Raw genomic sequence first — 72,089 nt, forward strand, 5'->3', positions numbered from 1 at the left:
ACAAGAGAAGCCATCATGGTCTCCTAATCTAGCCATCAAACCACTAGAATCTATCATGTGCTATCGTGTGAATGGCCAGCTGTCACTATTGATATATATCGAGATCGCTGTGTCAAAATCCTGGATCTCTCTCTCTAACAGCACATTGGGTGTACCTACAACATATGGACGGCAGCTGATGAAGAACACAGCTCACTACCGTAATCCCAAGGGCAATTCAGGATAAGCCATGAATGCTGGCCTTTTCACCACCACCCTCTTCTTATTAATGAAGATGACAGAATGGTCAGGACTCGCAAAAAGCTACACCTGTATTCAGAATAATTTACAATCCTTTAGATTTCTACATCTCCGTCGCTCAAACGTTTTCTAAGCTGCAACGATTGGTCATTTCAGCAGCAAGATTGTGGCTGTATTGCAATGAGCTTCTCACTTCAGACGAAGTAGAAATGCCGGATGTTAAACTAAATGTGCCTCTCCGAATTACCGATAGCAGTATTGGATGTTTTGGTACAAGGTTTTTCACGAAAAAGATTACATTTCATGTATCTCTGTTCACCATGACACGCATTTAACAACACCGCACCACATATAGGAGGTGGCCGTTTGGAAAGACTAGCAGAACAGATGTACCTGCCGTGGCCTGATGTAAAACATCATGGCTTCCCCAGAACTTCTGATCAAAGTTACCAATTATTCTCAATGAAAAACATGGACTCATTTGAAATTTCACCTGTAGTTCAATTTCAATTTAATTTCCGTGTCTGGAGAAGCTGAATAACTCCTCTCACAACCGAGCACATGTTTCCCAGCCGAAATGATAGGCTTGGAGACACCGCTCTGGTAGTCAACGGCACCACACATAGCAGAACAACACCTGACTGCAAACATCCGCTCACAAAGTTGTGGGTTAATAATGCTGCCGACGGAAAAGGTACTATTAATTCACCAACCAATTACCTAGAACTTGGAAATTGAACAACTTTTTAAAATAAGTATTGCTCTGTATGGACTTCGTGAACCGTGAGTCCTGATCCACTGAGGAGAACGGGGACACTGCAAATACACCCCATGGGCATTGATGCCGCCTGCATGTCCGATACTGGATGAGTGAGTGATGGGATAAGATGGGGAGAGCGCCAATTTAATACAAACTTAAATCAGGTTCAGTCTCTCAGTCACAATAAACATTCCCGCGTGTATTAACAGCAACAATGACACGCGGAATTGTGCCGAGTCTTTTGTAATTACATTGTTTTGGTTTTGGGCAGCCTTGGGAATGACCATATGGAGTTTTCATTCCACGGTAAGAGATGTGGTGAATGTATGGAGTTGTTCTATATTGCTGTGGTAATGTTGTTAACGGTCTTGAGTTCAAATACATTCAGGCCATATGTCTGCTAACGCTGTGATTAAAGAGCCATAAATATGATTTTTGGCATTGACATTAACTAGTTATTTGTTTCCGTGTACAGGGCTAATGAAATAAGGTTTATGGAATGGAGATTTACCGGGTATAGTTAATTAATGAAGGATGGTGTGTAATCGGCGGTCATGTTCATGGGACATCCCACTGGCTCAAATATGATATATTGATGAGAAGAGCCGGGTCTGTATGATTTTTGTGGCAGTTTTGTCATCGGGTTTAAGTCTGTGAAAGCAGAATGATTTCCACGTTGTTCCTGAACGGGTCTCTGTCAAAAGGCCTGCACCGGAACAGGAAGTAAACCTGATTGCTGACTATGTTTATGAGTGGACAGTGAACTGTATTGGGATGCTTAGTTGAAATATATATGGTGGCAACTGTGCATCGCGAGTTAAAGTTTTTTCTTCCATTTCAGAACGGTTTTCCTGATGATTGTTAAAGTGTTCATGTACTTAATTCTGTTTTTAAGCTCACGTTACTTTTAACATAACACATGAACGTGCGGGGCATGATTGCAAAATTGCAGGTGACAAGAAATATAACAGAGAGTATCGAAGGTGGCAGGAATCTAACTTAATGCAGAGCAAAGACAGGGACAAATATGAGATGGGAGGTGGTCAATGTCGGACTGAGAGTCTTGCACCTAAATGTGCGCAGTATATCAAACAAAGTAAATTAGCTTCTTGCGCACAATTACATTGGTTGATACGATGTTGTGGGCATCACAGAGACGTAGGTACACAGGAATCAGGCTGGTATCTAAATATCCAAGAATATGTGCCTGTCGAAAGGACAGGCAGATGGGCAGATAACGCGAGTTTGCATCGTTTGTTCGAAATGAAATTAAATCGATAGCCAGGAGAGATACAGGGTAAGAAGGCGTAAAATGTGTTTGGGTGGCGTTGAGGAGTCGCAAAGGAAAAAAAGGCCCTGATTTGAGTTATGTCCAGGCAGTAGTCAGGATCTGGGGCAGTAGCCAAGCCACGAGATAGAAACATCTGCTAAAAAAACAATATTACAATAATTGTACGGACTTCAAGATGCACGTGGAATGGGAAAATCAGTTTGCAACTGGATCCCAAGAAATGGAATTCGTGGACTGTCTAAGAGATTATTTTTATGAGCAACTTGGGACAGAATGCACTAGGGAGGAGGCAATTCTGGGTTTGGTGATGTATAATGAGGCAGACGTAATGAAGGAACTTAAGGTGAAGATACTATTTGGGGGCAGAAAGCACAGTATGATCGAATGCATTTTTACTTTTTGATAATCTTTATTGTCACAAGTAGGCATACATTAGCACTGCAATGAAGTTACTGTGAAAAGCCCCTAGTCGCCACACCCCGGCGCCTGTTCGGGTACACAGACGGAGAATTCAGAATGTCCAATTCACTAACACCGCGTCTTTCGGGACTTGTGGGAGGAAGCCGGAGCACCCGGAGGAAACCCACGCAGACACGGGCAGAACATGCAGACTGCGCACAGACAGTGACCCAAGCCGGAAATCAAACCTGGGACCCTGGCGCTGTGAAGCAACTGTGCTAACTACTGTGCAACTTGCCGCCCACTACCGCCGTTTTAAACGGAGAACAAATAATCAGATGGAACGGTATTTGAAATTGAATCAAGGAAACAACGACGTGAGGGAGGAGCTGGCCAGAGTTGGTTGCAAGTGGAGGCGTGCAGGGAAGACAGTGGAGCAGCAAAGGCAGGGCTTCTTGGTGGTTATTCGCGAGGTACAACAGAAATTTATCCCAAGGAAGAGGAATCATCTAAGGGGAGGACGAAGCATCCAGGGCTGGCGGGGAAAGTCAAGGAAAGCTTCAAAGCAAAATACAAAGCATACAACGTGGCGAGCATTAGTGGTATACCAAAGGATTGGGAAGCCTTTCAAAGCGAATAAAGGATTATTAAAAATGCAATGAGGGTGGAGAGGATAATGTATGAGGGTAAGATAGCCAGTAATACAAATGAAGGTTGCAATAGGTATTTGGAAATATATAAAGGGTAAGAGAGAGAGGCAATAACAGGCATTAGACCATCGGAAACTGAGGATGGAGAAGTCGTAATCGGAAACAAAGAAATGGCAGGAGAACGAATAGTCACTTCTCGGTGGAAGACATCGGTGGGGTACCAGAAGATACCGAGAATCAGGGGGCACAGTTTTCTTTTTTAAAATTAGAGTACCCAATTCATTTTTTCCAATGTAGGGGCTATTTAGTGTGGCCAATCCATCTACCCAGCGCATTTTTGGCATGTGGGGGCGAGACCCACGCAAACAAGGGAATAATGTGCAAATTCCACACGGAAAGTGACCGAGAGCTCGGATCGTACCTGGGACCTCGGCGCCGCCAGGCAGCAATGCTAACCACTGAGCCACCGTGCTGCTCCAGGGGGCACAGTTAACGTTAGTGCCCTACACTAAAGAGAACGTTCTGGGGAAACAGAAACGTCCGACGGTGGATGAATCAACTGACCGGATGGCCTTTATCCCAATGGTTCTAAAGGAGATAGCTGAGGTGATTGTAGAGGCTTTGGTGATGATATCTCAGAAAACACTGGTGGCACGGAGGGTCCCAGAGGACTGAAACATGCGTAAATTAACACCCCTGTTTAGGAAGGGTGGGAGGCAGATGACAGGAAAATATATGTCGGTTAGCCTGACTTCGGTCATTAGTAAGATTTTAGAGTCCGTAATTAAAGATAAGATTGTGGAGTACTTGGAGAAGGCATGATCAAAGAGGCCTCTTCACGTGGAGGACATGTCTGAGTAGGTAACAAGGAAGTTAGACAAAGGAGAACCAGTGGATATGATTGATTTCGATTTCCAGAAGGCATTTGACAAGGGCTCGCATAGGAGACTGTTAAATACGTTAAGAGCCCATGCTGTTCAGGGTAAGATCCTGGCATTGATGGAGGATTGGCTGACTGTCATGTGAAAATATCACCATGTTCCCCTTCTTGAGGGAGGGGAGCTTAGGGATGGTTTGAAAGATGACACAGTGGCTTTCTTGAAGAATCGAAATTGAACATTCCTCATTCACTTCTTAATTTCATGGACTCAATCCCAGTTGGTTTGTGTCTAGTCCCTTTGCTGAATTTCGGAATTTTGGTTATCCTGGACACAGAGGGCAACCCGATCAAGGGAAAGAAACAGACATGCTTGAAAAACTGCTGAATGGATTTGCCAGTTCATGTTGCAAATGGCAAAGGAAGCACGTGTGTAGAGTCACACAATCGGTATTCTCTTCATCATTGAATGCTTTCAGATTGAATAGGACCATAGAACATAGAACATAGAGCATAGAACATTACAGCGCAGTGCAGGCCCTTCGGCCTTCGATGTTGCGTCGACCTGTGAAACCAATCTAAAGCCCATCTACACTTTCCTTGTCGTCCATATGTTTATCCAATGACCATTTGAATGCCGTTAATGTTGGCGAGTCCACTACTGTTACAGGCAGAGCATTCCACGCCCTTACTACTCTCAGAGTAAAGCACCTACCTCTGACACCTGTCCTATATCTAGCACCCCTCAATCTAAAGCTATGTCCCCTCGTGCTCGACATCACCACACGAGGAAAAAGGCTCTCACTGTCCACCCTATCTAATCCTCTGATCATCTTACATAGAACATAGAAAAATACAGCACAGAACAGGCCCTTCGGCCCACGATGTTGTGCGGAACCTTTGTCCCAGATTAATCATAGATTATAATAGAATTTACAGTACAGAAGGAGGCCATTCGGCCCATCGAGTCTGCAACTGCTATTGGAACACCCTACCCAAGCCCACACCTCCACCCTATCACCATAATCCAGTAACCCCACCCAACACTAAGGGCAATTTTGGACATTAAGGTCAATTTATCATGGCCAATCCACCTAACTTGCATATCTTTGGACTGTGGGAGGACATAGAACATAGAACATAGAAAATACAGCACAGAACAGGCCCTTCGGCCCACAATGTTGTGCCGAAACTTTGTCCTAGATTAATCATAGATTATCATTGAATTTACAGTGCAGAAGGAGGCCATTCGGCCCCCTGAGTCTGCACCGGCTCTTGGAAAGAGCACCCTACCCAAACTCAACACCTGCATCCAACACCAAGGGCAATTTTGGACACTAAGGGCATAAACCGGAGAACGCGGCGGAAACCCACTCACACACGGGGAGGATGTGCAGACTCCGCACAGACAGTGACCCAAGCCGGAATCGAACATGGGACCCTGGAGCTGTGAAGCAATTGTGCTATCCACAATGCTACCGTGCTGACCTTAAGAACAAATTAATCTACACTATATCATTCTACCGAGAAACCTATCCAATAGCTGCATGAAGGTCCCTAATGTTTCCGACTCAACTACTTCCACAGGCAGTGCATTCCATGCCCACACTACTTTCAGGATAAAGAACCTACCTCTGACATCCCTCCTATATTTTCCACCTTTCACCTTAAATTTATGTCCCTTTGTAACGGTTTGTTCCACCCGGGGACAAAGACTCTGGCTGTCTACTCTGTCTATTACCCTGATGATCTTATAAACCTCTATCAAGTGGCCCCTCATCCTTCTCCATTCTAATGAGAAAAGGCCTAGCGTCCTCAACCTTTCCTCGTAAGACCTACTCTCCATTCCAGGCACCATCCTGGAAAATCTCCATTGCAACTTTTCCAAAGCTTCCACATCCTCCCTAAAATGAGGCGACCAGAACTGTACACAGTACTCCAAATGTGGCCTTACCAAGGTTTTCTACAGCTGCATCATCTCCTCACGGCTCTTAAATTCAATTCCTCTGTTAATGAACTCGAGCACACCATAGACCTTCTTCACAGCTCTATTCACTTGAGTGGCAACTTTCAAAGATGTATGAACATAGACCCCAAGATCTCTCTGCTCCTCCACATTGCCAAGAACCCTACCGTTAACCCTGTATTCTGCATTCATATTTCCACCAATCTTCGTATCGTTTGCAAATTTACTGACCCACCCTTCAACTCCCTCATCCAAGTCATTCATGAAAATCACAAACAGCAGAGGCCCCAGAACATATCCCTGCGGAATACCACTGGTAACTGGGATCCAGGCTGAATATTTGCCATCCACCACCACTCTCTGAATTCTATCGGTTAACCAGTTCGTTATCCAACTGGCCAAATCTCCCACTATTCCATGCCTCCTTACATTCTGCATAAGCCTACCATGGGGAACCTTATCAAATGCCTTACTAAATTCCATGTAGACTACATCCACAGCTTTACCTTCATCCACATGCTTGGTCACCTCCTCAAAGAATTCAATAAGACTTTTATGGAAAGATCTACCCCTCACAAATCCATGCTGACTATCCCTAATCAAGCAGTGTCTTTCCAGATGCTCAGAAACCCTATCCCTCAGTACCCTTTCCATTACTTTAGCTACCATCGAAGTAAGACTGACTGGCCTGTAATTCCCAGGGTTATCCCTCGTCCCCTTTTTGATCAGGGGCACAAAATTCGCCACTCTCCAATCCCCTGGTACCACCCCTGTTGACAGTGAGGACGAAAAGATCATTGCCAACGGCTCTGCAATTTCATCTCTTGCTTCCCATAGAATCCTTGGATATATCCGGTCAGGCCCGGGGGAGTTGTCTATCCTCAAGTTTTCAAAATGCCCAACACACCTTCCTTCCTAACAAGTATTTCCTCGAGCTTACCAGTCTGTTTCACACTGTCCTCTCCAACAATATAGTCCCTCTCATTTGTAAATACTGAAGAAAAGTACTTATTCAAGACCTCTCCTATCTCTTCAGATTCAATACACAATCTCCCGCTACTGTCTTTGATCGGACGTACCCTCGCTCCATACATTCTCATATTTTGCACATATGTGTAAAAGGCCTTGGGGTTTTGCTTTATCCTACCCGCCAAATTTTGTTCATGCCCTCTCTTAGCTCTCCTAATACCTTTCCTCAGTTCCCTCCTGGCTATCTTGTATCCCTCCAGCGCCCTTTCTGAACCTTGTTTCCTCAGCCTTACATAAGTCTCCTTCTCCCTCTTAATTTGACATTCAACCTCTCTTGTCAACCATGGTTCCCTCACTCGACCACCTCTTCCCTGCCTGACAGGGACATACATATTAAGGTAACGTAGTACCTGTTCCTTGAACAAGTTCCACATTTCACTTGTGCCCTTCCGTGACAGCTTATGTTCCCAACTTATGCACTTCAATTCTTGTCTGACAACATCATAGTTACCCTTCCCCCAATTGTAAACCTTGCCCTGTTGCACGCACCTATCCCACTCCATTACTAAAGTGAAAGTCACAGAATTGTGGTCACTATCTCCAAAATGCTCCCCCACTAACAAATCTATCACTTGCCCTGGTTCATTACAAAGTACCATATCCAATATGGCCTCCCCGCTGGTCGGTCAATCTACATACTGTGTTAGAAAAGCTTCCTGGACACACTGCACAAACACCAGCCCATCCAAACTATTTGATCGAAAGAGTTTCCACTCAATGTTTGGGAAGTTGAAGTCACCCATGACTACTACCCTGTGACTTCTGCACCTTTCCAAAATCTGTTTCCCAATCTGTTCCTCCACATCTCTTCTACTATTGGGGGACCTATAGAAAACTCCCAACAAGGTGGCTGCTCCTTTCCTATTTCTGACTTCAACCCATACTAACTCAGTAGGCAGATACTCCTCGAACTGCCTTTCTGCAGCTGTTATACTATCTCTAATTAACAATGCCACCCCACACCACTTTTACCACCGTCCCTAATCTCATTGAAACATCTATAACCAGGGACCTCCAACAACCATTTCTGCCCCTCTTCAATCCAAGTTTCCGTGATGGCCACCACATCGTAGTCCCAAGTACCGATCCATGCCTTAAGTTCACCCACCTTATTCCTGATGCTTCTTGCGTTGAAAGATACATATCTCCGTGCCTGCAAGTACTCTCATTTGTCAGTGTTCCCATCGCCACTGCCTCACTACACGCTTTGGCGTCCTGAATATCAGCTACCTTAATTGCTGGACTACAAATCCGGTTCCCATTCCCCTGCCAACTTAGTTTAAACCCTCCCGAAGACAACTAGAAAGCCTCCCTCCCAGGATATTGGTGCTCCTCTGCTTCAGATGGAACCCGTCCTGCTTGTACAGGTCTCACCTTCCCCAGAATGCGCTCCAATTATCCAATTACCTGAAGCCCTCCCTCCTACACCATCCCTGCAGCCACGTATTCAACTGCACTCTCTCCCTAGTCCTTGCCTCGCTATCACGTGGCACCGGCAACAAACCAGAGATGACAACTCTGTCTGTTCTGGCTTTTAACTTCCAGCCTAACTACCTAAACTTGTTTATTACCTCCACACCCCATTTCCTACCTACGTCGTTGGTACCAATGTGCACAAGGACTTCTGGCTGCTCCCCCTCCCCCTTAAGGTTCCTGAAGGCACGATCCAAGACATCCCTGGCCCTGGCACCCGGGAGGCAACATACCTTCCGGGAGTCTCGCTCGCGACCACAGAATCTCCTATCTATTCCTCTCACCATTGAGTCTCCTGTTACTATTGATTTTCCATCCCCCCCCTTCCCTTCTGAGCCCCAGAGCTCGACTCAGTACCAGAGATTTGGCCGCTAGCGCCTTCCCCCGGTACATCACCCTCCCCCCTCCCCCCTCAACAGCATCCAAAACGGTCCACTTGTTTTGAAGGGGAAAGGCCACGAGGGATCCCTGAACTGTCTGCCTGTTTATTTTCTTTCCCCCTACTGTAACCCAGCTACTGTTGTCCTGTACCTTGGGTGTGGTTACCTCCCTGTAACTCTTCTCTATAACCCCCTCTGCCTCCCGGATGATCCAAAGTTCATCCAGCTCCAGCTCCAGTTCCCTAACTCGGTGTCTGAGGAGCTGGAGGTGGGTGCCCTTCCCGCAGGTATAGTCAGCGGGACACCGATGGTATCCCTCACCACCCACATCCTATAGGAGGAGCATGCAACTGGCTTAGCCTCCATCCCATCTTACCTTACAGAACATTGCTGCCCTTTGGACCAACTGGACCTCCGCTCTCCAACTTTGCTCCCAGTCAGCTGCATTCTCTGTAAACTCCTGGCTCCCTTCTCGCTCTTTGCGGAAATGAAGGAAACTAAATGAAAGGAGAACCTTACTCCCTCCTCACCTAACTCCCTCAGTCACCAAACTCTCACTATAACACTCAAATGCACCAAATTCAGCACTCAGTGCAAACAAAGTCTGCACTGTAGGTGGATCACTATTATACTGTGAATCTAGCCTCTGAAAACTGGCTTAATGCAATTCACTAATTAACAAGCTCCAGCTCCAAGGACCTACAAGTAGAACCTTTGTTAAAAGCTGATTGAAAATTCACCTTCTTCTAAACCAAACAGCAACTTTTAAGTTAATTAACTAAATAATAGAAAGACTAGACTTTAGATAAAAATGTATCTTGTATGCCTTTATTAAGACACCTCTCAACCTTCTTCTTTCTAATGCATACCTAATGCAATACAGAAGCAGAAAAAAAGCAGCATTTCCTCAATCATGCTCAATGTAATCGAGGCAGAAAGAGGTGCCTGATGCCAGGAAATTATCAGAACGTGAAGACCTTGTGCAGAAACTTGAAATGCAGGTCAATTAGCAATTTCCTCTCGAGATTAATTTTATTGATCAGTACCACTCATATCAGATAAATATTGCACAATAGTGTTTCTGAAAAGAAAATAGTTGCATTAGCCATTTGTGACAAAAACCAGGACATTTACAACGCAGCGCCACTTCCACTATGTGGTCTTGTTATTTATTCCCTCTAAATTCTATCTCCAATATCATCTGAAATGCATTTATGCCATGTCCAATAGCTGGAACTGCATTTATTCAAAATACCCGTGTGAATCAGGAAAAAACACATCGCCACAGCAATAGCGCCTGTTAAATTGGTAATATTCACTGAATTGATCCGCTTATCCCTAATACAAAGAGTTGATCAAATGCAAGGAACAGCGCTTGCCAATCGAATTCATCCATGAAATATGCACTTGCTGATTCAGAAAGCGACTATGTGAATGTTGCCCACGAGAAATTACACAAAAATGCACGGCACAGCCAAGCATTTTCACAGGTGGCGATGCCAATGCAGTTTTATTGCGTAATAAAGGACAACGAAGATACCACATTATACAAAAAATTATTTTGAAGACGTTACCCAAGTCTGTTATTGGACAAATCTGTCGCAAAACATCCAAGTCAGTTCAGCCAACTATCATTACGCTGTCTCTACCTCGTCTTCTCCACATCTGTAGCTCAGTGTATGTGAAAGAGCGTGTTTATCTGTGCAGCTGTGTGAATCATTGTGTGCATATGTGTGAGTTTAAATGCAAGATAATTTTCGCTGAATGACCTATTAATTGAGGGAGAACTACACAGAGGGTAGTTCTTGCCTGGAAATCGCTGTTGGAGGACGCGGTGGAAGAAGGTACGGTAGTGACGATTAAGGGGTGTCTTCATAATTACATGAATAAGATGTGAATAGGGGGAAACAGATCCTGGAAGTGTAGAAGGTTTTATGTTGGACTGCAAGCATTGTCGGCGCAGACTTGGAGGGCCGATGTGCATGTTCCTGTGTTGTACGTTTCTTCTTTATTTGTTCTGTACAGAAAGTTAACACCATAATTGAACAGCAAATGTCCGAATGAAAGAATAAATAAACTAATAAAAACACAAACAACATAGAATAATCAGGTAAATATGTTTTGACGTTTTTGATGTCATGTCGTGAAACACAAATTGGAGCCTGTGGGGACATTTCCTATTTTAAGACTGATGTCAATGTCAGACTATCTCCAAGATAACAGCATTTTCAGACGCCTCAGAACGTGTGCAAAGAGTCATCAGAGACATAATTGCATGTTTTCAAAATTTAATTTGACACATCAAAAACTGATCAGGCAGAACACTCATGATTCCATTCTGCGCTTTCACTGTCGGAACGTAGGACTTTTTAATTCGTATTTTCACTGAAAGCATACGACTACTTTTAAAGAACGGGCGGAATGCAGCACAGTGGTTAGCACTGTTGGTTCACAGCTCCAGCGTCCCAGTTTCTATCCCCGCTTGGATCACTGTGCGTGCGGAGTCTGCATGTTCTCCTCGTGTCTGCGTAGATTTCTCCCGGGTGCTCCGGTTTCCTCCCACAAGTCCCAAACGACGAGCTTGTTAGCTGAATTGGACATTCGGAATTCTCTCTCAGTGTACCCGTACAGCGCTGGAGCGTGGCGACTCGGGGATTTGCACAGTAACTTCATTGCAGTGTTAATGTAAGCCTCCTGTTGACATTAATAAAGATTATTATAAAAGATTATTACATGGTAAGTTATATAGTATTGCAGATTCATACAGTAATGTCATAGATATGAAACAAAATCTGAGGAAAACCTCTGCACACTTGTCCATATTGTATTGTAATCATCATCAATCATAAAAAATGAAATTAAAAAAACAAATGAGTCAATAACAAAATCATTAGTTGATAAAAGAAAATTTTTTTTTCCAAAAAGCTTCAAAATACCTTCATAATCGGGGGGGGGGGGGAACATTCTGAAGCTGACATTCTAATCTTCACTTGTAGAGGCTGGGTTTGATCAGTGATAGTCATCATGACTTTCCCAGAGAGAGGTCAAACCTCAGGAATTTGATTGCATTTCTCGAGAAGGTGATCGAGTGTATATGTGAGGGTCGAGAAGTTGTGGCTTATATGGATTCCAGCAAAGGCTCGACAAAGTTCCCACTTGCACGACTGATACAGTAAGTAAAAGCATGTGGGTTGCAGTGTCCCTTGTCAAGTTAAATCCAAAACTGACTTCGTGGCAATTGTTAAAATGAGTTAAGAAGTCCGGTGTTCACTGGTGGACCACAGAGTTCAGTGCTTGGCCCACTGTTGCTGCAGGGATATATAGACGGTTGGTCAGATGGGCCAGTGGCAGGTGTAATTTAGCTCTGAAAAATGAGAGGTGACGCACCTTGGAAGGAGTAAAAGAGAAGGGAGTATGCAATGCATCATAGGACACGAGAAGCTCAGAGGAACAGATGGATCTTGTGATTATTGTCCAGAGGCGGCAGGACAGTTCAAGAGATTAGTAAAAAGGCACACTGGACACGAGACTTTAATAACCGTGCCCCATATATAAGAGCAGGGAGCTAATGTTGGAACTGCACAAGTCTCCCGTTAGGTCAAAGCAGCAGTACTGTGTGCTGTTCTGGTCGCCTCTCCATCGACGGTGCAGTGCAGCTTCATCAGGATTTTGCCTCGGGTGGAGAATTTCAGCTATGAAGAGAGGGTAGATTGGATCGTGTTCTTTAATTCAAAACACAGACGGCTGAGGAGCAAGCTGAGGTGCACAGACACGATAGATAGGGACACGCAGTTCTCCTTAGTTCCAGGGTTAATATCGAGGAGCATTATTGTAAAGTGGGCGGCAATTGGCTCAGACTGGATCAGAGGACAACACCCCATGGGTGTTAGGAGTCGGGAATGCACTGACTGGGAGGGAAGGAGAGGCGGGAAACGTAACAACATTATAAAAAGTAAGTGGATGAAAGTAACTGGATGAGTACTGTCATAATGTTTACGACTGTGTGCCAAGTGCTGCGAAGTGGATTTCGACATCTGCAACAAGAGAAGCCATCATGGTCTCCTAATCTAGCCATCAAACCACTAGAATCTATCATGTGCTATCGTGTGAATGGCCAGCTGTCACTATTGATATATATCGAGATCGCTTTGTCAAAATCCTGGATCTCTCTCTCTAACAGCACATTGGGTGTACCTACACCATATGGACGGCAGCTGATGAAGAACACAGCTCACTACCGTAATCCCAAGGGCAATTCAGGATAAGCCATGAATGCTGGCCTTTTCACCACCACCCTCTTCTTATTAATGAAGATGACAGAATGGCCAGGACTCGCAAAAAGCTACACCTGTATTCAGAATAATTTACAATCCTTTAGGTTTCTACATCTCCGTCGCTGAAACGCTTTCTAAGCTGCAACGATTGGTCATTTCAGCAGCAAGATTGTGGCTGTATTGCAATGAGCTTCTCACTTCAGACGAAGTAGAAATGCCGGATGTTAAACTAAATGTGCCTCTCCGAATTACCGATAGCAGTATTGGCCGTTTTGGTGGCAAGGTTTTTCACGTAAAGATTACATTTCATGTATCTCTGTTCACCATGTCACGCATTTAACAACACCGCACCACATATAGGAGGTGGCCGTTTGGAAAGACTAGCAGAACAGATGTACCTGCCGTGGCCTGATGTGAAACATCATGGCTTCCCCAGAACTTCTGATCACAGTTACCAATTATTCTCAATGAAAAACATGGACTCATTTGAAATTTCACCTGTAGTTCAATTTCAATTTAATTTCCGTGTCTGGAGAAGCTGAATAACTCCTCTCACAACCGAGCACATGTTTCCCAGCCGAAATGATAGGCTTGGAGACACCGCTCTGGTAGTCAACGGCACCACACATAGCAGAACAACCCCTGACTGCAAACATCCGCTCACAAAGTTGTGGGTTAATAATGCTGCCGATGGATTAATCACGGAAAAGGTACTATTAATTCACCAACCAATTACCTAGAACTTGGAAATTGAACAACTTTTTAAAATAAGTATTGCTCTGTATGGACTTCGTGAACCGTGAGTCCTGATCCACTGAGGAGAACGGGGACACTGCAAATACACCCCATGGGCATTGATGCCGCCTGCATGTCCGATACTGGATGAGTGAGTGATGGGATGAGATGGGGAGAGCTCCAATTTAATACAAACTGAAATCAGGTTCAGTCTCTCAGTCACAATAAACATTCCCGCGTGTATTGACAGCAACAAAGGAACGCGGGATTGTGTCCAGTCTTTTTAATTAAATTGTTTTGGTTTTGGGCAGCCTTGGGAATGACCATATGGAGTTTTCATTCCACGGCAAGAGATGTGGTGAATGTATGGAGTTGTTCTATATTGCTGTGGTAATGTTGTTAACGGTCCTGAGTTCAAATACATTCAGGCCATATGTCTGCTAACGCTGTGATTAAAGAGCCATAAATATGATTTTTGGCATTGACATTAACTAGTTATTTGTTTCCGTGTACAGGGCTATTGAAATAAGGTTTATGGAATGGAGATTTACCGGGTATAGTTAATTAATGAAGGATGGTGTGTAATCGGCGGTAATGGACATGCGATATCCCACTGGGTCAAATATGATATATTGATGAGAAGAGCCAGGTCTGTCAGATTTTTGTGGCAGTTTTGTCATCGGACTTAAGCCTGTGAAAGCAGAATGATTTCCACATTGTTCCTAAACGGGTCTCTGTCAAAAGGCCTGCACCGGAACAGGAAGTAAACCTGATTGCTGACTATATTTATGAGTGGACAGTGAACTGTATAGGGATGCTTAGTTGAAATATACATGGTGGCAACAGTGCATCGCGAGTTAAATTTTTTTCTTCCATTTCAGAACGGTTTTCCTGATGATTGTTAAAGTGTTAATGTACTTAATTCTGTTTTTAAGCTCACGTTACTTTTAACATAACACATGAACGTGCGGGGCATGATTGCAAAATTGCAGGTGACAAGAAATAGAACAGAGAGTACCGAAAGTGGCAGGAATCTAACTTAATGCAGAGCAAAGACGGGGACAAATATGAGATGGGAGGTGGTCAATGTCGGACTGAGAGTCTTGCACCTAAATGTGCGCAGTATACCAAACAAAGTAAATTAGCTTCTTGCGCGCAATGACATTGGTTGATACGATGTTGTGGGCATCACAGAGACGTAGGTACACGGGAATCAGACTGGTATCTAAATATCCAAGAATATGTGCCTGTCAAAACGACAGGCAGATGGGCAGATAACGCGAGTTTGCATCGTTTGTTCGAAATGAAATTAAATCGATAGCCAGGAGAGATATAGGGTAAGAAGGCGTAAAATGTGTTTGGGTGGCGTTGAGGAGTCGCAAATGAAAAAAAGTCCCTGATTTGAGTTATGTCCAGGCAGTAGTCAGGATCTGGGGCAGTAGCCAAGCCAGGAGATAGAAACATCTGCTAAAAGAACAATATTACAATAATTGTAAGGACTTCAAGATGCACGTGGAATGGGAAAATCAGGTTGCTACTGGATCCCAAGAAATGGAATTCGTGGACTGTCTAAGAGATTATTTTTATGAGCAACTTGGGACAGAATGCACTAGGGAGGAGACAATTCTGGGTTTGGTGATGTATAATGAGGCAGACGTAATGAAGGAATCTTAAGGTGAAGATACTATTTGGGGACAGAAAGCACAGTAGGATCGAATGCCTTTTTACTTTTTGATAATCTTTATTGTCACAAGTAGGCATACATTAGCACTGCAATGAAGTTACTGTGAAAAGCCCCTAGTCGCCACACCCCGGCGCCTGTTCGGGTACACAGAGGGAGAATTCAGAATGTCCAATTCACTAACACCGCATCTTTCGGGACTTGTGGGAGGAAGCCGGAGCACCCGGAGGAAACCCACGCAGATACGGGCAGAACATGCAGACTCCGCACAGACAGTGACCCTGCGGGGAATCGAACCTGGGACCCTGGCGCTGTGAAGCAACTGTGCTAACTACTGTGCAACTTGCCGCCCACTACCACCGTTTTAAACGGAGAACAAAGAATCAGATGGAACGGTATTTGAAATTGCATCAAGGAAACTACTACGTGAGGGAGGAGCTGGCCAGAGTTGGTTGCAAGTGGAGCCGTGCAGGGAAGACAGTGCAGCAGCAAAGGCAGGGCTTCTTGGCGGTTATTCGGGAGGTACAACTGAAAATTATCCCAAGGAAGATGAATCATCTAAGGGGAGGACGAAGCATCCAGGGCTGGCGGGGAAAGTCAACGAAAGATTTAAAGCAAAATACAAAGCATACAACGTGGCGAGTATTAGTGTTAAGCCAAAGGATTGGGAAGCCTTTCAACGCGAATAAAGGATTATTAAAAATGCAATGAGGGTGGAGAGGATAATGTATGAGGGTAAGATGGCCAGTAATACAAATGAAGGTTGCAATAGGTATTTGGAAATATATAAAGGGTAAGAGAGCGAGGCAATAACAGGCATTAGACCACCGAAAACTGAGGATGGAGAAGTCGTAATCGGAAACAAAGAAATGGCAGGAGAACGAATAGTCACTTTACATCAGTCTTCTCGGTGGAAGACATCGGTGGGGTACCAGAACATACCGAGAATCAGGGGGCACAGTTTTATTTTTTTAAATTAGAGTACCCAATTCATTTTTTCCAATGTAGGGGCTTTTTAGTGTGGCCAATCCATCTACCCAGCGCATTTTTGGCATGTCCCACGCAAACACGGGATAATGTGCAAATTCCACACGGAAAGTGACCGAGAGCTCGGATCGAACCTGGGACCTCGGCCCCGTCAGGCAGCAATGCTAACCACTGAGCCACCGTGCTGCTCCAGGGGTCACAGTTAACGTTAGTGCCCAACACTAAAGAGAACGTTCTGGGGAAGCAGAAACGTCCGAGGGTGGATGAATCAACTGACCGGATGGACTATACCCCAAGGGTTCTAAAGGAGATAGTTCAGGTGATTGTGGGGGCTTTGGTGATGATCTCTCAGAAATCACTGGTGGCACGGAGGGTCCCAGAGGACTGCAAAATGCGTAAATTAACACCACTGTTTAGGAAGGGTGGGAGGCAGAAGACAGGAAATTATAGGTCGGTTAGCCTGACTTCGGTCATTAGTAAGATTTTAAAGTTCGTAATTAAAGATAAGATTGTGGGGTACTTGGAGAAGGCATGATCAAAGAGGCCTCTTCACGAGGAGGACATGTCTGAGTAGGTAACAAGGAAGTTAGACAACGGAGAACCAGTGGATGTGCTTGATTTAGATTTCCAGAAGGTATTTGACAAGGTCTCGCACAGGAGACTGTTAAATAAGTTAAGAGCCCATGCTGTTCAGGGTAAGATCCTGGCATTGATGGAGGATTGGCTGACTGGCAGAAGGCGGAGGGGTGGGGGAAAAGAGGTTATTTTTTGGTTGGCAGCCGGTGACTAGTGCTGTGCCTCAGGGGTGGATTTAGGGGCCACATGTTTTTATTGTATACATTAATTATCTGGAATAAAGAACTGAGGGCTCTATTGCTAAGTTTGCAGATGATACAAAGATATCCAAAGGGACAGGGAGCATTGACGAAGCACGGGGCTGCAATGTGGAAAAGTGTGAGGTTACACACTTTGATAGGATGACTGGAGGCATAGACTATATTCAAAATGCGAAAAGTCTCAGGAAACCAGAAAGAAACAGGGACTTATAAGTCCGAATGCCAGTTCATTTGGCAGTTAGGAAGGCAAATGCAATGTTAGCCTCATGTCGAGAAGGCGAGAATACACAAACAGGGATGTATTTCTAAGGCTGTATAAGGCTCTGATCAGACCCCATTTGGACAGTTTTCGACCCCGTATAAAAATAAGGATGTGCTGGCCTTGGGAACGGACCAGAGGGGTTCACAAGAATGGTCCCTGCAATGAAGAGCTGTCGTATGCGGAGCGGTTGAGTACTCTAGGCCTTTGTTCGTGGGAGTTTAGGTATGGGAGGATCTTATTGCAACTTACAGGAAACTGAGAGTTCTAGATAGTGTGGACGTGGAGAGGGTGTTTCCACTCGTCGGAAAAATCTAGAACACTAGGGCACAGACTCTTACCGAAGGGATGATCCATTAAAACTGAGATGTGATGGATTTATTCAACCACAAGATGGAAAACCGGTGGAACTATTTGGCTCACATTACCGTGGAGGCCAAATCACTGAGTGTCTTTAAGATATAAATATATAGGTTCTTGTTCAATAAGGGGGTCAGGGGTTATGGGGAGAAGGCAGGAGAATACCGATGAGAAAAATATCATGATTGAATGACGGAGCAGACTCGATGAGTCGAATGGCCGGTTTCTAATCCTCTGCCTTTTGGTCTTATAGACATAAATATTGGCAGAGTTGTGGTTAGTGAGAAGGATATCTATAATCTCAAAAATGATATAGATGGGTTGGTGGAGGAGCGATCAAATCTCAGATATAATTTAACATTGGGAAGTGTGAGGTCAGCATTTATTGAGAACAAGCAGTTATGGGGAGTACACAAGAAATGGGAATAGACTGAGAGGGTAATGAAGTGAGAGAGCTTGGTGTACATGTAGACAGATCCCGAAAGGTATCAGTTCAATTCGGCAAGGTCGGAAAGAAAGTACATGGAATGTGCTGCTTCATTGGCAAAGGAATAGAATATAAAGTAAGGGTCCAATGTTGGAATTGTATCAAACACTGGTGAGGCCACAACTGGAGTAATGGTCACCACATTACAGGAAGGCCATAATTGCACTGGACAGAGTGCAGAAGAGGTTTGTAAAAATGTTGCCAGGGCTCAACACATGCAATTGCAATGATAGATTGGATAGTTTGAGGTTATTTCCTTTGGTACAAAGAAGGCTGAGGGGGGAATTAATTGTGCTGTGCAAAGTTCTGAATGGATGTGAAAGAATGGACAGAATAAAGTGGTTTCTCTTGGTCGAGAAGTCTGAAGCCAGGGGACATAGTTACAACTTTAGTGGGAGAAGGTGTAGAGGGGACATGAGGGCGAACATTTTCACCCAGACGTTAGTGGGTGCCTTGAAATCGCTGCCCGAGTTGATGGTGGAGTCCATGACCCCAAACCCTTCTTTAAAATCCTTCATCTGCACCTGATATGTTTGTGAGCGACAGGGTTATGAACCGGGTGCAAGAAGGTGGGATTATAAAGGCACCCCGGTCTCCCCGACTGGCATGGACAAAATGGGCTGAATGTCCTCTTCCAGAGATGTAACAGTTCCAAGTTTCGATAGGACAACTCCTGGTCATATTATACACACCAGTTGCAGACTTATCCATTGCTCATTCTTTTACAAATGGAACATTTTTGAAAATTACAGTCTGGTCGATTATCATAGAACATAGAACATACAGTGCAGAAGGAGGCCATTCGGCCCATCGAGTCTGCACTGACCCATTTTATCCCTCACTACCATCCAATCTCCATAACCCAATAACCCCTCCTAACCTTTTTTGGACACTATGGGCAAAGTAGCACGGCCAATCCACCTAACCTGCACATCTTTGGACATTCCATTGGAATCGAACATGGGGCCCTGCCGCTGTGCAGCCACAGTGCTGTCCACTTGTGCTACTGTGCTGCCAATCCCAAAAGAGATTGAAGTGAAGAAATGTCCCTCACAGAATCAGAATGCCTGACTATGATGAAGACCAATCTCCAACCAAACACAAATGTTTAAAGTTGTTACTTCTTCTACATTTAACTCCACAACCGAAACAACACATGATCATTGTGTAACTTACAAATGTTAACACTTTCGAACATGATATTATCTTATCAATTTTTCATCCTTTGTTGTGCAAGATTCAGCGCTGTTGCTTTAACTGTGACTTTAACTGTCACTTCCTCCTAGTAGATATAACCTCTCTCATTTAACATTTCCTGGTTTGAATTTTTGTGAAGTGGCACTTACCCGCCGTCCTTCCAACTCACATGTCCTCAGGTCCCTCAGAGTGAACATGGAGGGTGGTGTCCTCTTTCTATTCTTTGGTGAGTAGTGCAGCAATCTTTTATTGATCCGAGTGTGTTTTTGGCTTCTGCTTGGTGTGTGTACTAGCAGAGGCATAGTGGATCTGAGCCCCGAGGCGCAGGAACGCTGGTAGCGGAGAGTGTTAAATCAATACCAGTGGTGGAGATTGCATTAGTTTGTACTATCGGACCAGGAACTTAACTGTGTTGAATTCTGTGTGAGCAGCAATGAAAAAGTTAAGCTGGCTTTAGATTGGGGGAACGTCGAGCGATGCTGATGACAGCAGCAAGCCAAGAGAGTGTCTGCTACTTCGACTGACCTCCTGGCCCTGTTATACTGCATTGATCAGTGGATGTACCCTGAGGATATTATCAGTTGATTTACATAGTGTTTAATTAGCCTGTTACACCGCCAAATAACTGCTGAGCTCAAACACCAAGTGGGTCCTTTTCACCAATGTGTGAGGCAGAGCATCACTTGCCCAAGAATCGTGTTGAAGGGGTGTTGATTTATGATTCAAACATTAACGCTTCTATTTGTGACAGATTGTGTCTACTTGTCGAATTAATATGGCAGCACGGTAGCACAGTGGTTAGCACAGTTGCTTCACAGCTCCAGGATCCCAGGTTCGATTCCCGGCCTGTGTCACTGTCTGTTCGGAGTCTGCACGTTTTCCCCGTTTCGACGTGGGTTTCCTCCGGGTGCTCCGGTTTCCTCACACGGTCCAAAGATGCGCAGGTTAGGTGGATTGGCCATGCTAAATTGCCCTCAATGTCCAAAAAGGTTAGCTGGCGTTGATGGGCTACTGGGATAAGGTGAACGTATGGGCTTAAGTAGGGTGCTCTTTCCATGAGCCGCTGCTGCAGACTCGATGGGCAGAATGGTCGCCTTCTGCACTGTAAATTCTGTGAAATTCTCTGAAAATAAGCTGGTCTGCATCATGGCTTCTCAGAGGCCTTGAGTTGAATTAAAGCCTCTTCCATCAGTAGTTGGACAAACTGAAATTTTAGCAGAGATGGAATACTTGTGTGCTGTTTGGAGAATATAGTTATTTTCTTTTGTCTTGCCTTGTTCAAGGACAGAGTCGCTCAAGGGGGTATAATCCATTTATTCACAATTACACTGATATTTCACAGTAAAGGCGTAGATATTCTATCATCTGACAAATGTGTCTGAACCATTTATAGAATGATAAAGGAAATAGTCAGGGTCAAAGCTGTTGAAACCTTCAAGAACCATCAATAGATTATTTAGAAATAAACGTTGCCATTATTAGGATTAAAATGGCAGCAGGGCAAGTCTGGTGTACCGAGATCTTACCTTATATGAAGGTAGAATGGAGTCATTCGTCTATGATTTCATCAGAATTTTGCAGAAGCAAAAGTTAGATTCACGCTGAGTTGTCTTCTCAAAATTTGAATATTTTGAACTTCCCTGTCCCGATTGCTGGAGCTGAGCATATAACTGAGATGTAATCTCTAATGTGAACAAACACTGAAGCCTTGCAATCGGTGTTTCAGCTGACTGTTGTGCTCAGCATTTATCTCTCAGTCTCTTCACACCCTGCACTTACTTTTATCCTCCAATGTCCTTGTGCTACTTGTGGAATTGTTCCTCCCTCTTTGTCTGTTAGGGCCCATTCGTGGAATGTTAAGACCTTCATGCTATTGAATGACTAGATTTCATACTTTCTTGAGCAAATAGCAAATAAACGCGGTCCTTATACTGTAACAGTTACGGTGTTCAAGGCATTAATCCTTTTGAGCTTAGGTTGGAATCAAGTAAGCCAGATTCTTATGTAATAATATAATTGAATTTTGATTCTCCAGCACTGCGTCTCCCAATTCCCCTATTTCTGTCAATTGAGTTTCTGGCGCTACCAATCAGCTCACAGCTTCGGCAGCTTTGAAGGAATCGTGGACCAAAAGCATTGACAGAGTCACTTAATTCTGCGCCATTCTGGAGAAGAAACATGCGGTGTAGTTGCCAGTGTTACCAAAGGTCGCAGTTTTTATCCCCCACAGGTCAACCAACCCACTCAGTGTCTGCTCAAACAGTTAAACATTGAGGAGGCGGGTGTTGCTTTTGTGAATACTAATCCTGCCAAGGTATTGATAAAGCTGGTGGGAATTTTTTTTATTCACAGTATTGTGACATTTTCTGCTGCATATATTTGGAGCTGTTCCTTTATCATTGAGTCAATTTCCTTTCTCACAGTTGCTCAGTTCCTCTTTCTTTGTCATGAATCTAATTTGAGTTGAAACCACAGTCTTCCTGTCTGTTGCTGAGTGCTTTTTCTCTTATTTATAACAATGGCAATTGTCAGCATGTTTGATGTGCTTTCTGGCTCTGTTACATCTCCTAATTTCAGGCGTTGTGTGATAATTTTCAGCGTATGTGTTGCGGTCTGCACAACTGAACTTTCCTCACTGATACTTCAGTCAGGGCTCAGCTGTATGAACTTGTCTTAAAACCTTCTCCTCATTCTCCATTCTACAAATGAGCAACAAACTGAGCAGTCTGTCTGCAGAGGGGGCGGAGTCAAATGTCCTTGATTAAAACAGCTATCAACACTCCTCAGAATATTTCTCCCCATCTACATCTTTCACAATATACATGATCACTTTTCACAGATACATCCATTCCATAATGGAACTCCGCCAGTTGTACTGTACAGTCTGTTTGGTAATCTGTGAAGAAATCTCCCATCTCTACAGTGTACATTTCTGCTCTCATCTATTTTTCGGTCGCGAAATCAATCAGTCGCATAATTATTTCTGAACAGTTGGAGCATGGGACCTCATTAACTAATATTTAATATTTGGGTTCATCTGTCAAAGTCCCAGTGTGGAGCTGCAGTTGATTGGAATACAGGAACATAGGAGCAGGAACAGGACATTCAACGCCTTGTTACTGCTCCTTCACTCAACAGGATCATAGCTGATCCTCCACAATAACAGCATGTTCGTTCACTATCTAGTTATCGGTTGATGTATTTCATACTCGAAAGTTAACGACATATATCTTCAACATGCCAAGGATTTAGCCCAGAATTATCTATCACAGAATTTACAGTGCAGAAGGAGGCCATTCGGCCTATCGAGTCTGCACCGGCTCTTGAAAAGAGCACCCTACCCAAGGTCAACACCTCCACGCTATCCCCATAACCCAGTAACCCCACCCAACACTAAGGGCACTTTATGGGCACTAAGGGTTATTTATCATGGCCAATCCACCTAACCTGCACATCTTTGGACTGTGGGAGGAATCCGGTGTACCTGAAGGAAACCCACGCACACACGGGGAGGATGTGCAGACTCCGCACAGATAGTGACCCAAGCCTGAATTGAACCTGGGACCCTGGAGCTGTGAAGCAATTGTGCTATCCACAATGCTACCGTGCTGTCTATCGGAGCGAACGCTAAAGAGTCAGCAGATTTTGAGTGACGAATGTCCTCCTGATCTATATCTAAAATGGTCTCCTTGTAATTTAGAGACAGTCTCCCCAGGCTGCCAGGAAACATGCATTCTCCATCCACCAGTCGAGTCTTAGAGAATAATGCTTGGTTCAGTCGCATCATCTGTCATTCGCAACTGTACACTAGAGAACACAAACACATTTTTATCAATGTCTCCTGAGGGGACAGCTACGCAATCCCTGGGATGGATACAGTGAAGCGAGTCCACTATTTCTGTGGCACATATATTTGTTCTTATGCCAGAAGGCCACAATTATAGGGAAAGCTGCGGATATTGTTTCACCATGGCTCTCTCTAAATGCAAGAAAACATTTATATTCCTGTCCGAAAACACTCTTGCAATTAATGACACGGTACATTTTGACATCCTAGTTGTTTGATGAATTTCCATGCCAGCTTTTCGTGAGATATGGACAATGACATCGAAGTTCCTGAGAATGAAATAACTGAGCATTTGGAAAGTGGGGAACGGATCGGTCCAAATCGGCATGGATTTACTGAAGGGAAATCATGCTTGACCAATCTTCTGGAATTATTCAGTATGTGACCAATTATCATTCAGAGTGGACAATGGTGAGCCAGTTGTTGCTGTGTATCTGGACTTTCAAATGGCTTTTGACAAGATCCCACAAAAGACATTACTGGACAATATTGTAGCTCATGGTATTGTGGGTAAAAGATTGAAGTGGATAAAGAACTGGTTGGCAGACAGGAAGCAGAGAGTGGGAATAAAGTGGCCATTTCAGAGTGGCAGGCAGCGGCAATTGATGTACCGCAGGGTTCAGTGCTGGGGTCCCAGCTATTCACAATATTCATCAGTGATTTGGACGAAGCAATTGCAAGCAGTATCTCAAAATTTACAAACGACACAAAGTTGGGTGGCAGTGTGTGCTGTGAGGAGGATGCAAAGAGGCGGCAGGGTGATTTGTACGGGCTGGTGGAATGGGCACATACCTGCCAATTGCAACACGATGTGGATAAATGTGAGGTATCCACTTTGGTGGCAAAGCAGGAAGGATGATTAATATGTGAACAGTGGCAGTTTAGGAAAAGGGGAAGTGCAACGAGATCTGGGTGTCATGGTTGACCACAGCAGACGGTGACGAAAACGAATGGCATGCTGGGCTTCATAGCGAGAACATTTGAGTATAAGAGTAGGGATGTCTTGCTGCAGTTATACAGGGCCTTCTTGCTGCAGTTATACAGGGCCTTGAAGAGGCCACATCTTGAGTACTGCGTGAAGATTTGGTCTCCTAGTTTGAGGAAGGACATTCTTCCTTTTGAGGGTGTCAAGAGAAGATTCAGCAAATTAATTCCAAGGATGGCAGGGCTGGTGTATGAAGAAAGACTGGATAAACTAGGCTTGTATTCAGTTGGAGTTTCGAAGAAAGCGAGGCGATCTCATAGAAACATATTAAATCCTGATGGAACTGGGCAGGCTGGATGCGGAAGAATGTTCCCGATGTTGGGTCGTCCAGAACAAGGGGCCACAGCCTAAGAATAAAGGGGGAAGCCATTCAGGACTGAGCTGAGAAAGAATGTCTTCTCAGAGAGCTGTAAACTTGTGGATTTCCAAACCACAGAAAGCTGTTGGGGCCAGTACGTTGGATATATTCAAGAGGGAGCTGCACTTGGCCCTTGCGGCTAAAGGGATCAAGGGGCACTGAGATCAATAGGGAGTGGGATACTGAATTTGAATGATCAGCCATGATCATATTGAATGGTGGTGCAGGCTCGATGGGCAGAATGCCCTACGACTGCACCTATATTCTACGTTTCCATGTTAATATCAAATCTCTCACTATTTCGTAAAAACTCTGACTTTCTGCTTTTCCAACCAAAGCGGAAAACATCACATTTTTACCACATTACGGTTCTTCCGCCAGGTTGATGTCCACTCACCTGTCCTCTCAGAATCCCATGATGCCTCCTTCCATCGCCACTCAACTGACTTCTCCACCTGGCTGCGTGCTGACAGCATATTTGCAGCTGTTGCCTTTATACATGTCACCAAATTCCTTGATAGAAATTGTGAACAGCTGGAGCCCAATCACAGATCCTTGTGGTTCCCCTGTTTAAACCTTGCCCGAGAGCATGAAATGACTTCCTTTATTGTTCTATTCCTTCCGTATGTAAAAGACTTTTCAGTTCATGCCAGGATATCGTTACTGTTCACATGTACCCTACTTTTGCCCATTCATTTTGCATATCAGACAGTTCTGAATTCCGTCTGGAAACTCAATGCATCGTGCCAATTGCTCTCACAGGAATGTCCTGCCTGGGATTAGATTTCTAGTGATATCCATCACCCACCTCTTGAACCTAATCTCTCTCTCAGAGCTTGAAGCAGTTGAAGTTGTAACTTGTTACTCTGTTCAGGTACAGACAAATGTTGCATCGTGTCTGATCACACCCACCAACCTAACCCATTTAGTCTATGTACTGCCCACAAATGCATCCAGCCATGTTTAGGTTAGAAAGTGCTGGTGCAATATTAACTGTATTTATTTATTTATGTGACTGGAATTCAGATTACATCAATAAATAAAGACCTGCGAACTTGTCTGCTGCTTCTCTAACAGGTGTGAAAGACTTTGGAGGATAATATTGTTTAAAACTGAAGTCTTGCCAACAATATACCAACGATAGGTTCTAATTCTCTTGACCTGAAACAAACTTCCCACTCGGATGAGAGAGAGTCTTGTAGTATGTGTTAAATTACAACTGATCATATGTAAAGGGTTCTAAAACTGCAGACATGGATTGTCAGTTCGTGCATTCTCTATTAATTCACGACTCAGTACAATTGAAATTATTTGTATTTATAGTAGATAAAGAGGTCATTCGGATGAAGAGCTCAGGTGTTGTCATTGACACTCCACACCATCCTCCTCTTATACTGGTTCATACAACCTTACCAGTACTTCCTCTAACTCTTTTGTATCAGCCAAATGTTTACAACCAAATTTCCCTGAATGACATGAATGGTACCAGCATCAGCAAATCTGGAAAGTATCAACTTCTATATCCCGTCCACTCCCTGGTGGGGGCGGGGGGGCGGGGTGAGAAGCAGTTATCATTTCAGATCTAAATGATGACTCTACTGAACTGGCTCTGCTGACTCTGTGATGATTTTGAGCGGAGGGAAACCATGAAATGGAAATTAGACTGCTGTTCAGCCCATGGCCTGGACAGAGCAGATAATCTGGTTAGCCCTGGATGTCCTCTGTGACGGCCAATCAGCTCAGTGTGCCAAAGCTATAGAAAGGAAGCATTGACCAAGTGTGGTGATAACGCTGCTCAACCAGTGTTCAATGCAGCGAAGTGAACATGCGCGGAATGGGCGGGGAATTAGCAAAGAAAGAAACAGAGCTAGAAAGGCCTTTAGTTCAGTATTACAACTATGGTTCCCAGTACAGGCAATCAAGTTCAAACTGGCATCCATGATGTATATGGTTATGCGGTGGGACATTGACCAATGGCATGATTCAGTCATGAAGGAGGAGCTTCCGGAGATATGGGAAGTTCAGTTAAAGGGCAGCACTTGAAGACAATAATGGAACGTTCTGGAATGTCTAATTAGGTTATTCTGTTAGATCTGAGTCATGGTCCTTCCTGGAAACAGCTAAGTTCCTCTTTTCTCAACTGAAGTCTCTTCGAGGTCAAAACTTTTCTTTCCACTCTGACACGTAAGTGCTATTTCTGTTATCTTTAATACCGACCACATTCAAAACGTTGGCTTAATTTTTTAGTCTTTGTTGTAGGAGTACGTTCCTGGAAGACTCTGTATATGTTCGGAGCTGATGAATTTATCAGTTATACAATCAAACGCTCCTCTTGAGAAAACCAGGCGGCGTTTTACCTCTGACAACCTGTATTAACTTCACTTCCTCCTTCAGTCTGCTGGAGTTTAGCACACCATTGGTATAGAGGTCTGTAGAGTGGTAGGAGACTAATGAGAGGCAATGCTCTTTGTGCTCAGAATTTCCTTGACTTTTCTCACATACATACATACATTCATACATAGAAGTTGGGGGTAGGAGGAGGCCTTTAGGCCCTTCGAGCCTGCTCCGCCATTCATCACGATTATGGCTGATCATCCAACTCAATAGCCTAATACTGCTTTCTCCCCATAGCCTTTGATCCCATTCTCCAAATGTGCTATCTCCAGCCGCCTCTTGAATATATTCAATATTTTAGCATCAACTACTTCCTGCGGTAATGAATTCCACAGGCTCGCCACTCTTTGTGTGAAGAAATGTCTCCTTATCTCTGTCTGAAATGTTTTACCCTGAATCCTCAGGCTGTGACCACTGGTTCTAGACACACACATCATTGGTAACCTCTTCCATGCATCTACCCTGTCTAGTCCTGTTAGAATGTTTTACGTCTAAGGACACATGTAGCACAATGGATCGCACGGGGACTCTGGCTCTGAGGACCCGGGTTCGAATCCACGCCTTGGGTCACTGTCCGTGTGGAGTTTGCACATTCTCCCCATGCCTGCGGAGGTTCCGCCTGCACAACTCAAAGATGTGAAGGTTAGGTGGGTTGGCCCTTAATTGGAAAAATAATAATTGGATCGTAAAAATTGATATAAAAAAACAAAAATAATTTTATAAGTCTATATGAGATCCCCCCTCATTCTTCTGAACTCCAGAGAGAACAATCCCAACCTTGTCAATCTCTCCTAATATGTCCCGCCATCCCTGAAATATGTCTGGTAAACCTTCGCTGCGCTTCCTCGAGAGCAAGAACATCCTTCCTCAGAGAAGGAGACCAAAAGTGCACACAATACTCCAGGTGTGGCCTCACCCATGCCCTGTATAATTGCAACAACACTACCTGCCTCTATACTCGAAACCTCTTACAATGCAGACCAACATATAATTGGCCTTCTTTACCGTCTGCTGCACCTGCATGCTCACCTTCAGCGACTGGTGCACAAGGACACCCAAGTCCCGCTGCACACTCCCCTCTCCCAATATACAACTATTCACCTAGGAATTTGTCTTCCTGTTTTTGCTTCCACAATGAATAACCTCACACTTATCCAAATTATACTGCACCTGCCATTGATTTGCCCACTCACCCAACCTGTCCAGATCTTGCTGTAGGATCCCTGCATCCTCGTCACAGTTCACCCTCCCACCTAACTTGGTATCATCTGCAAACTTTGAGATGTTACATTTTGTTCCCTCATCCAAATTATTAATATATACCGTTAATAGCTGGGGCCCCAGCACCGATCCCTGTGGTACCCCACTGGTTACTGCCTGACAATTTGAAAAGGACCCATTAATCCCAACTCTTTGTTTACCCTCTGCCAACCCGTTTTCTATCCACCTCAATACACTTCCCCCAATCCCATGTGTTTTAATCTTGCACAAAATCGCTTTTGCGTGACTTTGTCAGACGCCTGCTGAAAGTCCAAATATACCACATCGACTGACTCCCCCTCGTCAACTGTACTGGTTGCCTGTTTAAAGAATTCGAACAGATTTGTCCAGCATGATTTTCCCTTCATAACTCCATGCTGACTCTGACTGATCCTACCAGTGATTTCTAAGTGTTCCGCTATAAAGTCCTTGATAATGGTTCAAGCATTTTCCCCACTACCGATGTTGGCTTACTGGTCTATAATTCCCTGCTTTCTCTCACCGTCCCTTTTTGAATATCGGAGTGACGTGAGCTACCCTCCAATCTGAAGGTACAGTTCCAGAGTCTATTGAATCCCGGAAGATGACCACCAATGCATCCAGTATTTCCAGAGCCACATCCGAAAGCACTCTGAGATGCAGATTCCTCGGCCCTGGGTATTTATCCACCATCAATCACATCGATTTCCTAGCACCATTACTCTACTAATGTTGATCCCCCTCAGTTCTTCCCTCTCACTAAACCTTTCATTCTCCAACATTTCTGGTGTTTGATTTGCGACCTCTTTTGTGAAGACAGAACCAAAGTGTGTACTCCGTTGCCCAGCCATTTCGTTCTCGCTTTTTGTGCATCCTATGTTTCTGTCTCTAGGCATAGACTGTGGCAATTGAGACTGTATATCACAGTCTCAATTGCCACAGTCCATGCCTCCATCTTTTCCATATTGCAACCAGGGCATTGAGATTCACATGATTTGTCTTTTCCTGGACACGAATGGATCGATAAAGATCTGTGACGTTTACACTCACACACTCCACGCAGCTGCACCACTTCGTCTTTACAAAGATTGCACTCAGTCAGCAAATGGAGCTTGTGTGTTATTTAAAACTACTTTAATTCGAGGACTTTCCTGAAGATAATGTGAGGTTATTGATCCTTGCCATGGAATATTAGTAGTTTACATATGTGGAGCACCCAGTATCACGAATATAATTATATTCACGGGAGTCCGTTACCAAGCATGATCTTGCCCTGCTGTGCTCTGAGGAGAATAACTGTAATTATAATTCGTCTCCATATAAAGTAAGTGTCATCCTCCCTGATACAATTGGATCAATCTCATTTCATCCCTAACAATTGTTGGATACCCTCCCTAAAGTACCTGTTCAAAATTGGAAATGATGACATGTTCAGGCATGACCGGTGACTTTTTTCAGAATCGTTTATTTCATAAAACCATGGAGGAAAGAAGTACTGCATGGGGCCTGTCTCGTCGATTTCGCAACTCAATGAAATTATATCCGATCTGGTCTGCTAATCAATAACTCCCACTTTTCTGGCTTATCCCCATAATCATTGATTCCATCACTGATTAAAAGTCTGTCTATTTCAGCCTCGTATTTGTCAACGGCCAAGATCTCCAGACATCTGAAATATGGAATTCCACAGGATCACTGCCACATTAGAGAATAAATCCCTCCTCACATATCTCTGAAAAGATCGGTCCTGAACCTGGGATTATGCCCTCTTGTCCGAGACTCTCTCACAAGGGGAAACAACCATTCCCATTTACCCTGTCAAGCCTTTCTTGACAATTCTATATTTCTCAATAATGTTCTCATCTGATCTTTCTATGTTTAGAGATCCTTTAATCTTTACTATTTCACAGAGTCTTCCGCATTACCAGTAGTTTGAGTATTTTGTATATGTGGACACTCTTCTCAATGTCAGATGTTAGACAATCAATCAGAAGTACAATGCTTACTGTACAACTACAGTAGTACAACGACTGCCTCCCTCCTTCCTGGAATATCGGTGTAATATTAGTAAGGTTTCAAGCGGCTCCATTCATTCAGGCTGACGGGGATTTGAGAAGGTTACGCCGAATGCATTTGTTATCGCTGTGGTTCACTTCCATTGAGACCCGCGGTTCAAGGCCTTAGATTTGACGGGACTTGTCAGTCTTCACTTCCATAAATGTGTCCCGTATGTGTTGTACCCTGTTTTTCTTGGTTTTAGCTCCCTCCCACTTTTTCGCCGACCAATCCCTGGATGGTTGTTCCCTAATTTACTTTAAACACAATGTTTCTCTCCGTATCATTCTCTCGCGTCTGTCTGTCCGTCTGTCTGACTCTCTCCATCTGTCCGCGTGAGGATCCCTGTATCCATCATCCTATGTGTGTTTCTCCCTGACGGTCACTCGGTCTCTCTCTCTCTCTCTCTGGCCGTATGGCTGTATCTGTCTGTCTGCCTCTCTGTTTGTTTGTGCAGCTCTCTCTGCCCGTCTGTCTATCTCTCTCTCCCTCATTCATAGTCTCTCTCTCTCTCTCTCTTTCTCTCACTGTCTCTCTCACCCTCTCTCTCTCCATCTCTCTCTGTCTGTGTGGCTGTATCTGTCCGTCTGCCTATATGTCTGTTCGTGTATCTTTCTCTGCCCGTCTGTCTATCTTTCTGTCCCTCAATCAGTTTCTCTCTCTCTCTCTTTCTCTCACTGTCTCTTTCACCCTCTCTTTCTCTCTCTCTTTCCGTGTGATTGCAAGAGGATTCAGTCTGTAAGTCCGCCACTATTGGTGATGCCCGGTACAGTAATTAATTATTTAATTTGTTCAAATTATTTAAACAAGATTCTCAGAATGTATCTTCACTCGCCTTATAAAAAACATCTTCCCCTGACCGATTGTTTTTCAGTGATGTGTTAATATGATGTTTATTTTGTCTGAGTTGATCTATTTCTGATCTGAGACCACAGGTTTCCGTTATAATATTTACCAACTCTGTTAAATTTAACCAGATACATTTTCATATGTTTAAGCTTTTGGTAATCTTAATCGAGGACTCTTTACGTTAATGCACCAAGTTTGAAATTGTGACAGTTACAAAACTACACTTGTAAACTGAATTGAAGCACGAAACGGATCGAATAATTTAAACTGCACTTCCTCCATTATTCTGCTTAATCTGCTAACACCATTGAGATAGAGATCTGTACAGAGGGAGGAGACTAATGTCCTTTTGTATACACTGTGCAGTAGCTGCTGCTTGTGGTCAACATTTATCCGGCAACCTTCACATGTTCAATAAAAAAACTCTATGGTGAATGCAGCCAGCCGTTTAATGATGGTGGATACAGATATAGGCAGGCATAAACTGACACAGAGACAGAGACACAGACTGGGACAGACAAACTGAGAGCGACAGACAGAGGCCCAGGTTAATACAGGTATACAGGCACAGACTGCTAAACAGAATGTGCCAAATGCATAGAGACAGCTGGACACACAGAGTGAGACAGAGACACAGATTAATACAGATATACAGACAGAGGCAGCTAAACAGAATGTGACAAATGCAGAGAGACAACAGGAAAATCGTGTGAGACAGAGGCACAGATTAATACAGATATAAAGACATGGGGAGCACGGTAGCATAGTGATTAGCTTAATTGCTTCACAGCTCCAGGGTCCAAGGTTCGATTCCCGGCTTGGGTCACTGTCTGTGCGGAGTCTGCACGTTCTCCCCGTGTGTGAGTGAGTTTCCTCCGCGTGCTCCGGTTTCCTCCCACCGTCCAATCATGTGCAGGTTAGGTGGATTGGCCATGCTAAATTGCCCTTAGTGTCCAAAATTGCCCTTAGTGTGAGGTGGGGTTACTGGATAAGGCGCAGGTGTGGGCTTGGGTAGGGTGCTCTTTCCAAGAGCTGGTGCAGACTCGATAGGCCGAATGGCCTTCTTCTGCACTGTGAACTCTATCTATAAACAGCTAGCTAAACAGAATGTGCCAAATGCAGAGAGACAGCCAGACAGAGACACAGATTAATACAGATATACAGACACAGACAGCGAAACAGAATGTGACAAATGCACAGAGATAGTCGGACAGAGTGACACACAGACACAGATTAATACTGATAGACAGACACAAACAGCTGGTAGATTGTGACAAATGCATAGAAACTGCCGGACAGTGTGAAACAGATTTAGACAGACATAGCCAGCGAAACAGAATGTGACAAATGAATAGAGGCAGCCGGAGAGAGTGAGACAGAGACACAGATTAATACAGATATACAGGTACAGACGGCTAAACAGAATGTGACAAATGCATAGCGATAGCAGGACAAACAGAGTGAGACACAGACACAGATTAATACAGATATAGAGGCACAGACATCTACACAGATTGTGTGAAATGCATAGCGACAGTCACAGAGTGAGACAGAGACACAGATTAATATGTTGCTCAGAAGGGAAGGGGGAGAGGAGTAGAGCATTAGTCATTGGAGACTCCATAGTAAGGGGGATAGATAGGAGATTCTGTGGGAACGAGAGAGTCTCGCGGTTGGTGTGTTGGCTCCCAGGTGCCAGGATGCGTGATGTCTCGGATCGTGTTTTCGGGATCCTTAAGAGGGAGGGGGAGCAGCCCCAAGTCGTGGTCAACGTAGTTACCAACGACATAGGTAGGAAAAGGGATAGGGATATAAGGCAGGAATTCAGGGATCTAGGGTGAAAACTTAGATCTAGGACAAACAGAGTTATGAAAATGAAATGAATGAAATGAAAAACACTTATTGTCACAAGTAGGCTTCAAATGAGGTTACTGTGAAAAGCCCCTAGTCGCCACATTCCAGCGCCTGATCGGGGAGGCTGGTACGGGAATTAAACCGTGCTTCTGGCCTGCCTTGGTCTGCTTTAAATCCAGCAATTTAGCCCTGTGCTAAACCAGCCCTATTATCTCTCGGTTGTTACCCGTGCCACGTGACAGCGAGACGAGGAATAGGGAGAGAGAGGAGTTGAACACGTGGCTAGAGGGATGGTGCAGGAGGGAGGGTTTCAGATTTCTGGATAATTGGGGCTCATTCTGGGTTAGTTTGGACCTCTACAAACGGGATGGTCTACACCTCGACCAGAGGGGTTCCAATATCCGGGGGGGGGGGGGATTTTGTAATGCTCTTGGGGAGGGTTTAAACTAGTTCAGCAGGGGCTTGGGAACCTGAATTGTAGCTCCAGTATACAGGAGATTGAGAGTAGTGAGGTCATGAGTAAGGTTTCAAAGTTGCAGGAGTGTACCGGGAGGCAGGTAGGTGGATTAAAGTGTGTCTTCTTCAATGCCAGATTAATCCGGAATAAGGTGGGTGAACTTGTGGCATGGGTTGGTACCTGGGACTTCGATGTTGTGGCCATTTCGGAGAGCAGGGACAGGAATGGTTTTTGCAGGTGCCGGGATTTCGATATTTCAGTAAGCACAGGGAAGGTGGTAAAAGAGGGGGAAGGGTGGCATTGTTAGTCAAGGACAGTATTACGGTGGCAGAAAGGACGTCTGACGATGACTCGTCCACTGAGGTAGTATGGGCTGAGGTTAGAAAAAGGAAAGGAGAGTCGCCCTGTTCGAGGTTTTCTATACGCCTCCGAAAGGTTCCAGAGATGTTGAGGAAAGGATTGCAAAGATGATTCTGGATAGGAGCGAAAGCAGCAGGGTAATTGTTATGGGGGACTTTAACTTTCCAAATATTGACTGGAAACGCTATAGTTCGGGGACTTTAGATGGGTCTGTTCTTGTGCAATGTGTGCAGGAGGGTTTCCTGACACAGTATGTAGACAGGCCAACAAGAGGCGAGGCCATATTGGATTTGGTACTGGGTAATGAGCCAGGAAAGGTGTTAGATTTGGAGGTAGGTGAGCACTTTGGTGATAGTGACCACAATTCGATTAAGTTTACTTTAGTGATGGAAAGGGATAGGTATATAACGTAGGGCAAGAGTTATATCTGGGGGAAAGGCAATTATGATGCGATGAGGCATGACTTAGGATGAATCGGATGGAGAGGAAAACTGGAGGGGATGGGCACAATGGAAATGTGGAGCTTGTTCAAGGAAAAGCTACTGCGTGTCCTTGATAAGTATGTACCTGTCAGGCAGGGAGGAAGTGGTCCAGAAAGGGAACCATAGTTTTCTAAAGCAGTCGAAACACTTGTCAAGAGGAAGAAGGAGGCTTATGTAAAGATGAGACATGAAGGTTCAGTTAGGGCGCTTTGATTTACAAGTTAGCTAGGAAGGACCTAGAGAGAGAGCTCAGAAGAGCCAGGAGGGAACATGAGAAGTCTTTGGCAGGTAGGATCAAGGATAACCCTAAAACTTTCTATAGACATGTCAGGAATAAAAGAATGACTGGGGTAAGAGTAGGGCCACTCAAGGACGTAGTGGGAAGTTGTGCGTGCAGTCCGATGAGATAGGAGAGGTGCTAACTGAATATTCTTTTACTAAAGTTTTGTACAGCTGCATCATCACCTCACGGCTCTTAAATTCAATCGCTCCGTTAATGACGCGAGCACACCATAGGCCTTCTTCACAGCTCTATCCACTGGAGTGGCAACTTTCAAAGATGTATGAACATAGACCCCATGATCGCTCTGCTCCTCCACATTGTCAAGAACTCTACCGTTAACCCTGTTTTCCGCATTCATATTTGTCCTTCCAAAATGGACAACCTCACACTTTTCAGAGTTAAACTCCATCTTCCACTTCTCAGCCCAGCTCTGCATCCTATCTATGTCTCTTTGCAGCCGACAACAGCCCTCCTCACTATCCACAACTCCACCAATCTTCGTATAGTCTGCACATTTACTGGCCCGCCCTTCAACTCCCTCATCCAAGTCATTAATGAAAATCACAAACAGCAGAGGACCGAGAACTGATCACTGCGGTACACCACTGGTAACTGGGATGCAGGCTGAATATTTCCCATCCACCACTACTCTCTGACTTCTATCGGTTAGCCAGTTCGTTATCCAACTGGCCAAATTTCCAACTATCCTATGCCTCCTAACATTCTGCAGAAGCCTACCATGGGGAACGTTATCAAATGCCTTACTAAAATCCGTGTACACTACATCCACTGCTTTACGTTCATCCACATGCTTGGTCACCTCCTCAAAGAATTCAATAAGACTTGTAAGGCAAGACCTACCCCTCACAAATCCGTGCTGACTATCCCTAATCAAGCAGTGTCTTTCCTGATGCTCAGAAATCCTATCCTTCAGTACCATTTCCATTACTTTGCGTACCACCGAAGTAAGACTAACTGGCCTGTAATTTCCAGGGTTATCCCTATTCCCTTTTTGGAACAGGGGCACGACATTCGCCACTCTCCAATCCCCTGGTACCACCCCTGTTGACAGTGAGGACGAAAAGATCATTGCCAACGGCTCTGCCATTTCATCTCTTGCTTCCCATAGAATCCTTGGATATATCCCGTCAGGCCCGGGGGACTTGTCTAGCCTCAAGTTTTTCAAACTGCCCAACACATCTTCCTTCCTAACAAGTATTTCCTCGAGCTTACCAGTCTCTTTCACACTGTCCTCTCCAACAATATGGCCCCTCTCATTTGTAAATACAGAAGAAAAGTACTCGTTCAAGACCTCTCCTATATCTTCAGATTCAATACACAATCTCCCGCTACTGCCCTTGATCGGACCTACCCTCGCTCGAGTCATTCGCATATTTCTCACATATGTGTAAAAGTCCTTGGGGTTTTCCTTGACCCTACCCGCCAAAGATTGTTCATGCCCTCTCTTAGCTCTCCTAATCCCTTTCTTCAGTTCCCTCCTGGCTATCGTGTATCCCTCCAACGCCCTGTCTGAACCTTGTTTCCTCAGCCTTACATAAGTCTCCTTTTTCCTCTTAACAAGACATTCAACCTCTCTTGTCAACCATGGTTCCGTCACTTGACCATCTCTTCTCTGCCTGACAGGGACATGCATATCAAGGACACGTAGTACCTGTTTCTCGAACAAGTTCCACATTTCACTTGTGTCCTTCCCTGCCAGCCTATGTTCCCAACTTACGCACTTCAATTCTTGTCTGACAACGTCGTATTTACCCTTCCCCCAATTGAAAACCTTGCCCTGTTGCACGCACCTATCCATCTCCATTACTAAAGTGAAAGTCACAGAATTGTGGTCACTCTCTCCAAAATGCTCCCCCACAAAGAAATCTATCACTTGCCCTGGTTCATTACCAAGTACTAAATCTAATATTACCCCTCCTCTGGTCGGACAATCTACATACTGTGTTAGAAAAGCTTCCTGGACACACTGCACAAACACCACCACATAGACAAACACAGAGTCACAGACTGAGACAGACACACAGAAAGGGTCAGTAGCATATATTGAAATGTTCATGCTAAGATCGCTTCCCCACAAAACGATGCATGGTATAACTTGTCATTGCACGGTAATCCACTGTCTTTAACCTTTGGCGCTATTTCTCGTGGTCCATCCATGTGTAAGATGTGGTCACTCACATACCTCCGCGTGAACGCCCACTCCCAATAGACCGGGCTGATATAGGATATTCAGAGGGACATGACGTCATATCCCACACCAGCTCATTCAGAACTTTGGAAACATATCTGAATACAATCCTGTTCTCAAATCGCTCCACCTCCCGCTTGTTTTCTCAATAGACTTCAATCAGAATTATCTGATTATCAATGACATGCCAGTGCAAATAACCACTGCTCTTTCAGCCAATCAACAGCTCTGGTTATTTACCAAACATCTATAACCGCCAATTAATCTTGCTGTGCACCAAGGAGAAAGCCCTCAAATTGTCATATCTCCCTACCCAATAAAGTCCCTGTCCTCGGGCAGAAGTATCGAGCAGTCTGCCTGTAACCCTTTATGATACTGTCCGACTCATCCGAAAGTGGTTCCTTCATAATTCGACGCAAAAAAAGTGACTGCTCGGACGGTCAATTTTTTTTCCAGAATTTATTCTTTCATAACGCGCAGTACGGTAGCACAGTGGGTAGCACTGTGGCTTCACAGCTCCAGGGTCCCAGGTTCGATTCCCCGCTGGGTCACTGTCTGTGCGGGGTCTGCACGTTGTTCCCGTGACTGCGTGGGTTTCCTCCGGGTGCTCCGGTTTCCTCCCACTGTCCAAAGATGTGCAGGTGAGGCGGATGGGCCAAGATAAATTGTCCTTAGTGTCCAAAAAGGTGAGCTGGGTTACGGACATAGGGTGGAGGCGTGGGTTTAAGTGGGGTACCCTTACCCGAGGGCCGGTGGAGACTCGATGGGTCGATTGGCCTCCTCCTGCACTTTATATTCTATGATTTCTATGGTAAGACCACAGGGTCGGGTGTAGGCCATTCGGCTAATCGAGCCATTCAATTAGATCATGACCGAGCTGACGTGATAATCCTCAACACCACGCTTCCCGCTCTTTCCGCATAGCTCTCGATTCCATTACTGATTAAAAATCTGTCTATCTCAACACTGAATGTTTTTCACGACCCAACCGTTGGACACATCGGCGGTAAATAATTCCACAGATTCACTGCCCTCTGAAAGAATAAATACCTCCCCATGTCTGTATAAAATGAGAGATGTCTTAGTCAGATATTAGTGCCTTTTGAGTTCGACTCCCCCACAAGGGGGACAAAGTCAATCATCGACACCGACAATCCACCGTGAGATTCCTATAATTCCCAATAATCTGCTTTTCTTTTTAAAAAGTGGATTTATTATATTGTTTTAAATTACTTTTTGACATATTCATTCGCTTTTACATGCCACTTTAAAGCTTCATGTATGGGAACACTGATCTCAAGGTCAGATGATAGGTACCTAATCTATAGTGTGAGATCTGTGGGAGGCTGCCAACAATTTGGAATTTGCAATTGGTGGGACTATGAGCGCAGACAAGTCATCCAAGGTTACTAATACTGCTCAATAGGTGTATTTTATGGTACACAAACTTTAATCTAAACTCATAATTAACCATACTCATATTAAGGAAACCTCTTTGCAATTGACAACTAATACAGTTTGTAAATTACTGAAAAACACAACTTGATCGCACTATCTAAAGCTTCCAAAATATATTCAAGGTTAGTAACCTAATACACTTCAATTTCCACATCTAAATAAAGTCAACATCAGAGCTACTTGCTTCTGAAGAGGAACAACTAAACCGGAGGGCGTAGACTTATTCCGGTTACGGCACAAATTTAGCGTGGGGATTTTCGCGTCTAACCAAATCACTTACAAGGGCCCACCCGAGATGAGAAGTTGTGACCTGACCGCGACAGACTGGAGGGTGGAGTTTATTGCATTTATCAATCAATATCTATGGTAGAAATCAAGCACCAGGGACCATATCGGTAATTGTAACTTAATTTAATAACAATGTAATAAGTAAGTTGGGCAGCACGGTGGTACAGTGGTTAGGAGTGCTGCCTCATAGCGCCGAGGTCCAAGGTTCGATCCCGGGTCTGGGTCACTGTCCGTACGGAGTTTCATTCTCCCCGTGTTTACGTTTGTTGCACCCCCACAACCCGAAAATGTGCAGGGCAGGTGGATTGGCCATACTAAATTGCCCCTTAATTGCAACAAAATGATTGGGTACTCTAAATTTATTAAAAACAAGAATATAATGAGTACTTATATTTTTGTTGATTACTTACTGCTAGAAATGTCAGGAAGCGGGCTAAAATGCTTCGCCTGTGAAATGTGGGGAATCCTTGACAGTTCAAGCGTTCAAATCAAGTGTATCTGCAGTATGTATACCCAATTGCAGATCCTCACAGATCGCTTCAATCGGTTGAAGCAGAAGTTGGATCAATTGAGGAGCATTCAGGTGACAAAAGCATCACAAAGAGGCGTTCTAGACACCTGGTCACACCCCCGGTACAGATGGGTGACAGCTGTCATAATAACAAACTTTATTGTCACAAGTAGGTGCATCTGACATGTGGGAGTCTTCCAAAGTTTGACTCTGTCTTTCTCTCTCTCAGTTATTCTGTATCCATCTGTCTGTCTGTCTGTCTCTCTCTCTCTCTCTCTGTCTGCTACCCCAAGTGACGAATGCTTACTTTAGCTTTTCATTTCCTCTTAAACCCCTTGTCGAATAATATTGCCATGTTTTTTATTCAGTTTCATGGCGCTAAAATCCCCAGCACGTCGGAACAGTGCAATATATCTGCCTGGTAACATAGTCTGCGATATGTGTGGAACATTTAAGAGTTAATTAATATTGAAATATGTTAAACATAATTGGATTCGTGCAGGTATGGATCAGTCTGGATAAATAAGTGCAGGGGGGTTCAGTCTATCAATCCGACATTTATGACGCCCATTTATTCAAGAATTATCTGTTTAATTTTTTCGAAATATTTGACAGAGATTTTCACCAAGCATTGTTCAACAGGGTCAGTAAACAAGACTTCCGATGGCCCATTGCTTCCACTCTCAATGGTTAAGTTTATTTTGTATGAGGAGCTCTATCTCTAATCTGAAACCACTTGTTTCCGCTACAAACGCTGACTGTCACTAAAATACACCCAGGCGGAAGTTAAAATGTTCTATCCACTAATATTTCTGTTTCTTCATTTATCGATTTCATGTTGCGTTTCGGACAGTGCACAAACTAATTCCAGATTCCGAAAATTGAAACAATATTCGGTTCTTATTATTTAAACGGCACGTTCTGCTTCATCTCCTGGATTTAACTAATTGAATAATCTGTACAGACGGCGGAGATTAATGTTTTTTAGTGAACACATTACGTGTGGATCCATATGTGCAAACTATTTTCTGGTCTTGCTTTTATCCTTCACTTTAGCAGCCGAAACTCACTTTCCGTAACCATTCCATCATGGTTCTTCCAGACAAATGCAGACACATTGACACCAATATCTCAAGGCACGCAGCCAGAGAAGGTCACAGAGACAGCCAAGCACAGAGAGACAGTCACACAGTGAGTGGTAAATAAACGAGAACAGACATCAAACAGCACACAGGGACAAACACACAGATAGTGACAGACACACAGGAAGGCATAGACAAACAGAGGTAAGCACACGGGGACTGACACACAGATAGTGACAGACACACAGGAAGGCATAGACAAACAGAGGTAAGCACACGGGGACTGACACATAGATACTGACAGACACACAGAAAGGCAGAGACAAAGAGGTAAGCAGCACACACGGACAGACACACAGATCGTGACAGACACACAGAAATGCAGAGACAAATAGAGGTAAGTATACAGGGACAGGCACAGATCGTAGCAGACACAGAGACAGACAAATGACGCAGAGAAAGACAAGGCTAACACAGAGAAACATTCACCCAGATAGCCAAAGGAACAAAGATACACACAAACGGACAAGTGGAGGTGGGCAAACATAAAGACAGAAACTAACACACAGACTCACACAGACACATCCATGAGCACACAAAAAAGACAGAGGCACATAGACTGTCACAAAGACTGAAATATAAAGACACATCAGCGCAAACAGAGACAGATAAACAGAAAGACTCATAAAAAAGAATAAAGGACAAAGCAAAGTACAGCACAAGAACAGGCCATTCGGCCCTCCAAGCCCATGCCGACCATGCTGCCTGACTAAACTACGGTCTTCTACACTTCGTGGGTCCGTATCCCTCTATTCCCATCCTATTCATGTATTTGGCAAGTTGCCCCTTAAATGTCACTATCGTCCCTGCTTCCACCACCTCCTCCGGCAGCGAGTTCCAGGCACCCACTACCCTCTGTGTAAAAAAGTTGCCTCGTACATCTCCTCTAAACCTTGATCCTCGCACCGTACACCTACGCTCCCTAGTAATTGACCCCTCCACCCTGGGAAAAAGTCTCTGACCATCCACTCTGTCTATGCCCCTGTAGACCTCAATCAGGTCGCCGCTCAATCTCCTTCGTTCCAGTGAGAACAACCCGAGTTTATTCAACCGCTCCTCAAAGCTAATGTCCCCTATACCAGGCAAAATACTGGTAAATCTCGTTTGCATCCTCTCCAAAGCCTCAACATCCTTCTGGTAGTGTGGCGACCAGAATTGAACACTACGCTCCAAGTGTGTCCTAACCAAGGTTCCACGCAGCTGCAACATGACTTGCCAATCTTTATTCTCAATGCCCCTGCTAATGAAGGCAAGCATGCCGTATTACTTCTTGACTACCTTTTCCACCTGTGTTTCCCCTTTCCGTGACCTGTGGACCTGTACACCTGGATCTCTCTGACTACCAATACTCTCGAGGGTTCTACCATTCACTGTAAACTCCCTACCCGTATTAGACCTTCCAAAATGCATTACCTCATATCTGTCCGGACTAAACTCCATCTGCCTTCTCTCCGCCCAAGTATCCAAATGATCTAAATCCTGCTGTATCCTCTGACAGTCCTCATCGCTATCCGCAATTTCAGAAATCTTTGTGTCATCCGCAAACTTACTAATCAGAGCAGTTACATTTTCCTCCAAATTATTGATATATGCTATGAACAGCAAAGGTCCCAGCACTGATCTCTGCGAAACACCACTAGTCACAGTCCTCCAATCAGAAAAGCACCCTTCCATTGCTACTCTCTGCCTTTTATGACCTAGCCAGTTCGGTATCCAACTTGCCAGCTCACTTCTGATCCCGAGTGAGTCACCTTTTGTACCAGTCTGCCATGAGCGACCTTGTCAAAGGCCTTACTGAAGTCCATATAGACAACATCCATTGCCCTACCTGCATCCGTTATCTTTGTGATCGCCTGGAAAAACTCTATCAAGTATTGAGACACGACATCCCCTTCATAAAACAGTGCTGCCTCTCGCTATTACGACCCCTTGCTTCCAAATGGGAGTAGATCCTGTATCGAAGAATTCTATCCAGTAATTTCCCTACCACTGACGTAATGTTAACCGGCCTGTAGTTGCCTGGATTATCAGTGCTACCCTTCTCAAACAAAGGAACACCATTGGCTATTATTCAGTCCTCCGGGAGATCACCTGAAGACAGTGAGGATCTAAAGATTTCTGTTAAGGGCTCAGCAATTTCCTCTCTTGCCTCCTTCAGAATTCTTGGGTAGATCCCATCAGAGCCTGAGGGCGTATCCACCTTAATATTTTTCAAGACGCCCAACACCTCGTCGTTTTGTATCTCAATGTGACCCAGGCTATCTACTCATCCTTCTCCAGACTCAACATCCGCCAATTGAAATGAAATGAAATTGCTTCTCTTACGATGCAAAGTATTCATTTAATACCTCGCCCAATTCCTCTGGCTCCACATATAGTTTCCCTCCCCTGTACTTCAATGGGTCAACCCATTCCCTGGCTACCCTCTTGCTTTTTATGTACTCATAGAGCTATATGTACAGAACGAGAGCGAGACAACAGCAATCACACAGGCTGGCAGAGACAGATACGCAGATAGAGATACACGCACAAAAACGCACAGACAGGTCTGAAGCTGGGAAACGTTTCTCCGAGAATATGGTGCTCGAGGGTTGGAACATGTTGCTGAAAATTAGAAGTGTTCCACGATTAATTAGTAATTCCAAATCTCACACTGGGAGACGTACAGGCACAAACACACAAAGACAGACTCATACAGAGAGACTGCGACAAAGGCAGAGACAGAAACACATTACAGAGAATGATCCAGCCCAACATTATTGACGACATAGAGAGCGTATACAGGAAGGAACTTTCCCCACGAGTAGAGGGGCACATATCCAGGGGGTATGACGTAAGGAACATGTCATTTCGAGGCAATTTGAGGGAATACCACATTAACACAGAGGAAGGTGGGAATCTGAAACTGACTGCCTGGAAGGATGGAAGAGGTGGGAATCCTCACAACATTGAAGAAGTATTTAGGTGAGCACTTGGGACTTCATAACATACAAGTCTCGGGACCAATTGCTGAAAATGGAATTAGAATAGATATGTGCCAGACGACTGCGACAGGACCTCTGGACCGAATGGTCTCTCTGTATCCTGTAAAACTCTATGGCAACTCTGTCCCCTCAGCTTGTCTTCTTATATCTAAAGACATGGTAATACATTTAATTTAGAAAAAAAACTCCTTAACTGAGATGTAAAATTAGTATTTGACGGTGGATCAATTGCAATTTGTCGGGGAATGTTCCAATCTTTGCTTACTGTTTCCCCGGGAAAAATTATCCCGATCTTTCCGACTGCAGGCCCTGGCACTCGAGTGTCTTTTATTCCCCAATATCCGCACTACAGTGTTGGAGCCGCTGGGCTTGTCTTCCCCCGAGCAGCGAACATCCAGATGAGCTTTAACTCAAGTTTTCAAAATCATAATCGACATGTATTGATTGCATAAGGATAAATCATCTTTCTGTGCAGAATAGTGGGTAGCCAGAGGACACGCAATAGAACCTGATTGGCACAAGAAACAAACGGGCATAAGGGGGACTTTTTTCTCCACAGCGAGCTGCTTGACTGAAATGTACGTCCTGACATGTCAACAGCAAAGCTGAAAATAAAATCAGATGCTTACCTGCCGTCAAAAAGGAATACCTGGACATCAGGGAATTCGGGATGTGTGTTTAGTAACAAAGCCTCTGAAACGGGCACTTTGGCGCTGCATTGGAACAGGCATTGTTTCATGAATTCTAGGAATGGTTTTGATGCTCCTTTTATTCATTCTTATTTTCTCAATTTCAGTGATTTTCCTGATTGAAAGGAGCGTTTCACAAAGTAAGTGGCGACATATCACTCTAATTTCATTAACTGCCTTGAACGACTAATTCTTGTCCTGTTTATTCAGTCCTTTTTTTTTCATGGTAATTGATCTGAATATTGTAACCCATCGTGCTACAACACTGACAATGATAATGCAGGACCAGATTGTCAATGCGACCGGAAATTCGGTATTTTCTGTTGACACGTCACCCATTCACACACATCGGGGGAGGATGACGAGGGAGGCATGTCGTGTTCAAGTTGGCAACAGCTGAAGTTCTGTAAAATATGAGTATTCATTTTATGTTTGCAGTTGCAATTCCAAGTATATGTACAGCACATTCAAAGATGTCATTGCATGTCTTCGAACTGCTCCACTGTCCAATTGAGGCCTATCCTCGGAGTACCGAATAAACTGCAAAACCGATAACCCTCATGTCTGAAATTAACAACTGACTCAGATGCTCCAGCAGATCTAAAACACTCACCTAGTGAGTAATTGCTTGTTAGAATCGCCCATGAAATGGGCTTCTTCTACTCCTGAGATTTTTCTCACGCCATCTGAGCAGAAATGAAGGGAAATAGTCTCACTGTCTAGTGCATGACAAAGGTCATAATTGTCCACCAATATTATTCCCATCCAAAGGCCTCACCAAACATTATTTTATTTATACAGTGGCAGTACTGCAGTAACTCGTCCTAAACGCTACACGGGAGAAAATATCCATTGAACACCGAGCATGGAGATGGCATTGGAGATTAGCAAAAACTGTGACGAGAAGGAGGTCTTCAAGGGGGAGTGACCCAAGCGGAGAGTTTTAGGGGGTGAATCCCAGAGCTCAGGGTCCAATGCAGCTGCAGGAACTCATTATAGGGCAATGGAAAGTCTAAGTGAGCTCTAGGGCCCACAATTATATTAGTGTAGAGAGATCAGCGGGTTTCAGGAGCTCCGGAACAGAACACAGATAGGGATGACACATGGAGAGTTCCGGAATATAATTATTTTCCTCTTTAATCCAGGCAGTTTTCAATTCATTGGCTTTCGTTTAGGGGAGCACAATTTTGTTTTAGAAAATGGAGCTCCGACATTAATGGGCCTTACGTTGCTTTGGGGCTGAGGATAACGGATATTCTGTTACATTCATTCTGATGCAGTGTGACAGATGTGTTCTCCACCGGGTGAGAGTTGAAATACACATGTGCGGAGGCAGGAAAAACAGGTGGGCTGAGACAGGGGCGGAGTCAGCGGATGTCATGGAGATTGACTTATTTGGTCTGAGCAATGATGCATTAATGGGGGTAGAAATCAACTTAGGGTCAAATATGATATCAAGATGGTGAAGTGTCTCTGTCAGCTCAGGCGGATATCAATGAGAAGGATCCAGTTCGTGTCTGGGGAACGAGTTTACAGGGTGCCAAGGGAGGACTGGAGTTTGGCACGAGGTTATTAACATAGAACATAGAACAATACAGCGCAGTACAGGCCCTTCGGCCCACGATGTTGCACCGAAACAAAAGCCATCCAACCTACACTATGCCATTATCATCCATATGTTTATCCAATAAACCTTTAAATGCCCTCAATGTTGGCGAGTTCACCACTGTAGCAGGTAGGGCATTCCACGGCCTCACTACTCTTTGCGTAAAGAACCTACCTCGGACCTCTGTCCTATATCTATTACCCCTCAGTTTAAAGTTATGTCCCCTCGTGCCAGCCATATCCATCCGTGGGAGAAGGCTCTCACTGTCCACCCTATCCAACCCCCTGATCATTTTGTATGCCTCTATTAAGTCTCCTCTTAACCTTCTTCTCTCCAACGAAAACAACCTCAAGTCCATCAGCCTTTCCTCATAAGATTATCCCTCCATACCAGGCAACATCCTGGTAAATCTCCTCTGCACCCGCTTCAAAGCCTCCACGTCCTTCCTATAATGCGGTGACCAGAACTGTACGCAATACTCCAAATGAGGCCGTACCAGAGTTCTGTACAGCTGCAACATGACCTCCCGACTCCGGAACTCAATCCCTCTACCAATAAAGGCCAACACTCCATAGGCCTTCTTCACAACCCTATCAACCTGGGTGGCAACTTTCAGGGATCTATGTACATGGACACCTAGATCCCTCTGCTCATCCACACTTTCAAGAACTTTACCATTAGCCAAATATTCCGCATTCCTGTTATTCCTTCCAAAGTGAATCACCTCACACTTCTCTACATTAAACTCCATTTGCCACCTCTCGGCCCAGCTCTGCAGCTTATCTATATCCCTCTGTAATCTGCTACATCCTTCCACACTATCGACAACACCACCGACTTTAGTATCGTCTGCAAATTTACTCACCCACCCTTCTGCGCCTTCCTCTAGGTCATTGATAAAAATGACAAACAGCAATGGCCCCAGAACAGATCCTTGTGGTACTCCACTTGTGACTGTACTCCATTCTGAACATTTCCCATCAACCACCACCCTCTGTCTTCTTTCAGCTAGCCAATTTCTGATCCACATCTCTAAATCACCCTCAATCCCCAGCCTCCGTATTTTTTGCAATAGCCTACCGTGGGGAACATTATCAAACGCTTTGCTGAAATCCATATACACCACATCAACTGCTCTACCCTCGTCTACCTGTTCAGTCACCTTATCAAAGAACTCAATAAGGTTTGTGAGGCATGACCTACCCTTCACAAAGCCATGCTGACTATCCCTGATCATATTATTCCTATCTAGATGATTATAAATCTTGTCTCTTATAATCCCCTCCAAGACTTTACCCACTACAGACGTGAGGCTCACCGGCCTATAGTTGCCGGGGTTGTCTCTGCTCCACTTTTTGAACAAAGGGACCACATTTGCTGTCCTCCAGTCCTCTGGCACTATTCCTGTAGCCAATGATGACATAAAAATCAAAGCCAAAGGTCCAGCAATCTCTTCCCTGGCCTCCCATAGAATCCTAGGATAAATCCCATCAGGTCCCGGGGACTTATCTATTTTCAGCCTGTCCAGAATTGCCAACACCTCTTCCCTACGTACCTCAATGCCATCTATTCTATTAGCCTGGGGCTCAGCATTCTCCTCCACAACATTATCTTTTTCCTGAGTGAATACTGACGAAAAATATTCATTTAGTATCTCGCCTATCTCTTCAGACTCCACACACAATTTCCCATCCCTGTCCTTGACTGGTCCTACTCTTTCCCTAGTCATTCGCTTATTCCTGACATACCTATAGAAAGCTTTTGGGTTTTCCTTGATCCTTCCTGCCAAATACTTCTCATGTCCCCTCCTTGCTCGTCTTAGCTCTCTCTTTAGATCCTTCCTCGCTACCTTGTAACTATCCATCGCCCCAACCGAAACTTCACACTTCATCTTCACATAGGCCTCCTTCTTCCTCTTAACAAGAGATTCCACTTCCTTGGTAAACCACGGTTCCCTCGCTCGACGCCTTCCTCCCTGTCTGACCGGTACATACTTATCAAGAACACGCAGTAGCTGATCCTTGAACAAGCCCCACTTATCCAGTGTGCCCAGCACTTGCAGCCTACTTCTCCACCTTATCCCCCCCCAAGTCACGTCTAATGGCATCATAATTGCCCTTCCCCCAGCTATAACTCTTGCCCTGCGGTGTATGCTTATCCCTTTCCATCATTAACGTAAACGTCACCGAATTGTGGTCACTGTCCCCAAAGTGCTCTCCTACCTCCAAATCCAACACCTGGCCTGGTTCATTACCCAAAACCAAATCCAACGTGCCCTCGCCTGTTGTTGGCCTGTCAACATATTGTTTCAGGAAACCCTCCTGCTTACACTGTACAAAAAACGACCCATCTATTGTGCTCGAACTACATCTTTTCCAGTCAATATTTGGAAAGTTAAAATCTCCCATAATAACTACCCTGTTACTTTCGCTCATATCCAGAATCATCTTCGCCATCCTTTCCTCTACATCCCTAGAACTATTAGGAGGCCTATAAAAAACTCCCAACAGGGTGACCTCTCCTTTCCTGTTTCTAACTTCAGCCCATACTACCTCGGCAGAAGAGTCCCCATCTAGCATCCTCTCCGCCACCGTAATACTGCTCTTGACTAGCAGCGCCACACCTCCCCCTCTTTTGCCTCCTTCTCTGAGCTTACTAAAACAGCTAAACCCCGGAACCTGCAACATCCATTCCTGTCCCTGCTCTATCCATGTCTCCGAAATGGCCACAACATCGAAGTCCCAGGTACCAACCCACGCTGCCAGTTCCCCTACCTTGTTTCGTATACTCCTGGCATTGAAGTAGACACACTTCAAACCACCTACCTGAACACTGGCCCCCTCCTGCGATGTCAAATCTGTGCTCCTGACCTCTATACTCTCATTCTCCCTTACCCTAAAACTACAATCCAGGTTCCCATGCCCCTGCTTCATTAGTTTAACACCCCCCCCCCCAAAGAGCACTAACAAATCTCCCCCCCAGGATATTTGTGCCCCTCAGGGTCAGATGTAGACCATCCTGTCTGTAGAGGTCCCACCTTCCCCAGAAAGAGCCCCAGTTATCCACAAATCTGAATCCCTCCCGCCTGCACCATCCCTGTAGCCACGTGTTTAAATGCTCTCTCTCCTTATTCCTCATCTCACTATCACGTGGCACGGGCAACAACCCAGAGATAACAACTCTGTTTGTTCTAGTTCTGAGCTTCCATCCTAGCTCCCTGAAAGCCTGCCTGACATCCTTGTCCCCTTTCCTACCTATGTCGTTGGTGCCAATGTGGACCACGACTTGGGGCTGCTCCCCCTCCCCCCAAGGACCCGGAAAACACGATCCGAGACATCACGTACCCTTGCACCTGGGAGGCAACATACCAAACGTGAGTCTCTCACGCTCCCACAAAATCTCCTATCTGTGCCCCTGACTATAGAGTCCCCAATTACTAATGCTCTGCTCCTCTCCCCCCTTCCCTTCTGAGCAACAGGGACAGACTCCATGACAGAGGCCCGTACCCCATGGCTTATCCCTGGTAAGTCCCCCCCCCCACAAGTATCCAAAGCGGTATACTTGTTTCTCAGGGGTACGACCGCAGGGGATCCCTGCACTGACTGTTTTTTCCCGGTCCCTCTTACAGTTACCCACCTATCTCCAATCTTTGGTGTAACTAATTCCCTGAAGCTGCTATCTATGACCCCTTCTGCCTCCCGAATGATCTGAAGTTCTTCCAACTCCAGCTCCAGTTCCCTAACTCGGTCTTGGAGGAGCTGGAGATGGCAGCACTTCCTGCAGGTAAAATCAGCAGGGACACTAACTGCATCCCTCACCTCAAACATCCTGCAGGAGGAACATTGCACTCCCTTCCCTGCCATTCCTCTAACTTTCTACCAAGATCTGGCTAAAAAATAATAATAATATAATAAAATAATAAAATATGGTACTTTCCTCAGACCAATGGGTTTTATTATTAGGTTAGAGGAGGAGGGCGGGTGGGAGACACTACACGTGTAGTGTCTCGGGTTTCCTCTCCACCAGAATTTATTGGGGAGGGTCTTCCCAGACGTCCGCGGGTCGACTTCCTGTTCCCGCCTAAAAAACTAATTTAAAATAATAATAAAAAAAGAAAAAATTCTCAGCTCCTGCTGAAATTGACTAACCAGCCAGCTGTTCTCACGCCGCCGAAATCGACTGGCCTGCCCCTGCAAAGACAAGTGCTTTTAAAGGTTGACTTACCTCCCAGCAACCTCCTTCCGCAATGCTCCCGCTGAAACTGACTCACCACTCACCAGCTGTTCTCACGCCGCCCAAATCGACTGGCCTGCCCCTGCAAAGACAAGTGCTTTTAAAGGTTGACTTACCTCCCAGCAACCTGCTTCCGCAATGCTCCCGCTGAAACTGACTCACTACTCACCAGCTGTTCTCCCGCCGAAATCGACTGGCCTGCCCCTGCAAAGACAAGTGCTTTTAAAGGTTGACTTACCTCCCAGCAACCTCCTTCCGCAATGCTCCCGCTGAAACTGACTCACCACTCACCAGCTGTTCTCCCGCCGAAATCGACTCAAAGCATGGACACTGAAAGCAGTGGAAGGCCATCAAAGTACGGTTTTCCTCCATTTCGCACAGAAATCCAAACTCGGAATATGTCAGTGGTCCTTAACTAATAGCTGGCTCCAACTGCTGCCTTCCTTTTGTTTTAAGATTAACATCACACCATGGAATGCATCGCTTCGCAGTGTATCCCCAGCAGATTCTGAAAGGCCCATTCGTGAGGGCAGTAATTAGAACAAACAATTAACAAATAACATCACAACACAGGAACAGTTCCTTCGGCCCACCAAGCCTGCGCCAATCCACATTCCTGATTTTGACTAAGCACTTATTGTCCAAGCGATCTGTGTCCCTCCATTCTCAGTCCGTTCATGTATCGAGCAAGATATGTCTTGAACGTTGCTATCGGCCTGGCACCACTACCTCCACTGGCAACGCGTTCCCGGCGCCCAACCCCGTCTCCGTGAAAAACAATTCCCCTGAACGTTCCCCCTCTCACGTTGAAACTCTCGGCCTTGTAATTGAGCCTTCCACCCTGGGAAAAATATTCTGACTATTCACCATGTCTATACCTCTCTTACATTCGTAGACTTCAATCAGGTCACCCTTCAGCCTCCGTCTTTCAAACGGAAACAATCCGAGTTGATGCAACCTCTCCTCAGGGATAACTCCCTCCAGACCAGGCAATACCCCAGGACACCTTCTTTGCACTTTCTCCAAACCAACCACGCCCATCTGGTATAGTCGCGAGCAGAACTGCACATAATATTCCAAATGTGACCTAAATAAGGTTTTATATAACTGTAACATGATCTGCCATCAATTGTCCTCAATACCCCGGTGGATGAAGGCAAGCAGACTGTCTGTCTTCTTGACCGCATTGCCCACCTGCATTGCATTTTTCATAGAAATATGGACCTGAACGCCCAGATCTCAGTGTATGTCAATGCTCTTAAGGCCTCTGCCATTTACTCAATAATTCACACCTGAATTTGATTTTCGAAAATGCATCGCCTCGCATTTGTCCGGATTGAACTCCACCTGTCATTTCTCTGCCAAACTCTCCGATCTATCATTATTCTGCATTCTCTGACAGACCCCGTCACTATCTGCAACCCCGTATATCGTAGTGTTCCCTGAAAACTTGCTAAACAGAGCACCGAAGTTTTATTCCACATCATTTGCATATATTAAAAACAAATATAGTCCAAGCACTGATCCACGTGGAACACCACGAGTTACATAACTCTATTCTCAAACACTCCCTTGCACTACTACTCTCTTTCTCCTGTTGCCAAGCCAGTTCTTTTACAATCTAGCTAGCACACCCGACTCCCACGCAACTTTATATTGTTTCGCAGTCTGCCATGAGGGACATTGTGAATCGCCATACTAACGTCCATGTAGACGACATCTCCACCCTATCCCTCATGAATTAATTTTGGCACCTCCTCAAAAAAACTCAATGAAGTTGATAAGACAATACTGCTCCCGAACAAAACTATGTTGCCTGTCACTAACAAGTCCATTCGGTTCCAAATGCGAATAAATCCTGTCCCTCGGGAGTTCTCCAATAGCTTCCTCGCCATTGACGTCAGGCTCAACAGGCGATAGTTACCTCGTTTATTATTGCTTACCGTCTTAAACAAAGGGAATTTAGCTATTGTCCAGTCCTCTCGAACCTCGCCTGTGGTCCAAAATAATGCAAAGCTTTCAGTGGAATCCCCCGGTTTTACCTCTTTTGACTCCCATGACCCTGGAATATATCCCATCCGGCAGAGGGCACATGTCTAACAGTGCATTGATAGATATCCAGCACTTGCTCCTTCGTTATGCTGACGCGTCCTCTATTATTCACACACCCTTAGAATCATATAATTTACAGTGCACAAGGAGGCCATTCGGCCCATCGAGTCGGCACCGGCCTTTGGAAAGAGCACCATACTCAAGGCCACACCTCGATCTTATCCCGATAACCCAGGAACACGTCCTAACTATTAAGGCAATAAGGGGCAATGTATCATGACTAATCCCTCTAAACTGCACATCTTTTGCTTGTGGGGAGAATGCAGAGCACACGGAGGAAACCCATGCAGACACATGGAGAATGGGCAGACTCCACACGAACAGTGACCCAAGCGGGAATCTAACCTGGGACCCTGGAGCTGTGAAGCAATAGTGCCGGCCACTGTGCAAACTTGCCACCCAAACACTGTACTGCTGTGCCACCCATCCGCAACCCCAACATCCGTCATGCTTCTGTCATTGGTGAATACCGATGCAAAGTACTCTTTGAGGATATCAACCACTTCCTCTGACTCCACGGATGTCCTCCCTCCTTTGTACTGGAGTGGGACTACTCTTTCCGTAGAAACCCTCTTACTTTTCGCATATGTATAAAATGCATTGGGATTTTAATAAACCCAATGGCAATGACATTTCAAGCCCACTTTTAGCTCACCTAATTCCCCGCTTGAGTTTGTCAGTCTTGACAGAGTCACTCGCCGCTGTAATAATTGTATGTACTTATTTCAGCGAAGAGAATCTATTGTTTGAAATTGCACAGATTAAAATAGATTTTCACACTTTTAAATTACATTTTTAAATCAGTTGTACTTAACATAAATATTGACGTCAAAATAAATCTTCACTTCCAGGAAAATATTTCTGATCAAACATCTCACTTTGGTAAAGGGTATTCCACTGATTTATTATATTTATTGTTATTTTATTTACTACTTTCAGATCTAGTTACATTTAAATATCTGTGTCACGTGCTGAGCTGAGCTACTGAAATGTATTCTGCAATTTCAAATATCTCACTGTTTCTTTGCAACCAAACTCCTTAAAGTAAGATTGGTCAACATGAGATGCCGGAGCAAACATTTCCCTCCAGCACAGTTCAGCAGTTACTGAGTTATCACATTCTCACTGTACATGAAGTCCTGATGATCTATTTAACAGTCATTTCTGTTCCGGTCAACACAGTTCACCGGACAAAGGCAAATATATCACTTGATCAACCGACTGGAGTGTATTTAGAAACAGAGAATGTCACCATTACCTGCACCGGCCAGACATGTGATTCTGATAAAACCTTCTACGTTTACAAAGATGGTCAACATTTTAACGGTGCTGGAATTACCACACAGGACATCTCTGCAACTTTCTCATTTGCTGCAATCGGCAATAGAGGACATTTTGCGTGTTATTCTTATTGTGTGCATGATCAGAGAACATCCGCAATGAGCGAATCTGTGATTGTGACAATAGCAGGTGAGGGACTGAAAACAGTGTTTTTTTTAAGATAACTGCTTCAGTTCATTGTTATTTTACAAAGCCTGTTTCATCTAATGTAAGAACATTTTCGGTCAGATACTGAGAGGGAGCATTTTAATTGAATAAACTCCTGACAGAATCCATAAACGTTTGGGGCCTGGATACTTGATCTATAACTATGAGCCAGAGAAGACCACACGAGCCAATCAGGAGGAGGTGTGAAGTATCCAGTCCACAGATGATGTGGTCTGGAACTGAACTGCAGACTGTGATCATTGCCACATGATGGCGCAGTCACTCCCACGCTGCGTGAGTATTTAGAGAGTGCTGCACTGTCAGGGGCTAGATATAAAGAATTTAGGGTTTGAGGTCGATAATCCGGAGCAGAACTCCTTCTACAGCCCGTCCGTTTCCGCTACTGCGGAGGTGCTGCACTCTTGGAGGTAGATGTAAATAATTCAGGAACTGAGATCCATAACACAGGCTGACACGAACCTCGATGCCTGTACTGAAGAAGGCTGCACTGGGCGGGGTAGATGTATATGCTTTCAGGCTTGAGCTTCATAATCCACGCCGACACTAGCCCCCACCCCAAACCCGTGGAAAGACTGAGGGAGGGCTGCACTGTCGGAGGTAATACGTGAATGAATCGATTTAAGCAGATTTGATCGCACTCTCATGAGGCAGAGGAAAGCACATTTAACTCCCACTCCATGCAACCCCTTTTTAAATTCTTATTTCCCAGATGTTGGTTTCGCTGGCTGGGCCACAATCTATTCCAAATCCCTAATATCGCTGCAGAATGTGTTGGTGAGTTGCCTTCTTGAAGCGCAGTCCCTTGTGCTGCACACACCGTTAGAGAGGAAATACCCCGGTCTTCACACTGGAACAGTGAAGAAACAGCGATATATTTCCAACTCTAAGTTATTTACCACAGGATTCCTAGTCGCCACAGTGTTTGTAAGGCTCGTCCAGTTCCGTTTCTGGGCTTAGTACGCTACCCTGAGGAACTGCTGCAGTGATGTCCAGACAATTATGTGAGTGACCTTCTACAACCACAACCATCATACACTGCGCTTTGTATGACTCGAAACAGAGGACAGTTTCAGAACTCATTCCCATTGACTCCAGTTTTGCTAAGGCTCCTTGAAGCCATATTCGACCTTCGATATCAATGAAAGTGTTAGCTATCGTTTGGGTTCCAGCTCTTCTTTCCTTGTTTGACCCGAGGCTGTAATGATGCCAGCAGACGAGCAACCGTGGTAAACCGGATCTAAGCGGCAGTGAGCAAGTTATGGCTTCGTAAATTCCGCTTGATAGCACTGTTGATTTAGTCAGGGAGCAGCTCAGTGGACTGTGAGACCGGTTTGTTTTCCGGAGAGACGCCATCAGTGGGTTGTACTCCTCGGGCAACCTACGGTATCCATGTGACCTCTCCCTGTCAGTTGTTCCCCCTACCTGCGGTGTGGTGATCGGCAGGTTAAATCCCAACAATCACCTCTCTCTTTGATCTGTGGCTGTGATCCTCAGAGACTCAGGGTGCTTTGAGACAGATCAATGGAGATTTTTGTCCTAACAATGGCCCTAATATGTATTCTTCTGATACATTTAGAACTAATCTATCCACTTTCTCTTTACCATAGATCCGCTGGCAAAGCCAAGGGCAGTCCTTGATCAATGGACCGGAGTGTGTGTAAGAGGAGAGACTCTCACTGTTACCTGCACAGTGACTGGAGATAATCGAGAAAAATACTTCAAATTTTACAAAGATAAACAACGTTTGGCCACCCGTCGAATTGACAGAAACGTCAAAATTGGACCAATCCGGGCCACTGGTAGAAGAAGTGAAGGGCGATATGCCTGTCAATATGGAATTTCCGTCGGTGGTAGGCAGCTAATATCCTCAATGAGCGAGACTGTGGAGGTGACCATTTCAGGTAAATAACATAGAAATGAAACTTCTGTTTATTCTGTGGGCTTTGATTATTGATTATTTCCGCTCCGGTTCACGGCAATAACAATTTAACTTTCATTTGGGGTGGCTGCCCATCACCGAGGTGGCACGGTAGAAGCGACAGTATTTCTAAATGAGTGTCCATTTCATTCCTCAACGATTGATTCTCTAAATGACAGAATGTGGCATGAATTCACCGATGGTGCATCGGCTGTGGCTCTGGGGACTTAGGCGCCGGTATGGGGAGGAGGTGGTGGTGAAATGAGGGGCGGAGTGTGAGAGGTGTGCGAGTGGGGAAAGGTTCATTCACCTGGGGGAGATATTCAGCTAGCTACGGTGAAATTACAGTCCTGTGATTTCGGAGTTTATGACATAATATTGCTTGAAAGGAGCGGACTCTGCCATTGATTTTCTGCACCAACGAATGACCAATTCCGATCCTACAGCCCCCATTGAGAGCTCCATGTTGCTTCGTTAAACACCCGTCTCCACCTTCCAGCCACCCACCTCGTCATTCACTCTCTTTGTTGGTGTGACCAAAAGTTCAACTTCTTTTGGATTGTCTCAATGCAAATCCTCAGTACATAGAATTCTGGCTTTGTCTCAGAGATATACATCTATATATTCACCATGTTAATCCAGACTGACACGTAAATAAAGATAAACCACCCGGGGACCACTGTAAATAAAGATAAACCACCCAAGGACAACTGTAAATAAAGATAAACCACCCGGGGACCACTGTAAGTAAAGATAAACCACCCAGAGACCACTGTAAATGAAGAAAAACCACCCTGGAACCACTGTAAATAAAGATAAACCACCCGGGGACCACTGTAAATGAAGATAAACCACCCGGGGACCACTGTAAATAAAGTAAAACCACCCGGGAACCACTGGAAATAAAGATAAACCACCGAGGGACCACTGTAAATAATGATGTACAACACAGGGGTCACTGTAAATAAAGATAAACCACCCGGGGACCACTGTCAGTAAAGATAAACCACCCGGGGACCACTGTAAATAAAGATAAACCACTCAGGGACCACTGTAAATAAAGATTAACCACCCAGGGACCACTGTAAATAAAGAAAAACCACCCGGGGACCACTGAAAATAAAGATAAACCACCCAGGGACCACTGTGAATAAAGATAAACCACCCGGGGATCACAGTAAATAAAGATAATCCACCCAGGGACCACTGTAAATAAAGATAAACCACCCAGGAAACACTGTAAATAAAGATAAACCACCCAGGGACCACTGTAAATAAAGATAAACAACCCAGGGACCTCTGTAAATAAAGGTAAACCACCCAGGGACCACCGTAAATAAAGATAAACCACCCAGGGACCACTGTAAATAAAGATAAACCACCCAGGGACCACCGTAAATAAAGATAAACCACCCAGGGACCACTGTAAAGAAAGATAAACCACCCAGGGACCACTGTAAATAAAGATAAAACACACAGGGACCACTGTAAATAAAGATAAACCACCCGGGGACCACTGTAAATAAAGATAAATCACCCAGGGACCACTGTAAATAAAGATAAACCACCCAGGGACCACTGTAAATAAAGATAAACCACCCGGGGACCACTGTAAATAAAGATAAACCACCCAGAGACCACTGTAAATAAAGATAAACCACCCAGGGACCACTGTATATAAAGATAAACCACCCAGGGACCACTGTATATAAAGATAAACCACCCGGGGACCACTGTAAATAAAGATAAACCACCCAGGGACCACTGTAAATAAAGATAAACCACCCAGGGACCACTGTAAATAAAGATAAACCACCCAGGGACCACCGTAAATAAAGATAAACAACCCAGGGACCACTGTAAAGAAAGATAAACCACCCAGGTACCACAGTAAATAAAGATAAACCACCCGGGGACCACTGTAAATAAAGATAAACCACCCAGGGACAACTGTAAATAAAGATAAACCACCCGGGGACCACTGTAAATGAAGAAAAACCACCCAGGGACCACTGTAAATAAAGATAAACCACCCAGGGACCACTGTAAATAAAGATAAACCACCCAGGGACCACTGTAAATAAAGATAAACCACCCAGGGACCACTGTAAATAAAGATAAACCACCCAGGGCCCACTGTAAATAAAGATAAACCACCCAGGGACCACTGTAAATAAAGATAAACCACCCAGGGACCACTGTAAATAAAGATAAACCACCCAGGGACCACTGTAAATAAAGATAAACCACCCAGGGACCACTGTAAATAAAGATAAACAACCCATGGACCACTGTAAATAAAGATAAACCACCCAGGGACCACTGTAAATAAAGACAAACCACCCAGGGACCACTGTAAATAAAGATAAACCACACAGGGACCACTGTAAATAAAGATAAACAACCCAGGGACCACTGTAAATAGTGATAAACCACCCAGGGACCACTGTAAATAAAGATAAACCACCCAGGGACCACTGTAAATAAAGATAAAAAACCCATGGACCACTGTAAATAAAGATAAACCACCCAGGGACCACTGTAAATAAAGATAAACCACCCAGGGACCACTGTAAATAAAGATAAACCACCCGGGGACCACTGTAAATAAAGATAAACCACCCAGGGACCACTGTAAGTAAAGATAAACCACCCGGAGACCACTGTAAATGAAGAAAAACCACCCGGGAACCACTGTAAATAAAGATAAACCACCCGGGGACCACTGTAAATAAAGATAAACCACCCGGGGACCTCTGTAAATAAAGTAAAAACACCCGCGAACCACTGTAAATAAAGATAAACCACCGAAGGACCACTGTAAATAATGATGTACAACACAGGGGTCACTGTAAATAAAGATAAACCACCCGGGGACCACTGTCATTAAAGGTAAACCACCCGGGGACCACTGTAAATAAAGATAAACCACTCAGGGACCACTGTAAATGAAGATGAACCACCCAGGGACCACTGTAAATAAAGATAAACCACCCGGGGACCACTGGAAATAAAGATAAACCACCCAGGGACCACTGTAAATAAAGATAAACCACCCGGGGAATCCCAGTAAATAAAGATAAACCACACAGGGACCACTGTAAATAAAGATAAACCACCCAGAGACCACTGTAAATAAAGATAAACCACCCAGGGACAATTGTAAATAAAGATAAACCACCCAGGGACCACTGTAAATAAAGATAAACCACCCAGGGACCACCGTAAATAAAGATAAACCACCCAGGGACCACTGTAAAGAAAGATAAACCACCCAGGGACCACTGTAAATAAAGATAAACCACCCAGGGACCACTGTAAATAAAGATAAACCACCCGGGGACCACTGTAAATTAAAATAAATCACCCAGGGACCACTGTAAATAAAGATAAACCACCCAGGGACCACTTTAAATAAAGATAAACCACCCGGGGACCACTGTAAATAAAGATAAACCACCCAGAGACCACTGTAAATAAAGATAAACCACCCAGGGACCACTGTATATCAAGATAAACCACCCAGGGACCACTGTATATAAAGATAAACCACCCGGGGACCACTGTAAATAAAGATTAACCACCCAGGGACCACTGTATATAAAGAAAAACCACCCGGGGACCACTGTAAATAAAGATAAACCACCCGCGGGCCCCTGTAAATAAAGATAAACCACCCAGGGACCACTGTAAATAAAGATAAACCACCCAGGGACCACTGTAAATAAAGATAAACCACCCAGGGACCACTGAAAATAAAGATAAACCACCCAGAGACCTCTGTAAATAAAGATAAGACACCCAGAGACCACTGTAAATAAAGATAAACCACCCAGGGACCACTGTAAATTAAGATAAACTACCCAGGAACCACTGTAAATAAAGATAAACCACCCAGGGACCTCTGTAAATAAAGATAAACCACCCAGGGACCACTGTAAATAAAGATAAACCACCCAGGGACCACTGTAAATAAAGACAAACCACCCAGGGACCGCTGTATATAAAGATAAACCACCCGGGGACCACTGTAAATAAAGATAAACCACCCGGGGTCCGCTGTAAAGAGAGGTAAACCACCCAGGGACCACTGTAAATAAAGATAAACCACCCAGGAACCACTGTAAATAAAGATAAACCACCTAGGGACCAGAGTAAATTAAGATAAACCACCCAGGGACCACTGTAAATAAAGATAAATCACCCAGGGACCACTGTAAATAAAGATAAACCACCCGGGACCACTGTAAATAAAGATAAACCACTCGGGAACCACTGTAAATAAAGATACACCACCCAGGGACCACTGTAAATAAAGATGAACCACCCAGGGACCACTGTAAATAAAGATAAACCACCCAGGGACCACTGTAAATAAAGATAAACCACCCGGGAACCACTGTAAATAAAGATAAACCACCCAGGAACCACAGTAAATAAAGATAAACCACCCAGGGACCACTGTAAATAAAGATAAACCACCCAGGGACCACTGTAAATAAAGATAAACCACCCAGGGACCACTGTAAATAAAGATAAACCACCCAGGGACCACTGTAAATAAAGATTAACCACCCATGGACCACTGTAAATAAAGATAAACCACCCAGGGACCACTGTAAATAAAGACAAACCACCCAGGGACCACTGTAAATAAAGATAAACCACACAGGGACCACTGTAAATAAAGATAAACAACCCAGGGACCACTGTAAATAGTGATAAACCACCCAGGGACCACTGTAAATAAAGATAAACCACCCAGGGACCACTGTAAATAAAGATAAAAAACCCATGGACCACTGTAAATAAAGATAAACCACCCAGGGACCACTGTAAATAAAGATAAACCACCCAGGGACCACTGTAAATAAAGATAAACCACCCGGGGACCACTGTAAATAAAGATAAACCACCCAGGGACCACTGTAAGTAAAGATAAACCACCCAGGGACCACTGTAAATGAAGAAAAACCACCCGGGGACCACTGTAAATAAAGATAAACCACCCAGGGACCACTGTAAGTAAAGATAAACCACCCGGAGACCACTGTAAATGAAGAAAAACCACCCGCGAACCACTGTAAATAAAGATAAACCACCCGGGGACCACTGTAAATAAAGATAAACCACCCGGGGACCTCTGTAAATAAAGTAAAACCACCCGCGAACCACTGTAAATAAAGATAAACCACCGAAGGACCACTGTAAATAATGACGTACAACACAGGGGTCACTGTAAATAAAGATAAACCACCCGGGGACCACTGTCATTAAAGGTAAACCACCCGGGGACCACTGTAAATAAAGATAAACCACTCAGGGACCACTGTAAATAAAGATGAACCACCCAGGGACCACTGTAAATAAAGATAAACCACCCGGGGACCACTGGAAATAAAGATAAACCACCCAGGGACCACTGTAAATAAAGATAAACCACCCGGGGAATCCCAGTAAATAAAGATAAACCACCCAGGGACCACTGTAAATAAAGATAAACCACCCAGAGACCACTGTAAATAAAGATAAACCACCCAGGGACCACTGTATATCAAGATAAACCACCCAGGGACCACTGTATATAAAGATAAACCACCCGGGGACCACTGTAAATAAAGATTAACCACCCAGGGACCACTGTATATAAAGAAAAACCACCCGGGGACCACTGTAAATAAAGATAAACCACCCGCGGGCCCCTGTAAATAAAGATAAACCACCCAGGGACCACTGTAAATAAAGATAAACCACCCAGGGACCACTGTAAATAAAGATAAACCACCCAGGGACCACTGAAAATAAAGATAAACCACCCAGAGACCTCTGTAAATAAAGATAAGACACCCAGAGACCACTGTAAATAAAGATAAACCACCCAGGGACCACTGTAAATTAAGATAAACTACCCAGGAACCACTGTAAATAAAGATAAACCACCCAGGGACCTCTGTAAATAAAGATAAACCACCCAGGGACCACTGTAAATAAAGATAAACCACCCAGGGACCACTGTAAATAAAGACAAACCACCCAGGGACCGCTGTATATAAAGATAAACCACCCGGGGACCACTGTAAATAAAGATAAACCACCCGGGGTCCGCTGTAAAGAGAGGTAAACCACCCAGGGACCACTGTAAATAAAGATAAACCACCCAGGAACCACTGTAAATAAAGATAAACCACCTAGGGACCAGAGTAAATTAAGATAAACCACCCAGGGACCACTGTAAATAAAGATAAATCACCCAGGGACCACTGTAAATAAAGATAAACCACCCGGGACCACTGTAAATAAAGATAAACCACTCGGGAACCACTGTAAATAAAGATACACCACCCAGGGACCACTGTAAATAAAGATGAACCACCCAGGGACCACTGTAAATAAAGATAAACCACCCAGGGACCACTGTAAATAAAGATAAACCACCCGGGAACCACTGTAAATAAAGATAAACCACCCAGGAACCACAGTAAATAAAGATAAACCACCCAGGGACCACTGTAAATAAAGATAAACCACCCAGGGACCACTGTAAATAAAGATAAACCACCCAGGGACCACTGTAAATAAAGATAAACCACCCAGGGACCACTGTAAATAAAGATAAACAACACATGGACCACTGTAAATAAAGATAAACCACCCAGGGACCACTGTAAATAAAGACAAACCACCCAGGGACCACTGTAAATAAAGATAAACCACACAGGGACCACTGTAAATAAAGATAAACAACCCAGGGACCACTGTAAATAGTGATAAACCACCCAGGGACCACTGTAAATAAAGATAAACCACCCAGGGACCACTGTAAATAAAGATAAAAAACCCATGGACCACTGTAAATAAAGATAAACCACCCAGGGACCACTGTAAATAAAGATAAACCACCCAGGGACCACTGTAAATAAAGATAAACCACCCGGGGACCACTGTAAATAAAGATAAACCACCCAGGGACCACTGTAAGTAAAGATAAACCACCCAGGGACCACTGTAAATGAAGAAAAACCACCCGGGGACCACTGTAAATAAAGATAAACCACCCAGGGACCACTGTAAGTAAAGATAAACCACCCGGAGACCACTGTAAATGAAGAAAAACCACCCGCGAACCACTGTAAATAAAGATAAACCACCCGGGGACCACTGTAAATAAAGATAAACCACCCGGGGACCTCTGTAAATAAAGTAAAACCACCCGCGAACCACTGTAAATAAAGATAAACCACCGAAGGACCACTGTAAATAATGACGTACAACACAGGGGTCACTGTAAATAAAGATAAACCACCCGGGGACCACTGTCATTAAAGGTAAACCACCCGGGGACCACTGTAAATAAAGATAAACCACTCAGGGACCACTGTAAATAAAGATGAACCACCCAGGGACCACTGTAAATAAAGATAAACCACCCGGGGACCACTGGAAATAAAGATAAACCACCCAGGGACCACTGTAAATAAAGATAAACCACCCGGGGAATCCCAGTAAATAAAGATAAACCACCCAGGGACCACTGTAAATAAAGATAAACCACCCAGGAAACACTGTAAATAAAGATAAACCACACAGGGACCACTGTAAATAAAGATAAACCACCCAGAGACCACTGTAAATAAAGATAAACCACCCAGGGACCATTGTAAATAAAGATAAACCACCCAGGGACCACTGTAAATAAAGATAAACCACCCAGGGACCACCGTAAATAAAGATAAACCACCCAGGGACCACTGTAAAGAAAGATAAACCACCCAGGGACCACTGTAAATAAAGATAAACCACCCAGGGACCACTGTAAATAAAGATAAACCACCCGGGGACCACTGTAAATAAAAATAAATCACCCAGGGACCACTGTAAATAAAGATAAACCACCCAGGGACCACTTTAAATAAAGATAAACCACCCGGGGACCACTGTAAATAAAGATAAACCACCCAGAGACCACTGTAAATAAAGATAAACCACCCAGGGACCACTGTATATCAAGATAAACCACCCAGGGACCACTGTATATAAAGATAAACCACCCGGGGACCACTGTAAATAAAGATTAACCACCCAGGGACCACTGTATATAAAGAAAAACCACCCGGGGACCACTGTAAATAAAGATAAACCACCCGCGGGCCCCTGTAAATAAAGATAAACCACACAGGGACCACTGTAAATAAAGATAAACCACCCAGGGACCACTGTAAATAAAGATAAACCACCCAGGGACCACTGAAAATAATGATAAACCACCCAGAGACCTCTGTAAATAAAGATAAGACACCCAGAGACCACTGTAAATAAAGATAAACCACCCAGGGACCACTGTAAATTAAGATAAACTACCCAGGAACCACTGTAAATAAAGATAAACCACCCAGGGACCTCTGTAAATAAAGATAAACCACCCAGGGACCACTGTAAATAAAGATAAACCACCCAGGGACCACTGTAAATAAAGACAAACCACCCAGGGACCGCTGTATATAAAGATAAACCACCCGGGGACCACTGTAAATAAAGATAAACCACCCGGGGTCCGCTGTAAAGAGAGGTAAACCACCCAGGGACCACTGTAAATAAAGATAAACCACCCAGGAACCACTGTAAATAAAGATAAACCACCTAGGGACCAGAGTAAATTAAGATAAACCACCCAGGGACCACTGTAAATAAAGATAAATCACCCAGGGACCACTGTAAATAAAGATAAACCACCCGGGACCACTGTAAATAAAGATAAACCACTCGGGAACCACTGTAAATAAAGATACACCATCCAGGGACCACTGTAAATAAAGATGAACCACCCAGGGACCACTGTAAATAAAGATAAACCACCCAGGGACCACTGTAAATAAAGATAAACCACCCGGGAACCACTGTAAATAAAGATAAACCACCCAGGAACCACAGTAAATAAAGATAAACCACCCAGGGACCACTGTATATAAAGATAAACCACCCAGGGACCACTGTATATAAAGATAAACCACCCGGGGACCACTGTAAATAAAGATAAACCACCCAGGGACTACTGTATATAAAGATAAACCACCCGGGGACCACTGTAAATAAAGATAAACCACCCGCGGTCCACTGTAAATAAAGATAAACCACCCAGGGACCACTGTAAATAAAGATAAACCACCCAGGGACCACTGTAAATAAAGATAAACCACCCAGGGACCACTGAAAATAAAGATAAACCACCCAGAGACCTCTGTAAATAAAGATAAGACACCCAGAGACCACTGTAAATAAAGATAAACCACCCAGGGACCACTGTAAATTAAGTTAAACTACCCAGGGACCACTGTAAATAAAGATAAACCACCCAGGGACCACTGTAAATAAATATAAACGACCAAGGGGCCACTGTAAATAAAGATAAACCACCCAGAGACCACTGTAAATAAAGATAAAACACCCAGGGACCACTGTAAATAAAGATAAACCACCCAGGGACCACTGTAAATAAAGATAAACCACCCGGGGACCAATGTAAATAAAGAAAAACCACCCAGAGACCACTGGAAATAAAGATAAACCACCCGGGCACCACTGTAAATAAAGATAAACCACCCGGGGACCACTGTAAATAAAGATAAACCACCCGGAAACCACTGTAAATAAAGATAAACCACCCAGGGACCACTGTAAATAAAGATAAACCACCCAGGAACCACTGTAAATAAAGATAAACCACCCAGGGACCACTGTAAATAAAGATAAACCACCCGGGGACCACTGCAAATAAAGATAAACCTCCCAGGGACCACTGTAAATAAAGATGAACCACCCAGAGACCACTGTAAATAAAGATAAACCACCCAGGGACCACTGTAAATAACGATAAACCACCCAGAGACCACTGTAAATAAAGATAAACTACCCAGGGACCACTGTAAATAAAGATAAACAACTCAGGGACCACTGTAAATAACGATACACCACCCAGAGACCACTGTAAATAAAGATAAACTACCCAGGGACCACTGTAAATAAAGATAAACCACCCAGGGACCTCTGTAAATAAAGATAAACTACCCAGGGACCACTGTAAATAAAGAAAAACCACCCAGGGACCACTGTAAATAAAGACAAACCACCCAGGGACCGCTGTATATAAAGATAAACCACCCGGGGACCACTGTAAATAAAGATAAACCACCCGGGGTCCACTGTAAATAGAGATAAACCACCCAGGGACCACTGTAAATAAAGATAAACCACCCAGGAACCACTGTAAATAAAGATAAACCACCCAGGGACCAGAGTAAATTAAGATAAACCACCCAGGGACCACTGTAAATAAAGATAAATCACCCAGGGACCACTGTAAATAAAGATAAACCACCCGGGACCACTGTAAATAAAGATAAACCACTCGGGAACCACTGTAAATAAAGATACACCACCCAGGGACCACTGTAAATAAAGATAAACCACCCAGGGACCACTGTAAATAAAGATAAACCACCCAGGGACCACTGTAAATAAAGATAAACCACCCAGGAACCACTGTAAATAAAGATAAACCACCCAGGAACCACAGTAAATAAAGATAAACCACCCAGGGACCACTGTATATAAAGATAAACCACCCAGGGACCACTGTATATAAAGATAAACCACCCGGGGACCACTGTAAATAAAGATAAACCACCCAGGGACCACTGTATATAAAGATAAACCACCCGGGGACCACTGTAAATAAAGATAAACCACCCGCGGTTCACTGTAAATAAAGATAAACCACCCAGGGACCACTGTAAATAAAGATAAACCACCCAGGGACCACTGTAAATAAAGATAAACCACCCAGGGACCACTGAAAATAAAGATAAACCACCCAGAGACCTCTGTAAATAAAGATAAGACACCCAGAGACCACTGTAAATAAAGATAAACCACCCAGGGACCACTGTAAATTAAGATAAACTACGCAGGGACCACTGTAAATAAAGATAAACCACCCAGGGACCACTGTAAATAAATATAAACGACCCAGGGGCCACTGTAAATAAAGATAAACCACCCAGAGACCACTGTAAATAAAGATAAACCACCCAGGGACCACTGTAAATAAAGATAAACCACCCAGGGACCACTGTAAATAAAGATAAACCACCCGGGGAACAATGTAAATAAAGAAAAACCACCCAGAGACCACTGTAAATAAAGATAAACCACCCGGGGACCACTGTAAATAAAGATAAACCACCCGGGAAACACTGTAAATAAAGATAAACCACCCGGGAACCACTGTAAATAAAGATAAACCACCCAGGGACCACTGTAAATAAAGATAAACCACTGTAAATAAAGATAAACCACCCAGGGACCACTGTAAATAAAGATAAACCACCCGGGGACCACTGAAAATAAAGATAAACCTCCCAGCGACCACTGTAAATAAAGATGAACCACCCAGAGACCACTGTAAATAAAGATAAACCACCCAGGGACCACTGTAAATAACGATAAACCACCCAGAGACCACTGTAAATAAAGATAAACTACCCAGGGACCACTGTAAATAAAGATAAACCACTCAGGGACCACTGTAAATAACGATACACCACCCAGAGACCACTGTAAATAAAGATAAACCACCCAGGAACCACTGTAATTAAAGATAAACCACCCAGGGACCACTGTAAATAAAGATAAACCACACAGAGACCACTGTAAATAAAGATAAACTACCCAGGGACCACTGTAAATAAAGATAAACCACCCAGGGACCACTGTAAATAACGATAAACCACCCAGAGACCACTGTAAATAAAGGTAAACCACCCGGGGAACACTGTAAATAAAGATAAACCACCCAGGAACCACTGAAAATAAAGATAAACCACCCGGGGACCACTGTAAATAAAGATAAACCACCCAGGGACCACTGTAAATAAAGATAAAACACCCAGGGACCACTGTAAATAAAGATAAACCACCCGGGGACCACTGTAAATAAAGATAAACCACCCGGGAACCACTGTAAATAAAGATAAACCACCCAGGGACCACTGTAAATAAAGATAAACAACCCAGGAACCACTGTAAATAAAGATAAACAACCCAGGGACCACTGTAAATAAAGATAAACCACCCGGGGACCACTGTAAATAAAGATAAACCTCCCAGCGACCACTGTAAATAAAGATGAACCACCCAGAGACAACTGTAAATAAAGATAAACCACCCAGGGACCACTGTAAATAACGATAAACCACCCAGAGACCACTGTAAATAAAGATAAACTACCCAGGGACCACTGTAAATAAAGATAAACCACTCAGGGACCACTGTAAATAACGATACACCACCCAGAGACCACTGTAAATAAAGATAAACTACCCAGGGACCACTGTAAATAAATATAAACCACTCAGGGACCACTGTAAATAACGATACACCACCCAGAGACCACTGTAAATAAAGATAAACCACCCAGGAACCACTGTAAATAAAGATAAACCACCCAGGGACCACTGTAAATAAAGATAAACCACACAGAGACCACTGTAAATAAAGATAAACTACCCAGGGACCACTGTAAATAAAGATAAACCACCCAGGGACCACTGTAAATAACGATAAACCACCCAGAGACCACTGTAAATAAAGATAAACCACCCGGGGAACACTGTAAATAAAGATAAACCACCCAGGAACCACTGTAAATAAAGATAAACCACCCGAGGACCACTGTAAATGAAGATAAACCACCCAGGGACCACTGTAAATAAAGATAAAACACCCAGGGAGCACTGTAAATAAAGATAAACCACCCGGGGACCACTGTAAATAAAGATAAACCACCCAGGGACCACTGTAAATAAAGATAAACCACCCAAGGACCACTGTAAATAAAGATAAACCACCCAGGAACCTCTGTATATAAAGATAAACCAACCAGGGACCACTGTAAATAAAGATAAACCACCCGGGGACCACTGTAAATAAAGATAAACCACCCAGGGACCACTGTAAATAAAGATAAACCACACAGGGACCACTGTAAATAAAGATAAACCAGCCGGGGACCACTGTAAATAAATATAAACCACCCGGGGACCACTGTAAATAAAGATAAACCACCCGGGCACCACTGTAAATAAAGATAAACCACCCAGGGACCACTGTAAATAAAGATAAACCACCCGGGAACCACTGTAAATAAAGATAAACAACCCAGAGACCACTGTAAATAAAGATAAACCACCCAGAGACCACTGTAAATGAAGATAAACCAACCAGGGACCACTGTAAATAAAGATAAATCACCCAGGGACCACTGTAAATAAAGATAAACCACCCAGGGACCACTGTAAATAATGATAAACCACCCGGGGACCACTGTAAATAAAGATAAACCACCCAGGGACAACTGTAAATAAAGATAAACCACCCGGGGACCACTGTAAATAAAGATAAACCACCCAGAGACCACTGTAAATAAAGATAAACCACCCAGAGACCACTGTAAATAAAGATAAACCAACCAGGGACAACTGTAAATAAAGATAAATCACCCAGGGACCACTGTAAATAAAGATAAACCACCCAGGGACCACTGTAAATAAAGATAAACCACCCGGGGACCACTGTAAATAAAGATAAACCACCCAGGGACCACTGTAAATAAAGATAAACCACCCGGGGACCACTGTAAATAAAGATAAACCACCCGGGGACCACTGTAAATAAAGATAAACCATCCGGGGACCACTGTAAATAAAGATAAACCACCCAGAGACCACTGTAAATAAAGATAAACCACCCGGGGACCACTGTAAATAAAGATAAACCATCCGGGGACCACTGTAAATAAAGATAAACCACCCAGAGACCACTGTAAATAAAGATAAACCAACCAGGGACCACTGTAAATAAAGATAAATCACCCAGGGACCACTGTAAATAAAGATAAACCACCCAGGGACCACTGTAAATAAAGATAAACCACCCAGGGACCACTGCAAATAAAGATAAACCACCCAGAGACCACTGTATTAAAGATAAACCACACAGGGACCACTGTAAATAAAGATAAACCACACAGGGACCACTGTAAATAAATATAAACCACCCGGGGACCACTGTAAATAAAGATAAACCACCCAGGGACCACTGTAAATAAAGATAAGCCACCCAGGGACCACTGTAAATAAAGATAAACCACCCAGGGACCACTGTAAATAAAGATAAACCACCCAGGGACCACTGTAAATAAAGATAAACCACACGGGGACCACTGTAAATATTTTAAACCACCCGGGGACCACTGTAAATAAAGAGAAACCATCCAGGGACCAGTGTAAATAAAGATAAACCACCCAGGGATCACTGTAAATAAAGATAAACCACCCAGGAACCACTGTAAATAAAGATAAACCACCCGGGGACCACTGTAAATAAAGATAAACCACCCAGGGACCACTGTAAATAAAGATAAACCACCCAGGAACCACTGTAAATAAAGATAAACCACCCGGGGACCACTGTAAATAAAGATAAACCACCCAGGGACCACTGTAAATAAAGATAAACCACCCAGAGACCACTGTAAATAAAGATAAACCACCCAGGGACCACTGTAAATAAAGATAAACCACCCGGGGACCACTGTAAATAAAGATAAACCACCCAGGGACCACTGTAAATAAAGATAAACCACCCAGAGACCACTGTAAATTAAGATAAACCACCCAGAGACCACTGTAAATAAAGATAAACCACTCGGGAACCACTGTAAATAAAGATAAACCACCCAGAGACCACTGTAAATAAAGATAAACCACCCGGGAACCACTGTAAATAAAGATAAACCACCCAGGGACCACTGTAAATAAAGATAAACCACCCGGGAACCACTGTAAATAAAGATATACCACACAGAGACCACTGTAAATAAAGATAAACCACCCGGGGACCACTGTAAATAAAGATAAACCACCCGGGGACCACTGTAAATAAAGATAAACCACCCAGAGACCACTGTAAATAAAGATAAACCACCCGGGGACCAGTGTAAATAAAGATAAACCACCCAGGGACCACTGTAAATAAAGATAAACCACACAGGGACCACTGTAAATAAAGATAAACCTCACAGGGACCACTGTAAATAAAGATAAACCACCCAGGGACCACTGTAAATAAAGATAAACCACTCGGGGACCACTGTAAATAAATATAAACCACCCAGGGACCACTGTAAATAAAGATAAACCACCCGGGGACCACTGTAAATCAAGAAAAAATAACCGGGGACCACTGTAAATAAAGATAAACCACACAGGGACCACTGTAAATAAAGATAAAACACTCGGGTACCACTGTAAATGAAGAGAAACCATCCAGGGACCACTGTAAATAAAGATAAACCACCCAGGGACCACTGTAATTAAAGATAAACCACCCAGAGACCACTGTAAATAAAGATAAACCACCCAGGGACCACTGTAAATGAAGATAAACCACCCGGGGACAACTGTAAATAAAGAGAAACCACCCAGAGACCACTGTAAATAAAGATAAACCACCCAGGGACCACTGTAAATAAAGATAAACCACCCAGAGACCACTGTAAATAAAGATAAACCACCCAGGGACGACTGTAAATAAAGATAAACCACCCAGGGACCACTGTAAATAAAGATAAACCACCCAGGAACCACTGTAAATAAAGATAAACCACCCAGGGACCACTGTAAATAAAGATAAACCACACAGAGACCACAGTAAATAAAGATAAACCACGCAGGGACCACTGTAAATAAAGATAAACCACCCAGGGACCACTGTAAATAAAGATAAACCACCCAGGGACCACTGTAAATAAAGATAAACCACCCAGGGACCACTGTAAATAAAGATAAACCACCCAGGGACCACTGTAAATAAAGATAAACCACCCAGAGACCACTGTAAATAAAGATAAACCACCCAGGGACCACTGTAAATAAAGATAAATCACCCAGGGACCACTGTAAATAAAGATAAACCACCCAGGGTCCACTGTAAATAAAGATAAACCACCCGGGGACCACTGTAAATAAAGATAAACAACCCAGGGACCACTGTAAATAAAGATACACCACCCACAGACCACTGTAAATAAAGATAAACCACACAGGGACCACTGTAAATAAAGATAAACCACCCAGGGACCACTGTAAATAAAGATAAACCACCCAGAGACCACTGTAAATAAAGATAAACCACCCAGGGACCACTGTAAATAAAGATAAACCACCCGGGGACCACTGTAAATAAAGATAAACCACCCAGAGACCACTGTAAATAAAGATAAACCACCCGGGGACCAGTGTAAATAAAGATAAACCACCCAGGGACCACTGT

General features: G+C 44.1%; 1 protein-coding gene across 1 annotated transcript; it reads left to right on the forward strand.

Annotated features, from left to right (window-relative positions):
- Positions 1 to 20,066: 20,066 nt before the first annotated feature.
- LOC140399547 (uncharacterized) lies at positions 20,067 to 55,694 on the forward strand. Its single transcript, XM_072489090.1, has 4 exons — positions 20,067 to 20,107; positions 44,433 to 44,465; positions 53,459 to 53,746; positions 55,393 to 55,694. The coding sequence occupies exons 1-4, from the start codon at positions 20,077 to 20,079 to the stop codon at positions 55,692 to 55,694; spliced, it is 654 nt and encodes a 217-aa protein (XP_072345191.1). The 5' UTR covers positions 20,067 to 20,076.
- Positions 55,695 to 72,089: the final 16,395 nt, after the last annotated feature.

Source organism: Scyliorhinus torazame, chromosome 23 (genome assembly GCF_047496885.1).
Source record: "Scyliorhinus torazame isolate Kashiwa2021f chromosome 23, sScyTor2.1, whole genome shotgun sequence".
Lineage (NCBI taxonomy): Eukaryota > Metazoa > Chordata > Chondrichthyes > Carcharhiniformes > Scyliorhinidae > Scyliorhinus > Scyliorhinus torazame.

Bases quoted from the DNA above. Each gene is read 5' to 3' on its own strand.
- LOC140399547 (XM_072489090.1), top strand. From the start codon at position 20,077: ATGGAGGGTGGTGTCCTCTTTCTATTCTTTG. The intron at 20,108-44,432 runs GTGAGTAGTGCA...TCTCAATTTCAG, and splicing joins TGTCCTCTTTCTATTCTTTG to TGATTTTCCTGATTGAAAGG. The intron at 53,747-55,392 runs GTGAGGGACTGA...TCTTTACCATAG, and splicing joins TGTGATTGTGACAATAGCAG to ATCCGCTGGCAAAGCCAAGG.